General features: G+C 46.1%; 4 protein-coding genes across 19 annotated transcripts in view; 3 read left to right on the forward strand and 1 right to left on the reverse strand.

Annotated features, from left to right (window-relative positions):
* Positions 1 to 9,468, forward strand: part of LIN54 (lin-54 DREAM MuvB core complex component) — a 45,506-nt gene extending 36,038 nt beyond the window's left edge. For all 5 annotated transcript variants that reach the window (XM_027692806.1, XM_027692808.1, XM_027692809.1 and 2 more), the window contains 9 exons: positions 298 to 514; positions 1,239 to 1,312; positions 1,464 to 1,661; positions 3,423 to 3,514; positions 4,764 to 4,835; positions 7,211 to 7,313; positions 7,506 to 7,643; positions 8,351 to 8,553; positions 9,111 to 9,468. In XM_027692806.1, the coding sequence (XP_027548607.1) occupies positions 298 to 514; positions 1,239 to 1,312; positions 1,464 to 1,661; positions 3,423 to 3,514; positions 4,764 to 4,835; positions 7,211 to 7,313; positions 7,506 to 7,643; positions 8,351 to 8,553; positions 9,111 to 9,312 (1,299 nt within the window). In that variant the 3' untranslated portion in view covers positions 9,313 to 9,468. The remainder of the gene's footprint in view (positions 1 to 297; positions 515 to 1,238; positions 1,313 to 1,463; positions 1,662 to 3,422; positions 3,515 to 4,763; positions 4,836 to 7,210; positions 7,314 to 7,505; positions 7,644 to 8,350; positions 8,554 to 9,110) is intronic.
* Positions 9,469 to 11,790: 2,322 nt separating this feature from the next.
* On the reverse strand, positions 11,791 to 17,844 carry THAP9 (THAP domain containing 9). 2 transcript variants are annotated; one of them, XM_027692803.1, is made up of 5 exons: positions 17,760 to 17,844; positions 17,478 to 17,673; positions 17,174 to 17,384; positions 16,258 to 16,408; positions 11,791 to 15,378 (listed from the first exon to the last, which is right to left on the reverse strand). In XM_027692803.1, exons 1-5 carry the CDS (start codon positions 17,837 to 17,839, stop codon positions 13,416 to 13,418), a joined length of 2,601 nt encoding a protein of 866 aa, XP_027548604.1. In that variant the 5' UTR covers positions 17,840 to 17,844; the 3' UTR covers positions 11,791 to 13,415. The 2 variants fall into 2 exon arrangements, with proteins under 2 accessions (XP_027548604.1, XP_027548605.1); XM_027692804.1 differs by lacking the exons at positions 17,478 to 17,673; positions 17,760 to 17,844 and having other exon boundaries at positions 17,202 to 17,298.
* An 855-nt stretch (positions 17,845 to 18,699) lies between these two features.
* On the forward strand, positions 18,700 to 60,225 carry SEC31A (SEC31 homolog A, COPII coat complex component). 11 transcript variants are annotated; one of them, XM_027692790.1, is made up of 29 exons: positions 18,700 to 18,788; positions 19,322 to 19,404; positions 19,953 to 20,076; positions 22,370 to 22,568; positions 23,865 to 23,960; positions 25,264 to 25,404; positions 26,665 to 26,807; positions 27,437 to 27,536; positions 28,801 to 28,962; positions 29,153 to 29,305; positions 30,743 to 30,979; positions 31,553 to 31,627; positions 33,593 to 33,643; positions 34,426 to 34,503; positions 36,625 to 36,700; positions 37,348 to 37,526; positions 39,165 to 39,291; positions 40,272 to 40,417; positions 42,120 to 42,293; positions 42,849 to 43,022; positions 45,610 to 45,702; positions 46,321 to 46,450; positions 47,460 to 47,816; positions 51,269 to 51,316; positions 52,804 to 52,862; positions 54,912 to 55,160; positions 55,564 to 55,683; positions 58,535 to 58,606; positions 59,483 to 60,225. In XM_027692790.1, the coding sequence occupies exons 2-29, from the start codon at positions 19,326 to 19,328 to the stop codon at positions 59,660 to 59,662; spliced, it is 3,822 nt and encodes a 1,273-aa protein (XP_027548591.1). In that variant the 5' UTR covers positions 18,700 to 18,788; positions 19,322 to 19,325; the 3' UTR covers positions 59,663 to 60,225. The 11 variants fall into 11 exon arrangements, with proteins under 11 accessions (XP_027548591.1, XP_027548593.1, XP_027548594.1 ...); XM_027692792.1 differs by having other exon boundaries at positions 51,269 to 51,307; XM_027692793.1 differs by having other exon boundaries at positions 47,460 to 47,771.
* An 8,019-nt stretch (positions 60,226 to 68,244) lies between these two features.
* Positions 68,245 to 68,658, forward strand: part of SCD5 (stearoyl-CoA desaturase 5) — a 37,176-nt gene continuing 36,762 nt past the window's right edge. Inside the window, exon 1 of the mRNA XM_027692713.1 lies at positions 68,245 to 68,319. Coding sequence (XP_027548514.1) covers positions 68,245 to 68,319 — 75 coding nt within the window. The remainder of the gene's footprint in view (positions 68,320 to 68,658) is intronic.

Here is a 68,658-nt window from a genome sequence, read left to right on the forward strand (position 1 = left end):
CAGACATTATATCTGGGCAAGTGGACTGAGTCACCCCACACATGTAAATATTAGTTTACTCTGGTGTTTGGCGTAGAGCATTGAAAATGGAACTGAGTTTGCTCTGAGCTGTTGAGAGGTGTTTAACCTCTTCACATCTGTTCTGCTTTTGAAAGCAAAAATGGGGGTAACTGACTTCTGTCTCAGGGATATGAATGTTATGGTAGAGTTGCTCACTAACAAATTGAGGAATAAACATGCTGATGTTCTTTCTGCCTGTGTACAAGTAACTTCATGCTGTCTGTGTTGGCTTAACAGGCTGTGAAATCAGCAGTGCAGACCATTACTGTAGGAGGAGTGGGTACATCTCAATTTAAGACAATTATTCCTTTGGCAACTGCACCCAATGTTCAGCAGATTCAGGTACCTGGAAGCAAGTTCCATTATGTCAGACTCGTTACTGCCACAACAGCCAGTAGTTCAACCCAATCGGCCAGTCAAAATCCCAGTACAAATACTCAGCCTCTTCAACAGGGTAAGTGCTGGTGTTAATGTATTGTCTGAAGCTTTTATTGTTTGGGGTTTTTTTTCTGTGTTTGTTTTGTAAGGATTAAAATGAATACATAATAGAAATCTGTGAAGACTGCCAGCTGTACTTGGTTTTGTGGTAAGACTCCTATAAATGTCATATTTTGCTGTTACTTACGGTTTGTGTGTGGAAATGCCCCTTTGTGTCAAATTGCTCTGTAGTTGGGCCTGAACTCTTGGAGCATTTTAAGTTGCTTTTCCCTAGTTTACCAGATTGTGGGTCAGTCGTGGCAACTCCCACATCCTCTGTATGAAAAGTGTGATGGCAGGACAGCCCACAAACTTATTGCCAAAACTTCTGTATCATGAAGATCCTTCCATGTAAATTGCTTCAGAAGTGCCATGCTTTGCTGGTTTCTGTTCGTGCTTTCCAGAGCTGTGAAGGAATAAAAGATTTCAAAGGGAAAAGGGATGTAAGAGAAATATGGTGTCCAGAGGAGATCTGCACCCAGGCTGCTTTTTAAGCCATTGCTGTGAAATGTGTGTGCAGGCTCTTGTGCTAAATACTTGTTTACAAGGGTGTTCTTTAGACCCAATTGTTGTATGCCATGAGTTTGGGCAGTGCATTGTTACAGCACCTCTGCATTATGCACATGTGAAAGTCTGAAGGACTGAACTGTGGACTTTGAGTGAATAATACGTGTTAATATGATGTTGTTTTTTGACACTAGCGAAGCCAGTGGTGGTGAATGCGACCCCAGTGCGTATGTCAGTTCCCATAGTACCAGCACAGACTGTGAAACAGGTGAGCTAAGTGTTAAAAGGCATATTCCTGACTTGCTTTAGCTGAGCGGAAAAAAAGTCTTGCTCCAGCTCTGTAATGAAATGTTCTATTAATAAAAGTGCATTTTGAATCAGTGAAACACTGATTTCATAAAGACCTCTTCTCTCTCCAGGTGGTGCCCAAACCAATCAACTCAACTTCACAGATAGTTACTACTAGTCAGCCTCAACAAAGACTTATTATGCCAGCCACTCCACTGCCGCAGATACAGCCCAACCTCACCAACCTCCCACCAGGAACTGTGCTGGCACCAGCACCTGGAACTGGGAACGTCGGGTATGCCGTCCTTCCAGCTCAGTATGTCACGCAGGTACGGTGTTACCCGGAGATGTGCTGCTGTTGTGGGACATACTGCCTTCCCCTCAAAGGTTCTCACTCCCTGACTGTCACCTGACACTAAGGCGACGGTTTCTTTTAGGGACCCCTGGCAGAATGACGATGGCACTAAATCATAGTTACAATTAAAGGTTTATTTTCTCAACAGGATTTTTTTATTAGCATAGCATAGAATTTATAATTGGAATAGCACAGGATTTCTATAAGCGGAATCAGTGCAGCGCAATTCTGAGTACCACAGTACAGAATTTGTAATACAAACTTATAATACAACTTATGGTTCTAATGACCTAAATCTCAACTTAAAATTTCTAATCACCCAGACCCTCTGCAGATTGGGTCAGATCTTGATACACAGCCTGCTTCATCAATTTAACAATCATAATCTAAACTTGAAAATTGTACAGAAAAGTACAAATCACTCTGTCCTCAGAGGAAGCAGATGTCAGTGGAGGTGACCCTGGCCACTGTGTGCTCATGGGTCTCAACACCAGGTCCATGCCAAGTTCCCCACTTAGGACTTGTAGCTGCTTGATGTGCTGTTACACTTCCCTCTTCTGTGACAGTCATCACCACCACCTGGATGAGTGCCTGAGACATTCACAGCCAGAAAGAGAGTGAGTTACTGGCCTGGTGCCCAGGAATCCTGAGACCTTTAGTGAAGGGAAGAAGAAATCCTATTGCTTTATCTACTTGGCTCACAGGACCTTCAGGGCCTGATAATGAGGAGAAAGGGAGCGTATATGTGATCCACTTGGTCACAGAGAGTGGCTGCTTGCATTACAAAACGCTGTTAGTTAATGCCAACACATTGGCAGGGGTCAGAAACAGGTGGTACCAGTCACACCAATGCAGGTCTAGGGATTAGATTTTGCTCTTTGCCAGGATCTGACCAACAATCAGTATGAAAAGCAGAATAAAGGTAACATTCTGCTGAAGGCTGATGAGTCAGTTTGTAGAAACAAGGACTCTGATAGCTCATGGCCTTACTGGTACCAGCTTCCTTTCAGGTTCCTTTCTGGTTTTGTCGCAGTTGCAGTTTGACCCTGAGAACTGTTACTGTGTCCTTCCACTCTACTTATACAAATTTTACTTTAACTAATAGCATTTGTTGGACCTCTTCTCTGAGGTTTTGTGTTCTGATCACAATCAATCCCCTTTTGCCTGGCCCCAGCAGGTCCATATCTTGTCTCCAGAACCTGTCCCAGCAGGAGAAAAAAGCTGCATGTAGGTACTACTAAAGAAGGTACTCAGAACAGTGTCGTTTGGCAGGTTCTTAGGAGGTTTGGGTTTTTTAATGTGACAAATAAACTGTGGGTTCAGGTATGCGGGGAAGTTGGAATGCAAACCATGACTCACTTTAGTTCCATGTTAAGTGGATTGTATATAAAGGAAGCTACTAAAGTAATTTGTACAGGAAGCGATCCTGCTCTATTAGGGGCAGAGTTGCTTGGGAGAAGAAGGGGGAAAATTAACATGTTTTTAGGAGCAGGAACTGGTTGTGATCTGAACATTTCTGTGTGTTATCTCTGTCATCTGTATGGCTCTGTATGTATGACACTGTAATTGAGAATGAAAATATAATCTAAAATAATATTTTTATGCTAAGTGTGGAGGCAGGAACTGTACTTAAAAGCAAATTATTTATATAACAGTATCTGGATAGCTAATTAAAAGACTAGCCACACATCCTTAATTTCTTTCATGTCACATATTAACCTTTTTGTTTTGTTAGCTACAACAATCATCGTATGTATCTATAGCAAGCAACACTGGCTTCACAGGGACATCTAGTATCCAGTCCCAAGCACGGCTGCCATTTAATGGGTAAGTGTTTCGAAAAACAACCCCAAACCTGTGGAATAGGCTGCTTGAATGAGCATCTTCTTTCATTCCTATTATAAAGAAGGGTGGGAGGTGAGGTGTTGGAATTTGGTTTGGGGGATTTTCCAAGAGGCTTAAGTAAACTGTAGTGTGGTTACTACCTCTGACTAAAAGGCATGGATCTCTGACGATTGAGCCAGTCTCTTGATCAAAGCTGTGTTATCCTTTCTGTTTTTTGAACTCGGGTAGCAGGAAGTTGACCTGAAAGCTCTGTGTTGCTCACTTTTTTTATTTCGTATCATCACCTGGGAGCTACAGGCCTCAACTATTCCTCAACATTACTGGCAAGAGGTACTGGACAACATATGAGCTGGATGCTTAGTACATGCAGAAACTCAGCCAAACAACAAAATGGATCCTGATAGGAGGCTTTGGGTTTTTTCAGTCTTGCATTTTTCCTTTAAGGATGAAAATAACAGCTAACATGTATTATTTTCCCTTGCCAATCCAGCAGGCTTAGCTGTTCTGCACAGGCCTTTTGTGTTATTGTTTGCTGGAAATGGTGAACATGAAGGTGCTTTTTGTTGCTGCAACCTCAACTGATGCAAACTAATCCCAAATCCAGATGCAACCATTCAAATGAATGGGTTTGATTTAATCTCTCTGGTATTACATGCAGAAATTGCTGGATACGGACAGAACAAATCTCATCAGAAGTGATTAGTGTCACAAAATCTGCGTTTTAAGAGCAGTTAAAGACCGTGTCTAATATAAAACTTATATATAAACTGAATACTGATTTTGGCTTGCTTTCCCATTATTCTAGAGGGGGTTTTTTGTTTGGTTGGTTTTTTCCCTAATTCCAACTAGAACAAAAGAAAAGGCCATGATCATGTTGTGTGTACCTTGGTTGGATCTAGTCCCACTGCATTTAGAGGGGTTCTGGGGAAGGTTTCCCTGACTCCAGTTTTTAGTTATGATGCTTCCTCTAGCTTTAAGCTTCATTTCTACTTTAGGCATGCATCCAGGTTTGCAGCAAATAATCCAGCTCTTTCGGGGTTGGAAAGGCACTGTATAAAGGACTATATAGAATAGTTACCTAAATGCAGTCAACCAAAAAAATAATGCAAGGGGAATATAAAGGTTATTTCAAAGTTTTCATTATGAGCTATTTACTTGAATTTAAAATAGGAAGAAACTGACAAAACAGTGTGTGTGTATAAACATATAAATGCCCTTTTTCCCCCCACAGAATAATTTCTTCTGAATCTGCAAACCGCCCCAGGAAGCCTTGCAATTGTACTAAGTCTCTGTGTTTGAAATTGTAAGTACAGCTTGGTATTGGGGATTTTTTTAAGCCTTAACTTTAACATCACAAATGCATGCCAAGTATCAGAATATAAAGGTTTTAAGTATGTCAGAAATGTTATGTCTAGATGCTAATTTAAGGTTACCGTTGGTAACGGTGGAGATGCTGCAGAGCCTGTGTGATTCTGCAACTCCTGTGAGCTTTACAGGCCCTAGCATTTTAGAAATGTCTGACTTTGCTGCCTTGTTGCATGATGAAGCCATGAAGCCATTCCACTCAGCATGGTGTTACCATGAGGGAAATGGCATCCCATGGTATCATTAGTGGGCATTTACTATACTTTGGTGAAGCACATCAGTAATACCATGCTGGTTCAAGTACTTCAGCAAATTTGGGCTTTGTATCTATTAAAGGACCGAAAAGACAAGTGATTCTTCACTGATTGTCTGAGTCTTTCATATCCTTATGAGATATTTTGCTGTTCCATTTGATGTATTGGTAAGAATTTGACATAAAAGCATTTTAAGCTGAGGACAGTTTCCTCATTGAGGCAAAGTCAGTTTACCGATATTTTTGGGACAGTAATGGAAGAAGATACTGAAATTAATCTGTGGTTCCCTGAATCCTAGACAATGAGTAGGAAATCAGGGGTGTGGCACTCAAAGGGGAAGTGATGCAGCAGTATCTGAACCCAAGTTAAGAAATGTGTTTAAACTTTTAAGCTTGTGTTTCTTTTTGTGTTAGTGCACCCCACCTCTATGTGGGGAGGTGTGCCCTCTGTTTCCTTCTATGTCTTTTGCATAGAAGACGTGGTAAACAGGAAGTTGTGTAGCTGTTTTTTCAGATATTTTACACATATGAGTGACCTCATAGTGCCCAGTATGTGTTACATGTGTGGAGTTTTCCACTTGTTTTAGTTTTTGATGCTACAGTGCACTAGAATTTCTGGGAGAATAATGGCATCACTGGTGATATTTCACACCTTCAGAATACTTTGGAAACAACCTTTTCTTGTAAATTGCTGTCATTATATCTTTAAGTGGCTAGGCATTGGTGGAGAGCAAGTGGTTAATTCACTCTGGCAAAGGTGCTTTCTTACTAGTAAAACTTCTTCCTGCGTGGAAGGGGAGTTGCTTTTTCTCAAATGCATGTTGAAGGTAGACACATAACCTGTTCTACAAAGATGTAAACTCAGTTATTTGTTCACTGATGTTCTGTTTGTTTTGGAAGCCAGGACCATCCCACTACTGAATTTTAGACAGGACAGAAAAGAGAGCTGTTACAGATTGTAAAAGCTTTTGATGTAGTTTGTCCCTGGGACCATTCAAGATGCTAAAATTTACCAAAACGCAATTCAGCCAAATGAAGGCTTGTAGTTGACTCCAGGGGAACCCTAATCTAGTTCTTGTAGCTTTGGGCTGGGCAAGCCACAGAAAGCCAGTTTTACAAGGAGTTTAGGCTCCTAAAAATGAGCACGTGCTCCCAGCAGGATTTGAAAAGCAAGTGAAGAGTATCAGTAGTTTTTAGCTATAGCTGGAGGTGGTACTGGAAGCATTGAAATATGACAGAGTTTGTTGTGGCCTAAAGCCATGTTTGAGCTGGGATGAATGTGGTACTTCCATGTATCAGGTCTGTGGGATTGGTGAGATTTTGGGTTTGGTGGGAGGCATCAGAGGTACATAAGAGGTATGGCAATGTGATTGGCTTTCCCTGTCCATGTTTTGCTGCTTTTTATTCACATACTTGTCCCTTTAAAAAGTCTCTGATAACTACAGCCTTATCCTCATTCAGATCCTTCCCCTGGTTACCTGTGCTTCAAAGCCTCCAAGATGTACCAGCTGTTATTCCTTTTCTATTCTTCCATCCCTGTTTTGATGAACTCTGTCTCAGCTCAGAGCTGCAAACAGCGTATGGGCAAAACTAACCAAAAAAGGCTCATTGCTGTGTTAGTCAGTTTGCCTGTTACCTGGCACTCCAATTGCTTGCCTTTTGTTTCAGCTGCATGAGAGCTCCTGAGGGCTGGCTTGGACTGGCTGGGTCAGGAGCTGGCTGTGAGGTGGCTGCAGCAGGATGGCCCTCAGTATGTAGGTGACCCAGGAGTCACCCTAGAAAAGTCTCCTTAGCTTTTCTTGCTGCTGTGGGGACCTGCGCTAAGTGAACATGAGCTCAGGTGGACACCCTCAGTTATACCTGTGTCTTTAGACAGCAGCTAGACCTGTGCTAGAGGATTTTGGCTCTGCAATGAACTTGGTACTGCTTGTACAGGTGGAGTTGAGCCCAGGGTGACCCTTACCCTTATTGGTGCATATTGCCAGGGTAAGAACTTCTGCTGCCACTAACACCAATGTAATGGTCATGTTTACAAACGCCTTCTGCATCTTCTGTTTCAGGTATTGTGATTGTTTTGCAAACGGTGAATTCTGCAATAACTGCAACTGTACAAATTGCTACAACAACCTGGACCATGAAAATGATAGGCAAAAAGCAATAAAGGTGAGGGGCCTCTTCCCCTGCCCCCGGGATGAAAGCTGTCTAGCTTATGTCTCCTGAAGCTACAGAGTGGGGAAGAGTGGGTGTATAATGCCCTGATCTCCTCCCACATGTGCAAGGCTTAAGTTCTTTTATTGCACCTCTAAATTCTGCTCCCTGCGTGCAATGACTCACCCTTTGGGTCTGCATTAACAGGCCTGCCTCGACAGAAACCCTGAAGCCTTCAAGCCCAAAATAGGGAAAGGAAAGGAAGGAGAGTCGGATCGGAGACACAGCAAAGGGTGTAACTGTAAGCGCTCGGGATGTCTCAAAAACTACTGCGAATGTTATGAGGTACAAGACATTGTCTCATTTTAAAGATACTAGCTTTTTCCATTTAGTGCAGTGACTTGCTTTGTCTCTTGTTTGTACTGCTATAATGTTTTTTCTTCTTTTCTATTGCCATAATGTTACCTCTTCTCCCAGCAGTTTTCACATAGAAATCCACGTATGTGACAAAATTGATCATTGCTGTTGTGTAATTTTAATTCTAAACAATGTAGCAACTTCGGACTCCAGCTTGGATTTCTTTTTTACTGAATAGCACTATTTCCTAAAGAAATCTACTGCACTAAGTCCCTAGGAGGAGTTGAATCAGCATCCCATGCATGCTCTGGGATAGAATGTCTGTGGAAGTCAAAACTAAAAGTTGTTGTTACTTCACCTGCTAACTGATCAGTCTGTGGATGTAGAGACAGTGGCAGACTGACTTCTCTCATAGCTCAACCATCTAAATTCCCATGGAAACTGGAGGTTGGTGAAGAAAGGGATGAGTGGGAAACCATTGATTTACATTTTATGCTCTGTTATTTGATTCAAGTATACATTCTGGGAAAGCATCTCAGCTTGAGGTAAGAATTTAGAGAGAAAATTACTGCTTGGGGGTTTCTTCTAGTGGCTAATTGGTATGAGATTAAAACAAGATCTCCTTTTTGTTGTGGCTTGTCATAAAAGGGCTCAAGGTTGCAACAGGTCTCTTATGGGTTTTTTGTTTCTTTCAGGCAAAAATCATGTGTTCTTCCATATGCAAATGCATTGGCTGTAAAAATTTTGAAGAGAGCCCAGAGCGGAAGACGTTGATGCATTTAGCAGATGCTGCAGAAGTTAGAGTCCAGCAGCAGACTGCTGCAAAGACCAAGCTATCTTCTCAGATCTCAGATTTGCTGACAAGGCCAACACCAGCACTCAGCAGTGGTGGTGGGAAGTAAGTTAATGCTGCACATGTTTAAGTTGTTTCTAGTGTGGGTTTTTTGATGTACGTGACAGGTATGCCCCTGTCATCTTTGAATCTTGTCTGTGTAAGCTGTAGAAGCAGGAGCAGTCAGGTGAATGGAGCTTTTTTGTTCCTGCCTTCTGTGGGACCTGGGGCATGCCAAGCTTAGCTGTACCTAAGCATTGTCTTCTCTTCGTTGCCTGTGTGCTCACAGAAAGCACGAAGTACAAGTACCATTTACTGAGAGGATGTAATCCTTGAGCCACCCATGTAGTAAAAGCTGGAGAATGGTTCTGTCTACTTGGGCATTTCAATGACTGTTCCAAAATGTCCATCAATGGAGGCAGGCACCAAAGCATAAAGGCCCACCAGTTCATTTGACTGTTGTTAATTGGGGCTTATTCACTCCCTGTAGGTTGTCTGAAGGCTCTTGGAAGCAATGGCACAAATGAAATCTCACCAGCCCTTGTACTAAGAAGTTGCCCAGTCCCAGAGTTAGGTGCCTTGTGTGTTTTTGCAGAGACTAAGGGGATCTTTCTTTGTTTCAGGCTGCCCTTTACATTTGTAACCAAGGAGGTGGCCGATGCAACCTGCGAATGCCTTCTCGCGCAGGCAGAGCAAGCGGAGAAGACGGGCAAGTCAAAAGCTGCAGCGGAGCGCATGATCCTGGAGGAGTTTGGACGCTGCTTGATGAGGGTTATTAGCTCTGCAGGGAAGTCCAAAGGTGACCCCTGTGCCATGAACTGCTGACTCGTGCACATGAGCCGCAACGAAGCGGACTGAAACAGAACACTTAAGGCACAGGGACACTTTGGTGTAGCATAAAGGATTTAATAATATTTGTTAATTTGGTGCTTGTTGTAAATTGACCCATGTAAGATTGAAACAAGATCTTTTATAACAAGATGTAGAGCCTTTTAAATCTTAGCTAAATCTTCTTCTACTTAAGACAATGCCTAAAGGTCAATTTTTCTTCCCAATGTACAGCTTTTACCCTGAATTTCTTAAAATTAGATGTGTTCTCCCCTTTCCCCCAGAATAATTGTCTGAAGGGCATATATAAATTATTATAATATATATTATTTACAGTGTATGGATTTGCATCACTTTGTGCATACAGGAAAACACAGATGATGTCAACAGCTGGGTCATGCTTTTGGTGACAGACCTGTAATAAGGAGGTACCAGTGTATCCAAGATAATTCTGAAAGGAAGTATGTAAAAATGAGCATTCAAATGGAAGGTAATACTTGTATTTAGGACCTGAAACAGCATGTTCCTTTAGTGCACGGAGCACTGTGAAATACCTAGGCAATAATACAGAGGGGTTGCTTGCAGATTTAGCATTGAGCAAGTTGTGGAGAATCTGGCTGGAGTGGGGCCCAAGGAGTTTAGAGGCAAATGGAATTAATGGGAATTTTTTATAGGAATGTGGCTGAGAGCTCAGGTGTTTCTTAAGCTGGAACTTGAAGGCTAAGACAGTGGCCTGTTCTCAGAAGTGATGCCATGTGGCAGCCATGCCATGATGCCAGACTGTCTGCCCAGCGTAGTGTTACCTAAGTGTGCAGCAGGTGGATGCTGTTGCTTAGGTGAAGATTGGTTTTTCAGAGGCCTGCAGCAGCCTAACCCCTCACTGGAAGTAGGGCTGTGCAGTCCATTGTGGTTTTTAGGATCAAGCTGTAGCCCTGGAAGTTGTTTAAGCCTGAGAAGCTGAAGTCATGGGAGATGACAATCTGCATCTGAATTGACTTGCAAATGCAGGTACGGATCATGTTCAACCTGGCTGTTGAACATTCAGGATGCTGCTTCTCTGTACCTTGGCAATTTTCTTGGCATAAGGGCTTTTTTAGAGTTTTATGAGAATAATTGTGAGAGCTGTGATCAGAGAATATACTAGCACAGAATCAGGATTGCTACAAAAACAGACACACAGATCCTTTTACACTAAATGGGGGGCAATCAGCTATAGCTGGGTATAGACTAAGGCAGGGGATTTTTTTCAGTATTTGTTACAGGCAATCTTAAATCACATTTTTGATAGTGGAACACATTTGCAAAATTAACCTGGTAGGTTACTTACCTATCCTGAACATCCATTAACCATGTTTAATCACAGGTGTTTTTATTACCTGTCTCACTGCAGCCTGAACTAGCTATGTTTTTCCAAAAGGTATTTTGTATTCCTTCTGTTAAAACTGTAAATACAGAGAAATGCAGCAGAGCTCTTTCTCCAGGTTTTCTAGCAGAGCCAAGCTGGGGAAAAGTAGGGCCTAGGCAAACCAGCAGCAGAGATATGTGCCTATGGGTGTGAAGGCAATAGGATGGGAGGATGTTTCACCTCACAGCCCTGTGCACTGACCAGAAGGCCCTTGACCAGTGCCTCCTCAAAATGTCTTGGAGGCATGAAAGGGCCTGGGAAGCATCCAGCAGCAGTGCTGGGCCCACTGAGTGGCTGTTGCAGACAGGGCTTGGCCTGCCAGTCACTGTCTGAAGGGCTCTGTCTGCCATTAACATCTCCCTGAGCATCAATAACAACTATATTTGTGCATATCTCTGAAAAGGGAATCCTCCTCTTGTGTAAGTAAATGCCATTTTTCTCATGATTAGGACTTGGATTTACTAAAAAAATCAGTGCAGCAACTTTACCTGTAGATAGTGCGGATATTCTGTTTACTTCTAGTGACCTAATATAGTATGTCCAGTAAGATTTGTATAAATGTAAATTAGTGTAAGTGAATAAAGTAATACCTACTTACGTTATTTTTCGAACAGATTGCAATATGCCTTTTGTTTAGACTTCAGTCCATGTTAATTTTGTATATATTCCGTGTCCTACTCTAAATTGCACCTTTTGTGATGTGTATTTATATACAGTGTGCAAAAGCACTTGTGAAATTTAGATTACAGTTGTAATTATGTATGATGGCATTGCTGGAGAATATTTTGCTTGTAAAGACTTTGAAGGTGCAATCAAATGCTCTTAGTTCTTCTATTTTGTTTTGAACAAGCTTTCTCAAATATTAAGCTTGGATTCCTCTCTCCCTGGTGTAGAGTGTATGAATTGGTTTTTGTACTTCCTTAGCCATTTGCATCAAACTGCTGGACAAGATTTACAGTCATCCAGTTCATCCAGTTAAATAAAAATAATTGGGAATGGGGCAAGGGTTCATTTTATAGTTCTGTTTACATCCGAAAGTAGAAAAATTAAATTTATATTTACAAGACCTATTCAAAAAATACACTTTTCTATATTGTACAAATAAAACAGTCAGATAAATCACAAAAAATAAACATTTATACTATTCTGTAAATACGATTTTTTTGCACTCCTTTTCTTCAGCACTGGCAAATACACAAGGTTTTTCACTGAAATATCAAAATAAATTGTTAATACTAGGTCCATTTCTGATGCAAGTACTGACTTGCATTTTCAGTATGAGACCAAATCCTACCAGAGATAAATATCCCTTGGTTTCTGGTGTATTGTCATGCACAGCAATCCCAGTCCATAACTACTCATATTGGGGCTGGAGGTGTAGGCAGTGCGAGTGTCACAATACATGATTGCAACCAATCTACCACTGGGATTTTGGCAGCATTTTTACACTTGTCCTAAAAATCACATATATATATATATATATATGGGAGGGAAATAGTTTTCTGCGAAGTCTGTTGTAGCTGGAATTGGCTCCATGACAGTGATGGCTTCAACATAGCTTTTTGCATAGGTAATTGGAGTGGAAAAAACCAGTCTAAATGTTTTGGATTGTTCCTCCCAGCAGCGATTGCATGAAGTTCTGTGGTGCTGCTGCTCTCAAAGCAGAGCTTGAGGAATTGAGTGCAGCAGTTCTGCTCCCACAGTGTGTGATTAGGACTAAGGAAAGGAGGAAGAACCCGAACCAAGCAGGGACAGTTTCGTCAAGTCACTGGTAGGCTGAATGGCACCTTTAATTATTATTCCTGCCCTAGGACACGGTGGATCAACATTTTTCATCCCATCTCCATCATGAAGCTTGAAAGTAACTGAACAGCAAGTTTGGTGGGAATTAGTTGCCTTCTGTCTCTTTGGATGCAACTGCTGTTCTGCACGGTAAAGGGATGCCATTTAGTAGCAGTCATGCCAAACTTTGTTATTCCTGGTAAAGCACTGGAGGCAGTTTCAATTGCCATGGAAATGAATTAACTGAAGAAGCCTGTCCTACTTGGTGGCATCAAAGCTATGACTCAAGTCATCTGTGGAAACATCAAAAGGAGACTCCCTTGTGCCCTGGGCTGCAGGACACAGTTGAGTTTGCGTAGGTGAGCTGATGGGGCCATGAAATGGGACCTGAAACACTCGCCCTGCTACAGCACACCCAGGTACAACTTGAGTGCCACTTTCTTTTCATGTCTTTATTTTGCTTTTAAGGTAAAAAAGCTCTTCAAGCTTTCTTGCCTGTGGCTTTTATAAAGCAGATCTGTTTTGGTGAAATCAAATTGCCAGCATACGTGATCTCCCCCTGCCACATGGAATATGCATCAGTTTTCTCCTGGCAAGAGCGCTCACAGCACGGAGCCACCCAGCACCTCCAGGGGACACTGCAGTGTCTCCTACCACTGTCCCAGGCACCTCAAGCACCATTGCTCATCCTGACCTGCCACACAAGTTTCATGAAGTGTGTGGCTGCTTTGCAGGATCAGATAAACCTCCTTGATTTGCTTAGTCAGACTCCGATCAGGTGCTTTGCCGTGGCCCAGTGCATCACCACTTAATACCAGTTTTGGTGGCTGAATCATGGGAAGACACGTGTTGCCTGGATCCAGCCATCGCTGAGCCTCAGCAGGGCACAGCCATCCTTGGAACAGCAGAGTACTCATGACCCCACGTGAGTACAGCTGGACTGACAGCTACCCAGTGGTGATGGAAATAAATGTCTCCCCTTCAGTCTTTTCAATCTGTGCCTTCCACAAGGGTATTTCAAGTTCAGGTGTTGCGCAGGGTTTGTTCTCATGTTTAAGTAACATCTTGTTATTTCCTTTACTAAAACTGTGTAGTGGTTGTTGATGCTCAACTCCCTATCAAATAAATGGTTTGTGAGGGTGGGAAAGAGGGGCCTTTCTCCCAGAAGCTCCTGGAAGACTTTCTGTTCTAGAGATGAATGCCACAGCTTGGTATTTTTGCTGCCATCCCCTACGTTGCCGTACCGCTTTAGGACTCGTTCCAAAATGCTTGCTATGCGGTGCACGCTTGCCGAGGGCAGACTCACTCTGCCTAACTTTTTTATGTAGAGCACTGACCTGCACCTCAGCCTGCTCTCATCTGAGTCGAAGAGGGAAGCGAGACAAGCCTCACATTGCAAGTCCCAGGCCAACTGCTCAGCCACGAAGCCGGCGGCGCAGGTGACGCTCCGTGCGTGGAGTGACAGGTCCGTCAGCGCGTTACTCAGCGCAGAGCTGTGCAAAAGGAGGCCTGCGCAGAAGGGGTACTCTGTTGCCAGTGCCCTCCCGTGAGCTGGGTTATACTGAGCACGAATGCTGCCCAGGGTCAGATCTCTGCTATGAGACAGGGATACGTCCAAGGAGCTCACGTTGCCTGAGCCACTGCCGTGTGGTGAGCCTGGTGACAGACTGCAGCTGGCCAGCAGTTTGTGATAAGCAGCCTGGAACACAGTGCAAGTGGGGCTCCCACTGGTGCCACAGGCCTGCTGGAGGGCCCTGAGAAACAGCTCCAGTGGGTCCAGGCTGAAGGCGTAGGTCTGGAGGTGGTGGGAAGGAGTGCCTTCTGGACACATGTAGTTGGAGTAGAGCCACTTCAGGCTTTCAGCATTGAGCAAGAGACTCAGAAATCCTAGTTTGCGTTTGCTCTTAATAATGTATCTCCCCACAGAGTCTGTTAAGGTGACAAAGAAGCTCTTGGCCTCATTGAAGAGGTTGCTTATTTTGGTGTAATTTCCAGCCAGCAAAGGCACCTTCAGTCCCTTTCCATAGGGACCTCTGCCACAAAATACATCGCACAGAGAGCTCATCAAACGCACAAACTTGACAGTGCCACTGCAGTTCTGAAATGAGGCCAGGCCCAGCTTCTGGAGGTGTTCTAGGGCATCGGCAACACCTTCGCTGAACAACAGTGTAGCAAAGTTGACCTTCAGGTGGTAACTCTCTTTGCTCCCAGATCTGCCTGAGCTGGGACTGCATGGCTCCAACACCCTCTGCTCCCGCAGAGCTGCCAGCTCCACCACATGCTGCCACCACATGGTGTCACTGAGCCACTCTACTTTCTGGAAGCACTGCAGAGCATTCCTTATCAGCTGAAGCGCATGACAAACATCAAAGAAGTATGTGATGCTGTGAGCAGAACCGGGCGGATGATGGAAAGTGCACCGAATCCTTTCAGGATCCATCCTGATCCCCAAAGCTCTGGCGGTCTCAGCACCGCGAGCAGAAGCACCTGATGTCACAGCCAGGACCGTGATCCCAATGTTATTCAGCTTACTGATGGTCTGATGAAAGAGTTGAGCAAGCAAGCGGCCGGTCATGCTGTTCACAAAGAAGTAGCCAAGTGGAGCTGTCCAGGGACTGGAGATGCCGACTGCCATGAGGATTATCGCTTCCGAGGCCAGCGGAGCCTCATCAGCATCAAGGATGCCTGCTCCCAGGTCAACAAAGCCTGTCAGGCGCCTGGTCTGTGGGTCCCACTCCTGCTGCTTCTTCAGGGACATGTCTTGTACCATCACAGTACAGTAACAGTAGGCCTGATCCCCTCTCTCCACCTTTTCCTGAAGCCGGAGAAAAATGTCATTGCTGAAGCCTGCAGCAGCCTCATTATTAGACAGCCAACTGGAAAAAAAAGGAGGATGTGATTCTGAGACGTGATTCTGAGAAAGCTGAAGCAACAGTCAGCACCTTTTACCCCTCAGGATGTGGTCAGCCATGCCTGGACTGCAGAGCAGGCTGACAGAGTGTAAAATTGGTAGCCCTGCCTTTCTTAATAGCATGAGTTTGTTTTCTCACATCCTAGTGATGGGAAGCCAAGGAAAGCACCTTGTATAAGATCTCATGATAACAGGGAAAAAAAAATTACACCACAGAAGTGCAAATCAGGCTATGTACAGGGCCAGCAACACCTGTCTGCTCTCCTTCCCAACTGGCTTTCTCCACACCGGACACTGTAATCCAGTTTGGAAGATGTGAACCCCTCAGCAGTCCATGTGGGATGCTACTCTTCCCAATACACTATACCCTATCCACTATCTCCTGCCACCCCTGTGAGAAGATTCCTTGGAGAAAGCTGTGTAAAACCCCCACAGGCTGGAATGGAACACGTGTGTATCCCTTGAGCATCTTCTAGCTGCCCTACAGGAGTCTGAGGCTCTAAACCTGCAGAGGGAGAGTTCCTTCAGCCTTTATTTTGTCTGTCATTACAACCTCTTGTTGACAGGTCTGACAGCACTTCAGGTAGTAAATTCTGATAAGCAGCCTGGGACACAGTGCAGGTGTGTTATTCTTATGCTGTGTCCCACATGCAGAAACACATTCCAGCTCTCTGAGGGCTATCCATGTTCCTTGACATCTGCTTTCCACTCTGCTCCTGTTACTAAAAACAAAGCAGGGAAAATTACTACTGTTGAATTACTGCTGTTCAGGACAGATGTTACACCTATTTCTACACAAGTACCTGGAAATACATTCAGAATGAAGGAACGAGTAAAAACTTGCTTTGTCAGGCTGCAGGGATGAGGGAGGGGAAAAATCTTCCGCAGATAATCATAGGCCTTAATATGGTAGAGGTGGAGAATGCAGGCAAATTGCCTCATTTCTGGTGAGTATTCTGCCATCTGCCTCCAGCTGTGCAGCTCAAAAGGCAAATCTGTTTGAAAAGAAATCACAAGAGATCAGCTTTAGTGAAGCAAATAAAGGGCTCATAACAGACAGATGTGTGATACAAATACACTGCAGAACACAAGGCAATGGGGTGGCCTCTGGAACCACTTGGTCCTGAAGTCTGGGGTGAAGTGTATGACTCAGCAATGCCATCACTGTGCCTCACCTCTTCCTAGTGATGGGTGATGGACAGGGAGTGTGTATCTCACCCCCCCGGAGGCCGAGCTCCCAACATGTCTTTCCCCTCTTTTCCAATCTAATGTCATTCTACAGTTTTGAGTAAAGATTGTGAATCTTACACATGGGTGCTACTTAAAAACTGACATAGCAAGAGAGAAGCCAGCAACTTACAGCTGAACTCTGTGATTTGAAATGGCTTCTTCAGGTTAGATCATCAATGTTAACGGAACCCACTTCTGGGCAGCACAAAAGACAAGGTTTTCCTAGTTAAATACACTCTATTCCTGAGTCATGTGACAACTGAATGGTGGCAGACTTTGATTTAACAGCCTTGGTTACAGCTCTGACCTGAACACTGCAGCCAGCCTCAAGCAACTGGATTTTTGGGGCAGACTTTAGTTCTCTGTAGGATGGGTTGCTGCATTCCGGACCTAGAAACCACAAAGCTAGGAGGTCCTAGGAGCCTAACAGTCGGGGATCACCAGCACCATAAAGTCAAGCAAAGACACAAAACCGGGATGAGGGAGCGAGCACACGCTCTGTCTACCTCGGCAAGCGTCCCTTGCAGTACCTGAAAACTGCGCCCGCAGCAAACTCACGATTTCCTCAGGAAGCTGCTGCTTCTTCACCAGCATCCTGAGGAGGCTCGCCACGGTGCGCGGGGTGTCCGTGGGGCGGCCCCGCAGGCTGTAGTTGTGGTCCCCGCCGGGGGGGCCGCGCAGCGGCTGCTTCAGCGCCCGCACGCGGGTCCTGCTCCTCCTCCGGCCGGCGCCCGGCGGCTCCTGGCGGGGGAGGGAGAGGGAAGGTCACGGCACACGGGGACACCCCGCGGGGAGGGGGCGCGGGGAGCGCGGCCGGTACCGCCCGCACCGCACCGGGGGCAGGAAGCGGGAGGGCACGGCCCCCCGCCGCAGCTTCCGCCGCAGCCCGAAGCGCTCGAAGTCCCCCTCGGCGAAGTGTCGGGAGCAGAGGATGGCGCCGGGGCCGGGCCGCCACGGCCGCCGGCTCTGCGGGTCCACGCGGTTCACGGCGCGGATCCAAGCGCGGCGCTGCGCGGCGTCCACCGGGAACCTGCGGCAGACGGAGAGACAGGGATGGAGGGAGGGATGGAGGGAAGCGCGGGAAGCGCGGCCGGGGCGCAGGGGGCGCTCGCTCACTGGTGGAAGGAGACGCCGCGCTCGCGGCTCCGCGCGCTGTCGCGTGCGGTGCAGCCCAGCGCGGAACAGCTCCGCGTCATGGCGGAACCGGCGCTCGCCGCCGCCGCGCCCGCACCCCGCGCTGGCCCGCCCGTTGGCCGCCACCGCCCCGCGCGCCCAGCCCGCCCCCTCCCCCATTGGCCGGCGGCGCCGTCGGACCGCCGCCCCATTGGACGCGGCGGCGTCCCCGCGGTCCGGAGGGCGGGACCGGGAAGGGAAGGGAGCCAACCGGAAGCGGTGGCCTCGGAGGGCGCAGCCAGTGGCGAGCAGCGATCCTCGGGGCCAATGGGAGCGGCGCTCCTCACCCCTATATATAGCGGGGCAGGGCGCAGCACCCGCCATTCCCGTTGTGTCGGTGTGCTGGTGTGGTTGCCCGGTCCGGCCCGGGCTGCGCCCGCCTCGGCTACGCCGTGTGTCCGCCCAGCGGCCGCGGAGCCCGGCGGCGGGGAGCGGCAGCGCTGCTGCGCCTCGGCTGCCGCGAGAGGTGGGTCCGGCGCTGCCGCCCCCCTGGCTGTGGATGCCGGCTGGTCGCTCCCTCGGGCTGTGCCCCCCGCCCCGCCCCTGTCCGATGATGAGCCTCACTGCTGTTCACATCATGAGCACGCTATGATTACTGCCCTGGAGCTGAGGACAGGCGGCACCGCAGCCCCCGCGCTGCCGCAGCTTCCCCCTTTCTCTCCTCCCCACCGGCTCCTTTAGATCCCCTAACTCCTGTCTCCCTCTCCCCCAGGGCCCATGGCTGCGCCTGCCCCGAGAGACGCGGCGGACAACCCCGAGGAAGGAGGCGGCTGCACATCCCCATCCATACACACACACATCACCCCCACCCACCACCACCACACGGGCGCTTCCCGCCGCGGGAAGGCGCGTCCCCGGCGCCGCCGCCCGGAAGGCGCGGGGCGCGCCCGGAAGGCGGTGTGGGCCGGGGGGCGGTGCCGGGGCTGCCACGTTGGAGCGGTCCGGGAGCGCCTGAGCGCCGGGGACACGGGGGTGAGCCGGGCAGGGGGGGGAAACCTCGGCTTTCCGCTCGTTTTCCCTTTCGGCTCCTGTGGGAAGTGGGGCGTGGGTGCCAGTCCCGAGGGTGGGGGTTGTTGAAATAAGACCCAAAAATGGGCTGCTTGAGGGTGTTTTGCGGCAGGGCGTCCAGGGAGGGTCTTCTCGGGAGCGGGTTTGTTTCATGGGTCAAGGCAGAGAGCTGCTGTAGGGTGGTGGATCCCTTGGTGCTGCTGGAAGAGGGTTTTTCGCAGCAGTTGAGAGTTTGCCCCACGTTTTCCTGTGTTATGTCCAGCAACCATCGGTTTCCCCTACGTGTCGATGTTACTCTGCCGACGGGGAGTTGTTCCTCCCCTCCCCCCTGGAATTGCTCTGGAGAGGACGGCTGAGGTGCCTGTCCGTGGGATACCTTTAGGAGAACGGTCCCTCTGGCAGCTCCTGCCAAGTCTTGGTGCAGCAGCTGAATCCGTGGCAGTGCAGCCTCACCGTGCTCCGTTTAAGCACCGCCTTTCTTGGTCTTTATTTTTTAGCAAAATGAAGCTGAAGGAAATAGATCGTACTGCCATGCAGGCATGGAGCCCTGCCCAGCAGCACCCCATTTACCTGGCCACAGGTGAGTTTTTGGGAAGCATGGTCTAACAAACCTCTGGCTATGTGCAGTGGCTGCCATTAAGTGGCCCTTATTGAAAGTTGTAGAAGTTACTTTGTGTCCTGGAGGCTGGAGCAGGGTATAGGTTGTGGTGTCTTGAGTAGAGTTCTCCAGTTGTGCCAGCATGAAAACATGCTTTACATTCTGCAAGTGACAGCAAGCCATCCTTCTCTTTCTTCCAAGGGAAGGTGACAGCAATCCTAACTGCTGGTCACCTGTGGCTTGTTTGTAACTTTGATCATTTTCTGTGCATCATCAGGGAGAGAGAGGTACTTGCCCAAAGCTTTTCCTGCTGATATAGGTTAAGAAACACCCAAAGGGTGAACCATGGGGAGAAGAGTTATGTAGCACTGCATCTAAATAACAGAAACAGAAACCTGAACCCTGTCTTGAGGTCCTTTTAGCAAGGATGTCCCTTGCAAGGATGTTGCTTTTATGTCCCTTCTTGTGCTGCTTTTGCAGTCAGTGCTTTGTGTAGTGGCTTTCTCACTGCCAGCCGTGCTTCCTCGCAGGTACATCAGCTCAGCAGCTGGATGCCACCTTCAGTACAAGTGCTTCTCTAGAAATATTTGAGTTGGACTTATCAGATCCTTCACTGGATATGAAGACCTGTGCCACATTCTCCTCCTCCCACAGGTAGGCAGTGTTGTAAGGGAAAAGTAACGTCTGTGAAACTGTTGAACGTGGTGTGTGTGGAAAGGTCACTTCATGTGGTGTGTCTGCATTTGTTGAGAAGAGGAGCAGAAGTTCAGCGCTGAAAGATGAAGGCACACGAGTGCCACTGATGTTGTAGGGCAGTGAGCTTGGACTGCAAGGGGTTGCAAGCAGCTCATGCTCGGACATAAACCTAAAATATCTGACATTGGCTGGAAGGTTTGAGTGTGTATATGGAGTCTCTGGGATTCACAAGAGAACAGAAGAAAACGTGAAATTGTGAAAATGCACTGCTGACTTTTCCTATTGCCCCATCCTGTTTGTATTTAAGCATTTCAGGGAGGCTCCTGTAACATAACTAAATCGGGTCGTGTCATATGTATTCCCACAGCTGGGAAGGCAAGTTTGACTGTACAGCTCCACTTGGTGCTTAGTTCCTTACTGTATGTTTATCCAGAGAGACATTGTTAGCATCAGAGCATCCAGTTTCCATCTCAGCAGCGCTCGTGGCAGCTCTTTGGCAGCTGGTCCAGTGCCTACTGCTCCTTGTGGCTGAAACATCCACAGTCTCTGTATAATGCCCTGCACTGTGGGCAAAGCTGATGTTAACATGTCCTACTGACCTGCTCGGAGCAGGATGAGGTGTTTGATCTTTTAGAATTTCATTGCTCTGCCTTGTTTTAACTATGGCTGAGATTCTTTGAGGCTTGCCATTTGTTTATTGAATTTCAAAGAACCCTCCTTATAGCCAGGATGCAGCACTCCTGTGAAAGTACCTCCCTTGATGAGCAACACAAGATTTTGACTTTGCCCCAGAAAATGCATTACAAAGGAGGCCGAGGGTTGTTTGTTTGTCTTTTTATTTAAGATAAGATAGCAGTGTATACATCAGGCTTTATTTTGGTTTGCAGCAAGTGAAAATGTCCTGGTGATTAGACCCACAGAAGATAAATCCTTTCCAAGGAAAGTTTTGCACTGCTCTTGTAGAACCATACTTAATCTTGGAAAGAGCAAAGGGCAAGAACAAGATAGTTGAACAGTTGACTCAGGTTTTTTGTTTCTTACTGTTTTCTGCCTTCATTTTGGATTATCTGAAGTCTTGTTCAGTCTTGCTGGTGGTGCCTGGACAACCCTGTCAGTCACTCCATTTTTCGTCAACTTTCATGGTTAGGTGCAGAAGTATAAAAATCATATCCAGGGAATGGGACTATCTGGTATCACAGACCAATTTCCTTTTGTAGCATCATTCTTTGGGGAACCCCCACTGTAATCTGAACGGTAAGAGACTCAGCACTTGGCTGTTACAGTATTTCTCCCCCAGCATGTGCTGTTTGTGTAGCTTCCTGCAGGATGTATTTTATCCTGCTGAAGTTGCTGTGATTAAAAGAAATTACTTGAAGACTTCCCAGAGATAACAAAGAGATTAATAATAATACAGTGAATGCTAAAGTAGCTCCTTGCCACCTTCTGGTCTATGTGGGTTTGCTTTCTGCTTTCATAAGAGCTGATGGGTAACTATGTCATTTTATTGGAAGAAATTCATTCCTTGCATGGCTAAATGCACAGGAATGCTGTTTTGCTTATGTAGCAAGCTCACTGCGATGAAGGAAATTTGGGTATTTACAGAGGGACACAGTGGTGCAGAAATTCTTGATTTCTGAAAGTATGTTTAGTTCCTTGTGATTTAGCCTGGAAAATAGACTGTGGTCCACGAGATGTGTCTGTGATGTGAGTAAACCACTTGCTGAGCCCCTGGTGTGGCAGATGAAATGCTTGCACATCCAAAAGCACAGATATGGGAAGGGATGTGGAATTTTTCTAGTTCCACCTTCCCCCCCTCCCCCCCTTATGTGAAGCTGTTGGCAAATAGCAAAAGTTTTTCTCCAGGATGCAGTTGGATGGGCTTACAGTCCTTACTTTGAGTACTGCTATTGTTTTGCAAAGGTGAGCTCAAAATCATGTGCAGCTGGGTGCACTTACTTGTTTTTGCAGCCGGGAGATTAGAGATATTATCAGTTTCCAGGTAATTGGTTGTTCCTGTTGTGACCCTGCATCTTGTTAGTGACTAGAATTGGACATGTCTTTTTGATGGAAGGAGTTGTAAGTACAGAGACTCATCCCTAAGGAGAAATGCAGGCAGTGCTTTTCTCTGACATGCCTGCTCTGTCTGTTTGCAGTAGAGGCTTTAGTTGGGGTGAGCAAAAAGGGGATTCATCCTTCTGTGGGGAGCTGGTGGTGGATGGTTGTAGACTGTGGGGTCCTCTGTGCCTTACAGGTACCACAAGCTGATCTGGGGCCCGCACAGCATGACCTCGGGGGAGAGAGTCTCTGGAGTCCTGATTGCTGGGGGTGAAAATGGAAATGTCATCCTGTACGACCCAGCCAAAATCATAGATGGAGACACCGAAGTAATAATTGCCCAGAAAGACAAGCATACGGGACCAGTAAGAGCCCTTGATGTCAACATGTTCCAGGTTGGTTTTCTGCTGTTCTTCATAACATACCATCATAGAGGAGTGGCCTGTCTTTACTTGTAACCTAAAAATGTTTCTGCTGCTTCCCCTCCCATGAAAAGCGTGAACTAAATTTAGTGTTTGAGTGTCTGTTTGTATTCAGTAGGGAAATCCTGTCCTGTTACTGGCATTTCAGGATGGATTATGAAAGTATTTGAGGTGTCTGCTTTGTTCCTTCCCTTTGTCAGTTTGCATTGCCAATTCAGGGGGTCTTTTTAGCTCAGCTTATGTGTAAAGTAGAGGTGGCCTTCTGTGGTGTCTTTAGCCAGTCTCCTTTTTTAGCTTCTGTGCACTGTGCCAGTATTGTTCTCATCACACAGGAAGTAATTATGTGCTCTCACTCATACTTATGGAGAGATCAGATTCCAGGTATTTCCTCTGGGGATTAGGTAGGATCCGTCTTCAAGACCTCTAAGTATTGTTGCTTGGAGAGAGGAGACAGCAAAACACAGCCACGTGGCTTTGTTAGCAGAAGGGCTCTCAAACCCAACAAGCTTTCCCACATCACTAATGAGCATTTACTTCCCTCTAGATACAGTGTGGTTTTTCCTGGTCCCCACCAGCTGTGTGAGAACCGAGTTGAATTCGTTCCCTAAATAACACTTCTGTCCCTGCTTTCAGCAAGGCTGCCCTGTGTCCATTGTATCTGCTCTGAATTGCTCCTCTTCCCTTTTTGCCTGTTATGAAGTCAAGACTCGCTTGTCATCAGCCACGACATGTGGTCAAAGGGCACTTGGTGCCCTTGGCTCCCTTGGCTCATGTCTCCCTGCCTGGACTTTTGCATCCCAGGTGCAGGGGTGCCCTGGGTGGTTGCACTCACTGCGAGCAGGGTGCTGTCCACCAGAGGCACAAATGCCACGCTCTGTCTGGAGCAAAACTCTGTGCTGGCCATGGCTACAGCGCAGCTTCCTCCTCTGCCCCTTCACACAAGTGTCACTACTTTCCCTTTGCCCATGTGGCTGTGCCCCTGCAGCCCCTTCCTGAGTGTTTGCTGTGCACTGGAGGAGCACTCCACGAATCTTGGTCTTAGCATGCCGGTCTAGTGTAGTATGTGGATGTTTTTTAATTAACTCAATCTTACCTGCAGTCTCAAAAAACCTTACCTTTTTTCCTAAGCTGCTCTGTGTGAGCCAAAAGCTATAACCTGAGCTGGCAGGGCGAATCGACAGAGTCCTGCGGATCTGATGCCTCCCAGCAGCTAAGACTGTGAAAGCTGATGCTGAAAATACTCTTAATGTCTATTACTGTGTCTTACAGACTAATCTGGTGGCCTCTGGTGCTAATGAGTCTGAAATCTATATCTGGGACTTGAACAACTTTGCTACGCCAATGACACCAGGAGTGAAGACACAGGTACTAGATTTGTATTTATTAAATTCTGCAGAGCAGGCTAGTGAAAAATATGGATGTCAATTAAATTGAGAACTCATTGAAACTTACAGTTTTAAAGCCTGTCTCAAGTGGGGTGGGGGAAAGCCTTTTGAAGTCTAACTTGGGTAGTAGTTAATTGTGATTAGCTGTGAGCTACATTTCTGTCAAGGTTAGCTACAGTCCTTAAGGTCTCTCACCACTCTTCAAATATCCATAACCATTACATGTCTTAGTCTTCCTCTGCATGTTTCACTGCATGGATGAATTTGAAGATCATGAAGGTACACAGAGGAAAATAGGAGGAAGATAAAAAGCAGCTACTGAGAAGTCAGATGATGAGGCAGTAGGTTTTGCAGTTGTCTTTGTGGGTCTCAGGGTGTGGTTTAGTTGCTATACTCAAGGTCCAGTGTTTAGCCCGTGTCTCTTAAAGATGATCTGTGGGGAAAACCAACAGTCTTCTGTGCTTTGGGCCTTGTGAAGGAAATAGAAGAATGGGAGGAAGTTGTTTCAATGCACGTACGTTTCTGTAGCTGTTACAAAATTGCACAAGAAGTTTGTGGTTGCTGAAAAATGGCTTTATTACTGTATGATAATTTGGAGACAACGAAGTGAGCAAATGGGATGAGAAGTAATCTTCAGTTTAAAGATTTTTAATTTAAACTCTTTGGCTACTTTGTTTAGTTCAAATCATTTATTAACATGTAGGCATTTGGGAGGATGCTCACCTTAAAGATCTGTGTAAAACTTTTTGGTTTTTTTTTATATGTCTAATAGTAATTTTTTAGGCTGGGACATATCTTAGTCCATATGCTTAATGATAGCTGGAAATAGAAGGGCAACAAGGACTGGGTTAACACTGCATTTAATTCTTGGTCTGAAAAGTAAGCATTGGAGGGGAATAAAAAACCTCCACAGAATTCCTCCAAGCAAACTTTTTTTTTTTTTGCTAAGTCAAAACCTAATAAACAAGGCAAAAGGGCAGTTCATATACCCTGATATACTTCCATGGAATAATTTCTGTTCTTGAAGACAGCTGTGCTTAGTCTTGTTTCAGTAACTAATGTATAGTGTAAAGCAAAAAATAACTTTGCAGAGAACTGCCAGCAGGTTGTAAACCAGGCTTTTCTGGAGTTGTACCCTACAGCTTGTGTACAAAGGAAGCCAGAACACGCAGCATGTGGGACGAGTCTCTGAGCAGGTTTCTCATTTATCAAGTCCTGAAACTAGCAGGGTTTGAGTCTTCAGCTTGGAAAGGTTGTGACAGGCTGTTCTGTGTGTGCAACAGCCTCTTGAGGACATCAGCTGCATTGCATGGAACAGGCAAGTCCAGCACATCCTGGCATCTGCCAGCCCCAGTGGCCGCGCCACCGTGTGGGATCTCAGGAAGAACGAGCCCATCATCAAAGTCAGTGACCACAACAACCGGGTGAGTTTTCTCTCGTGCAGCTGCAAAGGTGATGGCAGAGATGTGTGAGGTGCTTCTTGACATGTGAGAACAGGTCACAGCACCCCTTGTTACGTGACACAGATACTGGTGCCTGGCCCAGTTTTCTGTTAAAAGGCCATGTTTATACAGAGGAATTGTCAGCATTACTGATTAAAATAGACAGATGCAGATTAAAGTGAGACAAGACACTCAGATGTCATATCAGAATAGTGAGTTACTTTTGAAAAAGCCTTTACTAATCTGTTTGGGGCTACCACAGAAAGATTTTTATTCACTTGGTCAGAAATGACATGTTTTATGTGCTGATGAGATGAGGCTACAGCTGATGTGCTCTGGGTGAGCACATCTTTGTTTCACAGAGCAGGGGACCTCATGGCTTGGTGCTCAGGCAGAGAGAGCATCCTCCCTTGGCATCACATGTGGGATGAGCCCTGGCAGGACACTGAGTGATGGAGCTGGGGTCTGTGCTTCTGCTGGTCTGGGTGTGAACATGGGAGCAGGCTGCAGCTGAGCTGGGAGAGGGCAGGGTCTGTGGTGGACAGCACCACTGAGCAGGTCACAGGAACACTGCCTTGTGTGGCTGTAACCACCACGCCTGCTCCTTAGGCAGTGTAAATGTGAAAAAAGAGCCTGTTGAACTTGTGGAGAAATCGTATAATTTTTATAATTCTGTATTATTTTAAATGGAATGTTGCTTTAGCAAACTTTGAAAATATAGCAAGAGTTTAAAATGAAACTGAGAAATGGGTGCTTGTGAAGTAGTTGTTTGGTCACAGCACTCTTATTTTGATAAACTTTATAACTTGATGTTTTATGTATTTGTTACATAACAGCAGCACAGTAGGCTGTCTTCTTCATGTGGTTGTAGTCCTCTGATACAATGTTCACATGACAATAACCTCTGCCTAATGAAGACTTTCATTAAAAATATCAATAAAACCGGTAGAGAAAAAGGTTTGTACAGTGGGCTTTTACAGTTTTCTCACATTAAAATGTAAGGCTGTGGAAAAAAATCAGCACAACATCATCTCTTTGAGAGGACCTCAGGAAACTAACTGCAAGTCTCCTCACTCAGAGAAACGAGGAGAATATCCCAATCTGAATGCAGTCAGAAATAATGCCCAGAAACATGGCTCACAACAGTGTTTTACCATGCGCGTAGATGAATTTGGTCTAGTTTTCTTTTATCCTTTAGTGCTACTTAGTTATTTGATGCTTTGGCACAATGTTGTCCTGCAGATGCACTGCTCGGGCTTGGCGTGGCACCCTGATGTTGCTACCCAGATGGTTTTGGCCTCGGAGGATGACAGGCTGCCTGTTATTCAGATGTGGGACCTGAGATTTGCCTCCTCACCGCTTCGTGTTCTAGAAAGTCATACAAGGTATGAGTCTTGTGTAACCTGCTGCTCCATGGCATTAGCACTGTTGGTGACTGTGTACCACGTCCTCATGTGTGGACTTGCACAGTTTCTCTGCTCCTCAATCCCCTAAATGCCTTGAATTTGGGTACAATGGAAGATTTTGTTAAGTTCTTGTCCCTTCTCAATTGTGAGTGAAACTTTCTGTATTGCCCCAAACCACTGCTTGATTTAAGGAGCAAGAACAGCAGTAACAAAACTGCTTCCAGTGGTTCTGCTGACCTGAATTTCCTGCTAATAGAAAGAAGCTGACAAACTTGATAGTCGCTGACCTTACCTACAGGTTTGCACACTCTGTGTTAATGATACAGGCAAACAAACCATTTTGTTAGACTGGTGTCCAGGTTCTCCCGTAGGACTGTTGCATTTAATTTTCGGATGCAATGGCTGCATCTTTATAACTTTTCATGCACAAACTAGAAAGCATGTATTTCAATAAATAAAGTGCTGATAGCATTGGAAAGTTTCTCCTCCAGGAAGAAGTGGGCCGGTCGGGTGCTGAGCTAATGTAGAAACTCAACTTACAAATATGCTTTATTTATCACTGTTTTTCATTTATATAAAACTTCTTTTGGTTGTGACTTTTCATGCAGGGGTATATTGGCCATTGCTTGGAGTATGGCGGATCCAGAGCTGCTGCTTAGCTGTGGGAAGGATGCTAAGATCCTCTGCTCCAACCCTAACACAGGGGAGGTATTGTATGCTCACCACTTAAAAAAAAAATAAAAAATTAAAAATCTCTGTTCAGAGGTGGCACATGCAAAGCACATGTTGCTGTACTTGCATTCCTAGGAATGATGCTTCTGTGAGATGTTTCTCCCTATCCTGGGTACTTGTGTTTGCTATGTGTGTCTTCTGAGCTTGTTCTGGTGGTGCAGGATTCCTCTCTAGTATTGTCAATATTAATGTTTGTCTTTGCTGCTTCTCTCCTGCTGAGTAGTAAAGTCCCTGTTCACTGTAAGAGATGGAAATGGCTCCTCTTAAACTTCTAAATATGCTTCCTACTCTTCTGTTTTGGGCCTTGTGTGGCTGGATCATTGTTGCAATTGCCTTTTTCCTTCTGTAAGAACTTTTATCCAGACAGGAGGGATTTTGTAGCTTACTACAGTAATGGCAGATCAGTAAGAGCCATCCTACTGCATTGCCACACACCTTTCTGGGCCTGGGGATGCCTTTCAAAGGGGATGCAAATCTGCTTTTCAGCCAACTAGAGTGTTTGTCCCTAGACTATGACAAGTGCTTCAGGCATGCTGGAGGGCTCCTTGCCTGCAGTGGACAGTAATCCTGGAGTAGAAGTGAGAAGTGTTTCTAGAATTCAAACAATGGCCCAAAACTGCAAAAGCTCTAGGGTGGTAAATGAGTTATCTGAGCTGGATCTTGTGCTGTTATGAAGGTTTTACGTGTTTTTATTAAAAATAAAAAACATTTTCCTGGGAGAAAATTTTGCTGTCAGCATTTTGTTCTTTGAGTTTCTCCTAGTTTATGGTTAAATGTCTGCTGTAAGGGAGGGACTTGTCTGTTCCAAGGCACAGGAAGCTCTCTGTCTAGAATGCAAGTGTTACCTTTTCCAATTTTCCTGTGAAAACACTTACTTTAGAGCCTGAACATGTCTCTGTGTAGTGTGTGAGGATACCTAAATTAGCTCTGAATAACCCAGAATGGATGTCAGTAGCTCACAGCTTATGGTAGGGGACAGCACAAACATACCCCACCTGCGTAATTTGTCCTGTGTGGATTAAACAGAAGATTTAATGGGAGAAGGGAATGAAGCAGTGGTGTGTGCTAATCAGCTGTTTGGGGGTTGTCGGGGTTTGCCCACTGTTAGTGTGAGTGGTGATGTGGAGGCTGCTGGGGAGCAAGAAGAGCAGACAAGTCTCAGGGCAAGCAGGAGAATTGTTGCTATTGGACATGGTGCTCCATAAAAGCTCTGATTTGTTGACTTGGTTTTGCTGCCCAGGTGCTGTACGAGCTGCCCACGAACACACAGTGGTGCTTTGATATCCAGTGGTGTCCGAGGAACCCTGCTGTCCTGTCTGCGGCCTCCTTCGACGGGCGGATCAGCGTTTACTCCATCATGGGAGGCAGCACGGATGGCTTGAGGCAGAAGCAAGTTGACCAGGTATTGAAAAATGTTTGACTAAGAATAGGGACAGAGAGGGAGGGGGAACAAAACATGGGCTCATGGGAAGTCTGCAGTGGTTGTCTGCAGCCCTGATTGCAGGAACACCAATTTGGTGCAAATAGATGCTTATGTTTATTTTAATTGAGAGATGTCTCATCTGTTTTTTCCCCTTTTTGTGCTATCGAAGCTTTCATCATCCTTTGGGAACCTTGATCCCTTTGGTACAGGACAGCCCCTCCCACCCCTGCAGCTGCCCCAGCAGGCTGCCCCACAGAGTGTTGTTCTGCCTCTGAAGAAACCACCCAAATGGATCCGTCGGCCCATGGGAGCATCATTCTCGGTAAGGATGAGACAAGGCTGGCTGTGGTTGGCCAGGCAGGGAGGGATATAGAGGTGGCACCTGCTAAACACTGTGGGAAGAGGAAAGTTCAGTGTTGTGCTCCACCTTGGGAGAGCTTCCCCTGTTTGTCATTGTGGTCAGAGATGCTCAGGGCAGCTTCCAGACAGGGCACTTGGGACAGCAAACCAGCCTGACAAAAATGCTTGGGAAAAGGAAATGTTGCCAACAGACATTTGTTTGTTTCTGTTTTGGCATTAGTGCTTTGCTTTTATTTATGTGCAGTGCTTGCTTTGGAGTAAACAAACATACATTGGGAGGGGAAATGAGACCAAAGTGGGCAAGTATCTGAGACTTGAGTGCAGTTTGAAGGTACTGTGTGAGTCAGTATGCTGGAGAATACTTGGGTCAGCTTTGATCAAAGCAGCAGGAGTTGCTGTAGCAGCACATGGCTCAGTTCCTCCATGGGTGGTTGATTTGCAGAGGAGCCAGGTGAGGGGATGGGAAGGCCCTGATTTTTTGTGAGAGCAGAATCATCTGCTCTTTGGTTCCACCTTTGGCTTATTTTCTAAACCCACAGGCCATTTCTCCTGGAGATTTTAGCCTATCCACTTGAAATGGATTTCTTTGCTGAAATACTTCTGAATTTTCAACATCATATGTCTGCTTATTCACGATCTGGTGCACAAATCAAATGCAATTTTCTCCTGTCAAAGAGAAGTGATGTTGCCTAGTCACTGTCTGATGTGTCATTTTATAATGGTGTTTATTCCTTTATTCATCCTGGTTTTCCAGAAGCCAACTGTCAGTCTTTTTCCTGGCTAGGCTTTTGTTTTTTGTAATGCGTATTTTGTCCATTATTGGACTGGCCTGTATAAATACACTTTGAGCTATAGAATGAAACAATATTATAAGCCCCTCCTAGTTTTTTTCCTGTGTTGATTTTACCTCTCTAAATTGTCTCACAACTTACTGCCCATGTCTCAGTAGGCTTTTAGCTGGTAAACTGGCAAGAGCAGGACCATCATGCTTGAGCGTTTGTTTAATGATACGTGGGTTTCTTTGGTAACTGCATTGCAGTGTCATGGGATACTCCATTTATGCTGGGCACTGTATAGACCCACAGCTCTAGTTCTCTGTTGCTGGTCAGTCTTTTGCCTGAAAGAAAATACGCACAGGAATAGCTGTGCTCATAAATCCTAAATTTCATAAACGTTCACCTACTTATCCAGCAAGCTCCTTACATGCATAGAAATATGAGGCAATGGGGGGAAAAAAAAATCAATGAGTTGATGTCAGGAGTGTTCAGTTATTGGATGATAAGCATATGTGTGTTATATAAAATCACGTGCATACATTTGCGTATGCTCATACTTTTTCATATGTGTTCCCCTGTATACTTGTATTTTTCATATGCTGCATTGTGTGCTTCAATTCCAGTTTGGAGGCAAGCTGGTTACATTTGAGAATGCCAAGTCTCAGCAGCAGCCAGGCATGGAGCAGCAGCAGCAGCAGCACCATGTCTACGTGAGCCAGGTTGTCACAGAGAAGGAGTTCCTGGCCCGCTCCAACCAGCTGCAGGAGGCTGTGCAGTCTGAGGGCTTTGTCAGCTACTGCCAGAAGAAGATCGATATGGCCCTGGCTGACTTTGAGAAGAACGTGTGGGCCTTCCTAAAGGTAACAGGATAACAGCTGTTCAGGAATTCCCTAGTGACTTGGAAAGCCGGTGTGAAAGTGGTTCCTTTTGCACATCGTGGTGTTTTAGCAGAAGAGATGCTGGGAATGAAAAGGTGTAGGCTGTGGGAATAGCACCCATAGGCCATGTCACTGGAGCTGGCCTGTCAGGAGAGGGAGGGTCCCCAGGGCCAGGGGGTTTGTGAGAAATCATGGCCGAAGCAAAGGCATGACTAAAGGTATCCTGTGGTTTTTGGCATCCCCCATCAGTACATATCTGTACAGGGAGCTAGTGAGAAGGAATAAAGCTTTGGCATAGCTATAGATGGGCTTTTCACTGCTCACTATGAGCATTTAGAGGTTTCCAAGTGAACCAGATAAGCAACAACCAGATTGAAGCCTTGCCCACCTGCTCAGATGCCCAAGTCACTGAAGACTTTTGCAGTTCTCTTTATTACATTCAGTCTACTCAGCCACTAGCTCTGACTGGGCAATTTGTGCCAGTCAAGTAGAAAGCCCATGAGGCAGAAAATGAAGAATTGTGAATTGCAATATATTCTTTAACTTTTTTTAAAGGTGAACTTTGAAGAAGATTCACGTGCTAAATACCTTGAGCTCTTGGGATACAGGAAGGATGATCTAAGGAAGAAGGTAAATATGCCTGGGAGTTGTGCTTGTGTTAAAAGCTTTACTTATGAATGTATCTGCAGAATACAGCCTAAAATGTTGACAATGCCACGTATGGTTAAGTATTCATGGAAATGTCAAAGCAGGCAACAGACTTCAGAGGCATGTCTGCATCTGACTGTCCAATGCTGATCTGAAATTCTCGCCCATCAAGAAGCTTTGATATGTATTGGTTCAATCTATTCATGTAACTGTGTTACTTGACATCCTTCTACTGTAGCATCATGGAATGTGATCTGGTTTTAAGCTTTCCAGTTGAAGAACATGGAAGCAATTTTCAGGGTATCATTAACTACCTTGGAAAACCAGGGATAGTCCTTCTTTTTTTACAAAAATTTGGATTACCAGGAGGCAACTTGCACATCTTTAAAGATGTTTCTTCCCAGTTGTAAGGAGATACAGTGTTACAGGGAGATACCTGCTGTGCCTTTTGGCTCCGTTGCTTTCAGTGCTCTGTCTAGTATTTCTTCAGTTCTGTTTCAGTGGATTTGAATGTTTGATTCATTTTCATTGTATCAGTCTAATGTTTTATTTTCAAGGATTGGCTCCATTAAAGTGTCATTATGCTTATACAAATTAAATGTCCTTTAGGGCAAACTTAATGTGATTATAGGGGAAAAAAGTCATGTTTTTGCTAACAGTCTGTCCCCAGCTTCAAAAGTTTTGTGCATGACTCCAAGGCAAGCACAGCAAGGGAAATCCTGCTTTTGAAAAGCAGATCTCAATAAGAAAATCCAGTTGAAATTTAGTAATGGTCTTGCAGAGTGGCCTCATGAGACTAAAGCTTACTGATGCTGTTGCTCTGGGCTTGATATGCCCTGTGCCTGGGGAGAAGCTGGGAAGATGGGCTTAGCTGAACTGAGTGGCCTGAAATGCTGGGCCTACCCCATTATTTCAGTATTTGAGAAACAGATGACAGGAGCTGAAAGGCCACATTTTTATGTAGCTGTTTCTCAACAGAGCATTCCACATTGAAGTTGAATCCATGTTTTTTAGTTTCAAGAAACAACACAGGACAGCTCATCTGTAAGTTTGTGATAGCCAGATGATGATAAACTCAGTAAATCACAACTAGTTTTTTATATTATTGGTAGCATAAGGAAAGTAAAAGGGAGTCACAGATTTCAGCTTCTTGGAATAAGCTGTTAAGAGTATGGGGGGTTGTCTTCTTCAAACCTGTGATTGTCATGCAAACCAAGTACTGGATTTCTCATTTTTATTGTAATCCAGTGATTAAAAAAGAAAAAGAAAACTGTCTCCAGCAATTTGAGCTCAGCTTTTTGCACAAACCAGCATCCAAGGGTAAAATAAAGCCTGCAGTACCAAAAGCAGTAGATAACATTAGCAGCAATAGGAAACCCAGGCTCCCTGAAGCTGAACTAATATATAAACTCAATACATTATAAATTGGTGGTTTTGAGGGCCCTAGTTGAATCTGGAGTCATGGTTTGCTTTGCAAAGCAGTAAAAGCTTTTTTTTCCAAGGTATAAAAACTCTTTTATTCCTTGGAAAATTCTAGCCCTCAGCCATGTGCTTGAAACCACAGTTTCCTGATAGGCTCCCTGCTCCACAAGGATTGTCACTGCTTCATTTTTCCCTGACCAGAACAGACTGAGGCTTTTGTCCTTCATGTTCTGATACTCCTTTTATTACTGTGGTTTCCAGCAGCTCTAGTGAGGTTTGAAGCCCTTGAGTTAACAGTTAAAAGTTTAAAAGCATAGAGCAGCTATTGTTTCCCTCAGAGCTTGGGGTGCTGGGGTATTAGCAGTAAATCCATCACCTGGAAAAGGAAATGGCTTTAGTTTCATCTTAACTGTTCTGCAGGCAGCATAGTAGCTACATGTTCCACTTTTGCAATCTGAGAAATCAGTGAGAGGTCTGCCTCTCTAAAATGAAAGGGTACTCACTTAAATCTTGGTTCCTTTCTAGATTATGTCTGCTCTGAATAAAGAAGGTCTTGCAGATAGTGTTTTGGGAGAGGTAAGCAAACACATGTATAACTCTGCGATTAGTTTTATAATGCCGTGGTAATGTGCAAAGTAAGAATAATTTTTCTTTCGGCCTGATAGCTGTCCCAGAGTAAGTCACAAATAATCCAGCAGGTGGCAAGTTCCTACATTCAGTAGGATGAAGGTAGTTATTTAAAAAAACAACCACTTTTTTCTTCTCGAGTGTTCCCCCCTTCTCCAGTGAAGGACTTTCAGTCACAGGATTTAATTCAGGGTCTCATTGGTGTCCCTCCACCTTTCCTTTTTGCTGCCTGTGTCTTGCCCACTGTGACACTTCGTGCTGCCTGTGAGGTAGGGCAGAGTCTTGCTGCCTGACAGCTGATTTCAAGAGCGGCACCTTCACCAGGCTTTAAAAAGAGCAGGACTGGGAGTGTGGTCCCATAACACTTCCTACAAGAATAATTACAATTCAGGCGTTGCCTGTGGTAATTGCAGTGGCCTGAGTCTGCAACAGGAGTGCATTGCTTTTGTGCAGTAGACAGTTCAGATATCTGTAGTTGCCTAATGGGGAAGAAAGATTTTGTTGCATGTTTTCAGGCACCTAAGATGAAACTAGCACAAGGTGCTGTGTAATGACAGGAAACAGGGCCTCTACCATGTTTATGATAGCCTAGCATATATGGCCACTGCAGTTCTGTGATCTGCAGTCTGGTTCTAACTGTTGTTGGTGGGAAGGTGGCTATAGTCTGCAGTGCAAAGTATTTCTTCCTCTTTTCCTGGCTTTTTTTCCATGGTATCTTTTCTCTGCTGAAGGCTCCTGCAGAATCTGAAGAATCTGTGCCAAATGAGGGGAATGAAGGCCGAGCTACAGAGGAGCAGTTCTTGGGAGAGGTATCTGTTGCCTTCTAGACTAACCCTGCTGACCTCCTCATATTTACTTTGTTATCATTAAGAGCATTTTATTTTGTTGGCTTTTCCTAGTGCCGAGGATATACAGAAATACAAAAAGTTACTTAAAACGATAAAAGCAATCTCTTGCTAAGTTGCTCCAGATTTTTCTCATCAGCTTCAGACATCATGTGAATAGATTTTGGTGGCACTGAAGACCAAGCTTGTTTTATAAGAATCCAATTGGCACCACACTCAAGGACTTTATTCTGCCATCGTTTTCACTCTGACATTTCCCTAACACAAATTATCTGCCACCAGAACCCTAATGCTTTTTTTTTCCCCCTTGCTTTCCTCATTGCCTTCTTTCCTCCCTCTGGTTGATTATTACCAAGCAGTCAGCTTATTACTGCCCTGTTTCAGGGTATAACTCTTTGCAGAGATGAAGCTGTGCTACTGGAGGAGGGGTAGAACGTTCATTCTCTGCCTTGCTCCCACCAAAGTCACAGTGCCATCCATCCTCTGGCACCTGAGCAGTGAGTGTCAGGGCTCTGGCAGCCAGCTGCCTTAGGAGTGTCTGTTGCAGCACTTCAGATGGATTTATTGCAGGCAATTTGGGATCAACCATGCCTGCTCTTTGGATCCTACAGCTACTGTTCATTTTTGTCCATTTGAACAGCATTGTTTTCAGCCCTATGTTTTAAATATGGGGACGGGTGTATAATTAGCACTGAGGACCAGCCTCTGCCTTGTGAGGTCAGTAGCACTGAAAACACTGTATTGGTGTGTGAACAGGCCAACTTCATTGTCCCCCATTCCCTCAGTCTCCCCTTTGGGTTAGAATTCGAGCTGTTAGCCCAAAACTAGCTGTGTTCCCTGTGCTTGTCTGCAGTGAAGATGAGGACAGTAGTTTAAGGCTCATGCAGGCTGGAGTGGTGCACTTGACTCCATATAACAAACAGCCTCTTAAGGACACTAAAACCAGAGTGCTCTCCTTAGGTTAGGTGCTGGATTGCTTGTTATTTCTTTAGGCACTGCAGTGGCAGACTTGTATCTGACTGTATAAGGATTTTGCCTTATGCAGTCTGGAAGATATTAGATGTCTCATTACGAATGTTTGCTCTGAGAGAGAATTCACAGCCAAACATGACCCCAGCCTTGCAGCATGGATGGTAAATATTTGCGAGACTGCCCTGGAGCCACTGATGATGCATCGGGGTGGGCTGTCACATCCATAAAGTAACTGGAAGGGCACGTTATTCCTGTGATAGTCACAACATGCTCTCAGCTGATACCAAACACTCTGTTTTGCTGTCAGATAACACATAATGTTTTCCAGATGCTGCCTCCTTTCATAAGTCAAACATGAAGGCTGTTTCTGACTTGCCTCCCCATCCAAATGCCTGGTTTTGGTTGGCTGTGTGCTTCATCCTCTGAAGTGCAATTTCACTGATCAGCTCACAAGCAGGGTGTTCTCAGCAGACTCATGAACTCCCCCTGCATGTACTAGACTGCACTCTTCTTAAACTGTGCTGTGAAAACGGGTAATGGAGAGAAAATTCCCTCTTGGTGTTATTTTTTTTATTATTGAAAGGTTTTGTTTGAAATCCCAAATGCACAGAATGGTCTCTATCTTAAATCCTGAGGGAGTTTTATAGAAAAAAAAAAGCAGCTTCTGTCCACTGAACACTCCTGTACTGAGTGCAAAGTGCTTAAGTCTGGTCTATGCTGGACTTCTGTGTTGAAAATTAAGCATGTGTTCACATGTAATTTGCTTAATTAGACTAGGATGCATGCCTAGTGCAGAGTATTTCAAGGACAAGCTGAAAGTCTAAGTGCAGCAACATGGAACCTAGGTAGTGTTATGGTAGACTGTTCTTGCTAGGGGTTGAAGTTGAAAGAAGAGGGAAAGGAGAGGTTTCTGACTTTGTGGTAGTGGCTGTTGTTTTGCTTGGAGGGGATTGTGTGTATATGGGCATGGATGTGTGTGTTCAAGTTAACGTTCTCTGAGGCAACTGCTAGTCTGAAGGTCTAACTTGTAATGCAAGAACTATATTTTTTTTAATGTGTGTGTGTTCCAAGTGTTTACATAATCTCACAAATTATGCTTTTCCTTTCTCTTAGACACCGAAGGACCATAAACAAGAAACCGAAGGTTTGGGATCTGCAAAGACAACATTTAACATTTCTGTTAGTGGAGGTAAAAAAAATCCCCATGATATTGATTTCATTTTATGTGCTGCTATTTGTAAGTGTTGATGTTAATACTGGTGTTCCAGTGAGAAGGCCATTTCTGCACAGAAATTGTGAAGGTTTGTAATGACTTACCTGTAACTGCACTATTTTCGCAGCAATCTCAAGGCACTTGAAAATGCAAATTCTTTAAGGAAGGAAGGGAAGTGTACACACAGCACTTGTGTACCCCATTGCTGAAAAGCAGCTGCTCTGGGTGATTTCTGCTATAAAGGAAGACATGCCTGGTGAGGCATGAAGTACTAGCAGAAACTCCCAGGGGATCTTGAGTGACGCAGAAGCCATTGACCCCTGTCTAGCTTGACTCTTTCTGGCACTGTATGCAGGGTAGTTGTTTCAGAGGCCATTTAGACCTCTAGCGTTTTGCTCTGCCACAAGGTAAGTGATGCTTGACAGTGCCCCCCCTGACGTGGCTGTGGCCATGTGTGTTTGAGGCTGGCGATGAACTGGAGCATCCCTGTGAGCACTGCCTGGAAGCAAGGCTGGTTTGCAGGCAGTCTTGTGCGGTGTTGTACAGTCGGAATCGGAGTCACTGTTGCTTCTTTAGGTGACTTCTGTGCCACCATTTGAAAGTGCACCCCTCTCTCGCTGCAGATGTGGACGGTCTGATCACGCAGGCTCTGCTGACGGGTGACTTCGGGAGCGCGGTGGATCTCTGCCTGCACGACAACCGCATGGCTGATGCCATCATCTTGGCCATCGCGGGTGGACAAGAGCTGCTCTCCAGGACACAGGAAAAGTACTTTGCTAAGATGCAGAGCAAAATTACCAGGGTGTGTTTTTTCACTTCAGAACTAACGTGCTTCGTGTGCCTTTGGCAACTCCCTTTTTCACCGTGAAAGTTCTCTTGCAGTTTTTTAGGTTTATTTCTGGGAGAAGTTAATAAGTATTCAAATCATCTCTAAGATCTCAGAGCAGAAAAGCTTCCATTGCTCTTTTTTAATGCATTGATAAGAAGGGAAGTCTTGCACACTACCTGGATATAAGTACACAAGAGTATTCTTTATCTCCTCTCTGGTGTCTGAGTTGCATATACACTAATGGGTTCTCACCAATAGATAAATATCTTAATCAGGGCACAGTTATATCTTAATCAGTCTGTTATTTTGTCACATTTTTTATGAGTCACACATGACCCATGCTCAGGGCCAGGCAGCATTATGTAGATTTGTGCCTGTGGTCAGTCTTAACAGATTTTGCTGATGCTTCGTTTCACTGCCTGCACAGAAAAGAGCAAAGTATGCCCCGGGTAGATCAATCACCCTTTGTCTAGGAGACAGCGTGTTATGGCCAGCTGGTTATTGTTATTTTCAGCTTTTTGCATGGCTAGGGATTGCTGATGCTGCTCGTTCAAGTTTTTCTTCTTTATTACTGGCAAGAGAAAGTAGCAACAGGAAGATGAAACAGGAGAAGTGGCTTTAAAAGAACACAGAAAACTGCTCTGCTAATATTGGACAAATGAAAAGAGGAAAATCTCAAGTATTAAGACTCTGCAGGATTTCTTCCCTTACCCCCAGCTAATCCTTCTGGCCCAATCAGAGAAAGGAGAATTTGTAGTGTGTGAGAAATTTCTTCCTCTTCACTGTAGTTAATCCTTTGGGGAAAGGATTGGAGAGCTGACCAGTTATCTGTACCTCTGCTAACAAGCAAGTGTTGACCTTGTAGTTAGGATCTTGTGTTTGTTGTTTAGGTGTAGGGTTTTTTTCTGGTCCCAAACTGCACACTTATTCCTTGTTCAGAAGTTTCTGAGCTTGAAATCTTGGTATGACAAGGGCTTTGTTCACTGAAGAGCAGCTCAGCTGCCAAGTCTGTCTTCTGTCCCAAGTAAAATAACTGGAGGCAGAGTTTGAGAAGAAAGAAACTGGATTTTTTTTCTGAGGGCTTGTGGACAGACAGCCTGTGTGTGGGTGAAGGGTAGGGACACTACAGCCAGCTCAGGTTGATATTGCTGCCACTTTGCTGCTTCCTTTACACAGCCTTTTCAACTTGGCCTCAGGTCAGCCTGAGGCCAATAGCTTAAAGCCGAATGAAACAATTTGACAAACAAAATCCATACTCCTTCCTGGGCATTGTGTAGAAGACTTACAGCTAAATATGTTATCTTTCTCTGCAAAAACTGCTGAAACTCATTTTCAGCAATCACAGCTTGTGGAAATTTGTGTATTCTTTTCTTGCACGTTTTGTAGCAAGAATAGTTGTCCTGTTTGTTATCTGAGCTCGTTTTGATTTTTCACTGTATTCCTTTTGAAGTAAAATGTATTGTTGTGCAGCTGTTCAACTGCAGTGCAGTATCTATTGTGACCCTGGATAGAGTGGGGATGAGTGCACTTGAACAGATACAAATCATACAAAGGTTATACAAAGGAAATCCTACCAAGATGTTAACTGTGGTCTCTCTCCTTCTGGTCTAGCTCATCACTGCAGTGGTAACAAAGAACTGGAAAGAGATTGTGCAGTCTTGTGATCTGCAGAACTGGAGAGAGGCTTTGGCTGCTGTGCTCACTTACGCCAGGCCAGATGAGTTTGCAGCCCTCTGTGGTAAGCACACTTTACAGGCTGGATGTCATTTATTCTACTTACAGCAAAACTACGCTTTGCCAGCGTTGTTTTCCTTCCCCTATACTGCTGTAATACCTCCCTAGCTTCTTTCATGGGTCATATAGCTCCTAAGTCCTGTTGCAGAGGAGGAGAGGAACCTCTGGGGTGCTATTTTACTAGTGCGTTCCCTGACTTTCTGGGCACAGAACTCAGAGCCTCGTGAGCAGCTGTGTACTGGTACTGCCTGTGTAGCGCACAGCTGCTGGTCTTGTGCCACTGGGGATGTTAATGTGACAGGTGTCTTAGCCAAAGGACCAGTCTTGGAGTGTTTGTGCATGGGGCACAAGTAGAAATGTTTCAAGGAAGCACTTTACTCTTCTTTCCCAAGATCAATTTTGACTGCTGGAAGGAGTCCTCTTTCCCAGCCAGTGAGCATGCCTGCCCTTGTGTGCTGTGTGGCAGACAGCTGGCTGGGTTTAACCCACAGGGAAGTTATATTGCCAGTAGCTGTGAGCCTGACACCCCTGTGTCCCTCAGCCCCGGTGTCTGGGGAGGTGTACGACTGCCTTGAGCACGCATCAGCCCAGAGCAGTACCATGGCTTTGCTCACAGTTCCTTGGCTGGTTGCACACTCGGGTCACACTCCTGAAATGAGGGACTGCACAAGTGGGTGGTTAGAGGGGAGAATTGAACCCTGGCCTCTTGTCCTTTGTCATGTCAGCAGATGGACTGTCCCCTCTGCTGTGACTCGTGTTTGCAGTCATTTGACAGGTTCTTGCTGCCATGACTGCCTTTGAAGTGCCCTGGACTCCCAGGAGATAATCTGTGCTGGACACCAGTGTGTCCTTACCAGCAGAGCCCAGAGGCAATATCCCTTCTCACTGAGACATGACAGCCATTGTAAGCTTCCTCAGCTTCAGCAGCGATGGGGAGGGATCACCAAAGTGATTCACCAGCACCTCTGTTTGTATTCCATCTAGATCTCCTGGGCAGCAGGCTGGAGAATGAAGGGGACAGCGTTCTGCAGACACAAGCTTGTCTCTGTTACATTTGTGCCGGCAACGTGGATAAACTCGTTGCTTGTTGGACCAAAGTTCAGGACGGAAGCAGCCCCTTGTCCCTTCAGGTTGGTAATTATTTCAAGAAAGGTGTTGGAAGTAACACACTGCAATCATTTGGCACTTAAATGATCTAGTTAGAGCTTTGCTGTCTGATAGCTGGATGTACATCAGGATGCAAACCTTTTCCTTCTGGAATGGCATAACACATAAATATGATACTGGAAAATGCACAGCTGTGAAGCACAGTGGCCCTTGTGCTTGCCCTGGTCTTTGGGTAGTCATGCAACAACACTTCTTGTGTTAAAGGGTAATGGTAGAGCTTGAGTGTTTTGGTAAAGAAGAGTCTTCAAATGCTTGCATCTTTGGCAGCTAGGGAGTACTTGGACACTTCTACTTTTGGATGTTCAGGAGAAGAAACCTAAAGGATTAGAGTTAAATCTAGAGAGAAAGCTGTAGGAAGGTTCTCCTTGGTGTTTTCTTCAGGGGTTTTCACATACAAGGCTTGATTTGCAGCAGTGAAATATATTGCATATAGCAAATATCTCAGGGGAATAGGAGTGGAATGAAGCAATTGTGGAATAATTTATTTTATAGTACAATCTTAGTTTCTTCCATCTGTTCGAGGCCTTTGAAGGACCAGTTTTAGAAAGTACTTAAAGTAACATTACTTGGCAGTGCTGTGAATCTCTTGTTCAGTTAATTGAAGGAACTGGAGTGTATGAGTTTCGCTTTGCATCATTAACTCTCCAGTTTTGAATTATCAAAATTACTTGATTTTGAGGGCTTTATTTACAGATTTACCTTCAGTTTGAATTTGCATTTTGATTGCATGGCTTTGCTCTCTTGGACACTAAAATTGAAAAATATTGTTGGAGTTATAATTAGGCTGCTTGTTTACTCTGAAGTGGAATTCATAGAAAACTCACAGAAGCTGTTGATTATCTTGATTTATTTATGAGGGGTTTTTTTCCTTTTTTGAAGTGCTGATTTGTTGGGAAAAACAAAAATGTTTTATCAAGGAGTCAGAAAACAATCCTTATTAGTGATGTATGGTTGAAATTCTGTGTGTGGTACACTCAATAAATCTGCTGTAAGATTTTAAAAAGGGATTGAATGTTAATATTGTCAAATTAATATTTGTAGTATCTCTCAATATAAATGTAGTGAGAGTAAGAAAATCATGAGAAAACTGACCAGAAAACATTCCTGTAATTTAGGACTGGAAGGAAACCCAACCAAGGCCAGCTCTGGTGTTTGGAGATGTGCAAGGAAGGCAAGATATGGAGTATTTTTGCTATAGCAACCAGAAAGCAATGGACAACTCTCACAAGGGAGTTATTAGATCCTTTTAAGATGGTTAAGAACTGACTTACTAAAACACCATAAATGAATGTGCAGCAGCACAGCAGTATTGTTGGTGACAGGCATGATGTTTCCTGTTTGCTCTTGGTGGGCATGCTCGGTGCTGATAGGGCCCTGAAATCCTTTTTAATAAACCCAGTTCTTTTGGCTTTGAACTCTGTTGGCTATGCTGTTAGAAGCTACTTGGTTGGTGTCCTGTTATCTCACATGGTGGGAAAGCTGTGCCTTGGTGCAGCTGTGGCTGTCTGGCAAACCTGCACTGGGCTTAGGCTTCTCACTGGGTGAGAGGGGTTTTCCAAGGCTGCCCTGATGAACAGCCCTCCATGACAGTCATTAGCTTGTCACTAGTTAGCCATTCACTTTGCTGTTCTCACTTGTGCGTGGTTTTTTTTCCTGATCTTTCAGGACTTAATAGAGAAAGTCGTAATCCTGCGCAAAGCCGTGCAGCTCACCCAGGCTGTGGACCCTAATGCTGTGGGGGCCCTTTTGGCCGATAAGATGAGCCAGTATGCCAACCTCCTGGCTGCTCAGGGAAGCCTGGCTGCAGCTCTGACCTTCCTCCCTGAGAACAGCAACCAGGTATGGGGCCTTCGGGCTCTACACTCCCTCTCTCTGTGTGAACAGGTACACTTTGAGCAAACGTTTTTGCATGGTGCAGTCAGCCATCAGGACTGCCATTTGACATCCACCTCAAGATGTGACAGGCTGTTTCCCCTCTCCCTGTGGTGATCTTGCTGAGCTGACAGAAGTGCACAGCCACCTTCTGCTCCCTCTTCATTTCACACCCTTGTCCTTGCAGCCAGTGACTGCCAGAAGGTGTCCCTCCAGCAAGCCAGACACGGTGAATGCAATGTGTGCCTTGACACTTGGTTGCTTTCTTTTGACCTCTCATTTTCCATCAGCTGACATTTGTAGGCAGGGTGGTTTGGGAAGGAGGCAGGAACATGTAAGGCAGTCCCAATGGCCCCATGTCTCATGCATGGTCATGATCATGCCTCAGTCTGATCTAACAAAGCAGAGTGGGCTTCTGAGAGAGCTCATCAGACAATGGGTGGCCAGTCAGCTTCTTGGTGTGATGCACTGGGTGAGAGGCAGTGCAGTTAACCTTCCTTCACTGTCCTGCTTTGATTGCAGCCAAACATCGTGCAGCTACGGGACAGGCTTTGCAGAGCCCAAGGGGAGCTCCCAGTGGGACAGGACGGCCTCAAGGGACCATATGAGAGAGAGCCCGTGCCCAAAGGACGAGCTGGCCCTGTGGCTGGACGGATGCAAACACCCCAGGCTCCAGCCCAGCAGTATTACCAGCAGGTAAATGGGTTTTGGCAGTAAGGGAGGGACACGGTGCTTGAATTTTTGAGAGTGATGGATATAATAATTCTTTTCCTTTCTCTTGATCTGAGGCTGTATGCCATATATCTCCCGAGAGCTTTATGGTAAAGGTCACTGGGGCTTCCTTTCAGTCAATACAGATACCTCCTTTATTCCTTATCTGGAAGCATCCATTAAACACCTTGTCAAGTAGTCTGCTGCTGAAGATTTGGTGTTTTCCCCCTTTGTTTGAAGGTGTGCTTCAATGCCAAGAATAGCTGCATGGGAGAGCACTGCAGGAGTTCTCTGTGCTTCCTCTCATAGTCCCTGATGTCCCATCCCTGCAGGCCATGGGGCTTGCTCATGCTGCTCACCAGACTCTTCTGGGGGCTGATTGCTCCCACCCCCAGCTCTGATGTTGACTGCAGAAGCTGCTGAGCAGTGGCAGTAGCAAACTGATGACGTTTCAGCAGCTGTGGGTACAGCCTGCTGTGAAAACACCTTCTCAGATGGGCGTAAGGGGGCACAGGCAGGTGAGGAAGCAGGTGGTTTAACTTCCTGGACTGAGAGTGAGCTGTGCTAGAAGAAAGATCTGGTAAGTGTGAGACTAATAAGGGAACTGTGCAGGAAGGAAGAGGACAAATGGGGGAGGCAAATTCCCTGGTTTTATCTCTAACCTGAGGACAACCCGCAACAGAACTCACTGGCCATGACTGCAGTGTGGTGTGTTGAGCAGCCCTGGCTGTGTGCATGCTTGGAGAGCGTTGCCAAGTCTCTAATCCCTCAGTAGAGCACTGCAGCTCCCCTGGCCCTCCTCTGCACAGGGGCTCTGGGCTGAGCTTTTCTGAGAGCAGAGCTGTGTGGGGGCTGTGGGTGTTCTCCTTATGTGGAGGAGACTGGCACAAGCAGTGGTGTGTCTGTGCTGCACTCAAGCATTGCCTGCCAGAAAAATGGGGCAGGAAGGAAAAAGGGCTGAAAGGTTGAGGGGAGAACTGGGAGTTCTTAATGTCAACAACATGTGTCTCTGCCTTCTTTCCAGGGTGTTAGCAAGGTAGATTTCAGAAGGGACAAAGCCTTCATCCAAGATTACCTTGCTAACACCATTGCATATGATTTTAAATGCATCATCATCAATAATCAACTCTACTGTTCTGTCTGTGTCTTTGGCCTCCCTCCTTGTAACCAATGAGTTGCCTTGAGAAGTGATTCTGTGTGATTCCCGTTTGGCTGTGGGGAATAGCAGCTTTCCTCTACATGGCAAGATCTTAGCAATGCTTTTTCTTTAAACCAGAGTTCCCTCTTTCTCCTACTGTTTCAAGAATGTCTCAAACTATTATTTCAGCAAGCCCTGCTCAAAAATAAAAGGCTGGGTTTATCACAACTCCTTGAGCACACTGTGAGTTATCCCCCTGTGTTCTTGGCTTTTCAGGAAGTCCATGCTCATCAGGAAGGGCTTGAAGAGGACAGGTATCATGTCAGAAAGGTGCCCAGCAGTATGCTGATGAACCAGAATGGAGAAAAATTACATATTTGAGTCTTAGAATACTTACTTTGACTTCCTTTTAAGACAGTGTGTACGAAGGACTTGTTCAAGCTTAAGGCAGCCTTTGTTTAATTGCTGTCCCAAATAGGAACATGTACTTAAAACTTGGATTCCTTTCAGCATAGGTTTTTTTTTAAGCCTCTCTTTCATCTGGATAAACCAGGCATGAAAGGAAGTGAAAAAGTCTTTTAGGTTACTTCAGTGATGAATTATGCAGACACTAACAGTGGTTGTTGTACAGCTGACTGCACCATTAGCCTAGCACTGTGTGGAGTTAGAGACACATAGCCTGAAGCCAGCTGAGCCAGCCAGGAGTGCAGGGTCACAGCTTTCCCTCTGCCTGTGCTCTACGTGGGGTGTTGAACTCCTGAACCCTGACCATGTGTCCCACTGTTGGGCAGCACACCCACTCCTTGCTCAGGGATGTCACAGGCATAGGACTTTTATTGCTTCTGTCCCATCAGAAAGGTAGAAGTGGCCATATAGAATTGAAGGGCTTTGAGTGGCAAAGAAGGAAGACGGGGGAAAGGAGCTATGGGAGACTGGCTGGGAAGCAACTACCATTAAGATGTGTATCTGTGCATGTGCAAGAGCTGAATAACAGATTTTAACCTTTTATAATTCATCTTGAGCTCAATTTAAACAGAATTCTTTTGTGTGAGGCAGTATGTTTGAATTTAACATGGAACTTGGGACTTGCAGCTCTGATTAGTGATGCTTGGGGTCATGGACTAACGGGGGGGGGCTTCTGCCATAGAAAAATGTCATGAAAGAGGGAGACCTGGCTCACTGGCACGTATAACACTGCACTTGCTCCACAGCCAATTGTAGCTGTAACTCCACTGTGCTTCACTCTGCAATTCACTTTGGCTCCAGTGCACAGTGATTTTGTCTGTCTTGAATGCATTTTTCCTTCTTCCTCTGAGATTTTATGGCTGTTACAAGTGCCAGCATGCAAACCTTCTTGCATCTTGTTTTGTGAAACCCTTTAGACTTTTTTTATTGTTTTATTTTCCATGATTGGTATTTCTTTGTTCGATTCAGGTTAGAATTGCCCCTACTGTCACTACCTGGAGTAACAAAACTCCTACTGCCCTTCCCAGCCATCCTCCTGCAGGCTGTCCCTCTGACACACAGGTATAACCTTCATTATTCCTCTCTGAGCCCCTGCTCCACCCCAGTATGTCCCCTGGTGTAGTATGTGTGCTTGACATGGTCTGGTACAGATAGACAGAAGGAGCAGCTTCCATGTGCGCTCTGGTTTTATTCCTCTGCATCTCATTACTTTTTTTTTTTTCACCAACACCCAGATGAGGGGCTCTGGAAAGCCTTGAGTGGGAGCTCAGTATGATCTGAGCCTCCCCACCCCTTGCCCCACACTGGAATATTTGAAGTTTGATGATATTTTTCCTTTCCCCCCTTTCCATGAAAATCAGAAGCCTCAGAGTTAATGTTTGCTTAGTTGAAAGATGGCAGGGTGCTCTCAGACTGCCTGAATAACAGGCAGCACTAGCAGGGACCTCTTCCTTGTGCAGGAAGGTGTGTGCTGCTCTGCTTGCTGCTGAAGTCACTGCACATACAGGCTGTGCTTTCAGTGTTAGGCTGGGCTGGTTGGAGGCCTTTGCCCCTGTGCTGGTGGCTCTTCCAGGGAATGTGGTTGATCATTTTGTTGCAGTTTTGCTTCGGCACTGCATTAACGTTGCTGACTAAATCCTGTCTCTCCCAACCATTTTTCCTGAAATCTTTTTGCTACAGGGAGACAACCCTCCTCCTCCAGGGTTTATCCTGCCAGGTGCCGTTAACCCCAACATGCCGCCGCAGCAAGGCACATCTTCCAATTACAGCATGTACTCACAAGCAGGGACACGGCCAACATACCCACAGAGTGAGTAACAGCAGCTTCCCCCTCTCTCCCTCCCACCCAGGTGGGCCAACCACATTTAGTTGGGGATAACCAGTCCCTTGCTTGCGTTTGGGAATGTTCAGACCAAGACAGTCCTGCATTTCTCGTGGGGTGGGGAAAGAGGCTCCCGAGACGACATCTGAGGGTTGTCATTTCATGGTGGGGTTCAGATATTAGACACCCTCTGTCAAACACTGTCTCCTCTGCTGAGAGGGTGTCTACCCACAGCTTAGACTCACTCCTCAGCTGGCCCTTCCCAAGGGTGTGCTGGGGTCAGAAAGTCCAAAGCCTGAGATCTGGAAAAGCAGCACAGGCCTGGTAAAGAGGGACACAACTCATCTGTGTGCAGCTGGTCAGTCCATTCTTGTTGTGACTCTATGAAGATGGGAAAGGGGATGAGGAAATGTGGGCAGTACTAGAGTTGAGTGAGGAAGAGGGCAGAGCACTGACACTCAAGGTAGGGATTAAAAGTACATATGTGAGGGAGGAAAAATGAGCATAGATGAGCAGGACAGGTAGTGAAATTAGGCTGCAGGGCCTGCAGTGAAAGGTTGTGAGCTGACACTCACTTCCAGAGTGTTGTTCATTTCCTTGGCCTAGGATTTCCCTTTATGCAAACCTAGGACAGGGCTTTCCCTTCCCTGAGAGACACTGTGAGGATTGCAGTGGTCCAGAAGAGCAGCAGTGTCCATGTGCCCCAGCCCCACCCCAGATGACACAGTGGCTCTGGGCCAGAGACTGTGTGTGGGAGAACAAGAGTCCTTACAGCCAAGGTAGTCCTTTCTGTGCCTCCCTGCTCCCAGTGGCAGGCTGAGGTTTTAAGCAGTCCTACAAGTGCAGGCAGAGTTGTGGGAACCAGGATTTGGCTGGTCAGGTAAGTGGTTTGAGGGGGTAGGGGCATGAAGAGAGTGAGGTGAAGAAGGAAGCAGACATGAAACTTGCTCCTCTGTTACGAACTCACTGACTGAATGTTTTCTCTCCCTGTTTGTAGCTTATCAGGCCACACAGCAGTACTCCTCTGGAACAGGGGGACCAGCTCTCTATCAGCCTCAGCAGCCTATCGCTGTCCCTGCTTCAGCCTCTTACCCGAACCCTGCCCCTAACACTGCCCCTCCCTACCTGCCCTCTGCCCCTGCCCACCCCATGCCCTCCCCGCTGTACCCCGGGCAGCCTCAGCCCTCCCCGACGAGCTTGAATCCTGTCTCTTCCTTCCCTGTTCCTCCTTCTGGCACATCCTTTCAGCATGGCAGGCCAGGACCTCCAGCAACTTCTGTGGCTTATGCATTACCTACTGGACCAACAGGTACTCTGCCTGCAACCAGTGACCTTCCTGCATCCCAGAGAACAGGTCTGCGCTTGGACAGGGGGGCAGGCAGGGAGGGGGGGGAAGGGTTTTGGTCTTTACTCACTCAGTTCAGTATGCACCTTTTCCTTGTGAATGCTCTCTACAAAGGTTGCTTTTGCTTAGAGATCGGTTCAAAGCATTTCTAAAGCACATCATCATCTCTGTGCATCTGGCAGTGACACGGCTGCGTTGCCACAGCGTGAGCAGTCATCTTTCTCTTGCGAGTCAGACCTTGCCACAGTCACAGAGCTTTTTGTCTTGCCCGAGACAGGAGGCTACAGCAGTCTTGTTATGAGGCTGTCATATGCCATGGATGGATAGTGGCACAGCTTTAACCTTGTGAGGCTGGCGTCAAAATCTGCTCTGTGACTGGAGAGCAGAATACAAAAACGAGCAACTTTTTCCTAATGGCCGCAGACAAGATGATCCCAATTCTCCTCGCACAATGATTTTGCAAATGTGATTTGTCCCTGTGCCCCTGGTTTTTGAGCAGCCTTTCAAGCCCGAGATTGGCAGCATATTTAATTCAAACAGCATTTCCTGTGGCATCAGCTCACTTCCATTATTTTGTTCATAACCACTTAGTGCGATGGAATTGCTGTAGCTGTGAATGCCTTAAAAGATAATCAGAAGTGATTTAGAAATGCTTTTACGCGTCTTTCTTGGACGTCAATTAAAAGCATGTGTGTGTGGCTGGCACATAAGAGCATGTCTGAGCATGCTTGGTGAGGGAGCACTCGCTGAGGTGGGGGCTCTGTGTCTGTTCGTGACTGCCTGGATGTCGCTGTTTGCTGTGGGACAGTGACCTCGCTTGCAGTAACAAAGCTGTCTCTTCACTTAGCAGCCTGTGAAACAGCAGCTTCTCATACATCAGACAGCAGGAAGTATGAGCAGTCCTTTGATAAACTTGGTCATAAACGCACTTTACATCTAGGTGCTCCAGCTGAAGTGTCAAGGACTGGATCTGGGGAGCAGAGGGAATATTAGGAAAGATTTGAGAAGTGTTTTGGAGATGACAGCTCTGCTGACAGGCCCTAATAAGCCCACTGTGATTCCCCCTCTTATTTTAAAAGTTTGTTGGTGTGAGGCAGTGCAGAAAAGGCGTTTTGCCTTTGTCTTGGCAACATGAGTCCTATGAGTATGTGCTCCTGGTGCCCTTCAGGCTGGCAGCTCCCACTTCTCATGGCGTTGCCTTTACATGTGCCCTCATGTTTTGGGGAGAAACGGTCTTTTGCCCTATTAATAGGACTGGTGTAGGGCTGCCAGAGTTGCAAGGGGAGAAAAGACCTTTTCCCTCCATGGTGCAGCCAGATTCGGTGCCCTCTCTGTTCTTATGGATGCTGTACTGTGACCTCTCCCAACCCCATGTTACAGGGCACGTCAAACTTGAATCTCTAAGCCAGAGGAATTATTAAATTGGACAGAGAAAGATGTATTGGATAGGGTTTCTGGGCCTGGGATGTTAAGCAGCACATTATAATGCAGACAGCATGGCTTCTGCACCTCCAGATAAATGCTGGGAACAAAAAAATTGTCCATTCTTATCCATTTTACTACTCAGCTTGCGTCACTGGCAGGCACTTCAGATCTACCACTTTTTAAGTTTCTTGCAGTGAAGTGACATAGTCCATGTGGTGTACTCAGAGTGGGTGAAGCTCTATACTCTGGACAATAGAAATTAGGAACATTAATGACAATACCAGTTGATTTGTAAAATGGCATAATCCACGTAAACTGTAGTCTAACACATCCTATGTCATTTTAAAAAAGAGGAATTGAACCAGTCCTTATCCACATTGCCTGGCCAGATTTCCTTTCAAAGTTGTTCATACCAGACTTTTTATAAAACCTTCTGAGACCTATCAATGCTGCTTATGTTTTTCCTGGCAGCTGTGGTGAGAAGGTAACCAGTATAAAGTGGCAAAAGCTCAGGAACCCAAACTTGGGCATCATCTCTGATTTCTGGCAAACAGCAGCCTTAGGCTGAAATGCAGAGGTGGACTTCAGGGCGTGGCGAGGTGCTGAGGCCCCGATGGCTCATGAATGTGGGCACACAAGTGCTGCCTGCAGCTGGAGAACTATGGAAAAAAAATAAAGGGTGTCTGAAGAGCACGCTCTGTTCTCTTCCAGTGTTTGGATTACGCCTTTCAAAAAGCATACAAACAAGAAGGAAAAAAACCCCTTGTTTTTTAAGTACAGAAATGACAGTGATCATGCTTAATATGCTTAACCACCAACATATTTTCTGAGCAGCTGCACTGCTTAGTGAAGGATGCCTTGGCATGAGATCCTGCAGAACCACAGAAATCTGCAGCTAGAAGTAGATCTCACCTGTAAAGCCGTGTTCTAGTGCACAGCATATAGTGATGCTGATCTTGGCATTGAAGTGGTGTGCTTTTGTGTGTGGTGATAATCTAATCTGGGAACATCATGTTTCACTTTGTAAACGTGACTCATTTAAAGGGAGGGGTATGGGAGGAAGGAAAAAGATCTCAAATGTGAAGTCTTGAAAAGCACCTGACCTTTGAACTGGCTTGGATTTAAAGATGCACTTAAAGAAACATTTCTATAAATATCTTCTAGTTTCTTGAAATGCATGTAACATCAGTATGTTAAGCTGTGCTTGGAGCTTCAGTTAGCAAGAAAAGCCCACATTTATTTTTATTTTCATTTTCAACCTCTCACTTTTTGTGATAGATCTTTGAACCTGCTTTCAAGGGAGTTTTAATTTTCAGCATCTTGAATCCTGTTTGAAAATGTGATAGGCCAATTCTTAGTTAAAGTAAGGGTTTGCACTAAAACCATAAGCCCATCAGACCAACCCCAAGGACAGGAGTTATCCCCAAAGTTCCTCTTCTGTTTGAAATGGTTGAAGGCTTTATTGGCTGCGTTTGTCATTTGGATTTATTGCTCAATCTGAGCTGGCAACGTGTCATTTTGTGTGAGTGTAAAGCTGCTGTGTGAACATACTTTTATTGTTGGGCTGCACGCAGTTGAGACTGTGCCTTGATTTGAGAAAATACTTGGATATCCACCTTAAAGTCAAGTACTTTCAGCATCTCTTGAAAAGCTTTATGGAACAGTAAAACGATGTTGAGAAGATTGCTGCTGAGAGTAATGGTCTGTCGGCTTCACTGGAATAGAAAATGAGAACACCAGAGATAAGAAAATGAGCCAGAACTCTGCAAAATTTTTTAAAAGAACTAGAAACACTGATTTACTGCATGGAAAGAGCAACAGGCTTGTTTTGGGGGAAGGTGGACAAAAGCAATTCCCCAGGGTGGTTTGAACAAATTACTTGTCTCTAAATTGACATTGTAATCAGTTTAGGTGTTTTTTCTCCTGACTTCTCATGCTTGTTGAAACTAAATTGCTACTCAAAAATTGCAGACCAATTGTTTTATTATTTTTGAAGAAAATCTTTTTTTTTAGTTGTCTTTGCATTTTATCTGCAGAAAGCCTACCAGCTCAAGACCAGGCCTCTCCCTTCGCAGGTGAACTAGGTACCACCTAACCTGAAAATAATTACAGCCACTATGTGAAATTAATTGAACAGACATCAATTATGCATATGTTCTTCAGAGAACATTAAGTGTGATGCTGTTTGCCAATTAATCAAATCAATTTTTAATTTCTTAATTAAAACCAATAACAACATATCTGGAATTTTTAACCACAGAAACAAATTCTGGTTTTCCTTTTTTAAAGCAAATTATTCCAGGAAATTAACAGTGGGAGCAGTCTGGGATATTTTCTTAATGTGTTACCCCTATCAGCACTGCAGCAGTTAGGCTCCCTGTATCTGAAATACCATGGGGTTTTCTGGATAGGGAGAAATAGAGGATCCTTGGGGGCACATGGTTGCCAGGAGATGGCACTGCCTTTGGTTAAAGAGAAAGCAAAGGTGAAAGTGGTTCTAAATTGTTTTTCATTTACCCCTTTTACATACTCTGGATGTGGAACTTGTTTAATAGAACATTGGGAGCAAATTCTGCAGTGACGTTAAGCTGTGCTGTGTAAGGTTGAATTCATCATCTGCTAAGTGAAAAACACTGTGGTGAAAAAGTCCATTGAGCAGGGATTTGGTTTTGTTGGCTTTTTGTGGCTTTGTGCAATAAATCCTGATTACTCGGCGAGGCCGCGGTAATGCCGGGATGTGATGCTGTGGTCCTGATTACACGTGCTCCATGATGAGATGGGGAGCTGCTTCTAATGCACTAATGTGAGCTTTGGTGTGCAAATCTTGCAGCTGCACAGAACCTGGGAGATCACAAGGTTTGGTACGGAGCAACACCCCGGACTTGGAATGAATCTGCTCGGACATCCTCTGTGCTCCTTCCAGTTTCAAACAAATTGCCCTTGGTGCAGAAACCTAGATCTTTTTCACCTTGCTCAAGCAGCTCTGCTCTGATTTTGGGATACAAAGCACCCAAAAACATGCTGTAGCTGGCAGGGGAGACCTGGGGGTTTGGCTCTTTTATGTTTCCAAGGTGGCTGGGTGAATCTTGCCTGAAATGTTTGCCTCTTACACCTCTTCTTTCTGTGTGGTGTTGCTGGGGAACATGTCTTAACTGCCATGTATAAATGTCATGTATAAACTCTCTTCACATACACAGTGTGTGTAGCAGAGCTGTGTTTTGGGCATGGTAGGCCCTTTTCAAGGGGCATGTCTGCTCAAAGCTTTTTTTTCATTATTTTTTTTTCTGCGAGAGAAGAAAAAGTTAATAATTAAGTTATTAACTTGAGAACAGTTGGTTAAGATCCCAAGCATGCCCAGTGGGTGCAGAGCCCAAAGGGTCTGATGGCAGGGGTGTTGGGAGGCTTGGCTGGCACAGGAGCTGTTCTAGCCCTCAGGGAAGGGCAGGAGAGGGCAGGCTCTGCCAAGGCCCTGCCAGTAGAGCCGTGGCAGGGAGCTGGCCCAGCTGAACTCAAGAAGGCGTCACTGCCCTCCTCCAAGGTACTTACAGTCTCTGTTTTCTTTCTGTCCTAGGACCTCAGAATGGCTGGAATGACCCTCCCACCCTGAACAGAGCTGCCAAGAAGAAGAAGGTACTCTAGGAAATAGTGCCTCAACACAACCGAGTGCTGGTCACTTGAAAAGCAGTAATTTTAAGCTGCTCCTGGGAAACTTCTTGGCAGGAGAGGGAAAGAGAAGGGTTAGCAAACAAAAGCTTCACCTCATGAGCAGAAATGGCTTTTATGACTCTCCAATATGCATTATCTCACTCAAAATATTTAAGCCTATAAAGAGATGATGTTTTTGTGCTAAAGTTGTGGTTGTTAATGACAACATTGATCCTGGTTTGAAGGAAATGCTTCTGAATGTTTTCATCTGCAGTAAAGCAGCTGAATTTTGCAGGAGACGATACTTAGGCAAAGTTATGAGGCTGTGCAAATTGTTATAGATTATTGACTTTGCTGGAGCTGAAAGCAATTTATCCTGATTAAGGGTCTGACCCTGAGAGGTCTGTTGAGAGTAAGACAATTTTCATGATGGAGATAATGTAGTTTTGTAAAACGGATTTAGATTGCAGCAGGGCAGAATAACTGGGGACACTTGGCACAGAGCAGAGTGAGCCTTTTCCTCCCCTGGTGCTGCTGTAGTCTGGAATATCTCCACAGCAGTTAGTGCCTTCCACTGTTCTCTGCCCCTGGTGCATTTGGGAAGCAAGAGTTAGTCTAGAGCATCTAAAGTGTGGGGAGAACAAAAAAAAAGTTAGAGCAAGCAAGGGAAGATCTGAGTGAAGGTGAATGCAGAAGTCTGCCTTAGCCTTTGGGTTTTGGTCTCTGCAGTTCAAGATAAGAAGCTTTTGGAGGCTGGATCGAGGACACTTTGTGTGCTCCTGACTGCCCCAGTGCTGGGACGTTTGTCCCACAGCAGCCTGTGTGCTGCCTTTGGGGCTTCAGGCTCTGAAGGAGAAAGAAGAAAGTTGTCAGAGAGAGTAACTGCTGGACCTGAGAGCTCAAGAAGCAGCCTTCTGCAAACAGGGTTTTTGTTACTGCAGTGTGTGTGTGTCACAGCCACAATTCCTGCCATAGCCAAGGCTTGAGGGTTGGCTCCCTTCTAAATGAGGAGTCACGCTTGTTCCCTGTTGGATATTTAACGAATCTGTCAGTCGTGTTTCTATGTTTGTTTCCCTTCTGTCCACCGTCTGAGGGGTGGTTTAGGATATTATAAAATGACTCACCACATGGACTGTTATAAAATAGAAACGTCTGGCATTTCAAGCCATAATTTTCAACTGTTTTCTTCCTAACTAAGAACTTATTCACCACTCAAAAGTTTATTGCTGTGATTCATTGCATTTATAACTGACTTTGGTGCTGGATTGGGAATATTTTTTTTGCTGTCCCAAACCACTTGCTTAATTCTAGCATCACTTGTTCAGGGTTCTGTAATCTTTCCTTTTTTCCATGCACACCCCAAGAAATGTGCACATTCCCATGGAAGCCCTTTCTTTTGTTTGGATTCCTGTGTGATGTAGAGCAGAGGCCAGTAGCTCATTTTGTTGTTTCTTCCCTCTACCAAATGTTTGTGAAAAAACCCCCTGTGTAAAGACTGGCAGATGCTTAGGGATGAATCTGAAATGCACCCATAATCTGTCTTAGCACAAACCTGTGTGCCAGAAGCTTGAAAGGCTTTCAGGAGCTTTATTGGAGCATGTTGCTAGCTGTGACCTACGTACTGCATGGACAAAAATACACCCTTGGAAGTGAGACACAAAAATCTAAATATAACGACCCAATAGTAAGAATAGATGTAGGTGTGGGTTAGTTTTCTCTTCTAATAGTGCTGGTCTGCCAAACCTCTGATTTGTGCCCTTGGCAGAGGGAGAGTGGCTCTGATAATGAGGTGGCTGCACCCAGTTCTTGTGGCCAGGGGCAGGCTGGGATGCCTCAAGGCACTTGTTAGTGTGCAGCCAGAGGAATGGGTTTGTTTAGGCAGAGTGAAATCCTGTTATTTCTATATCCAGAGCTCTCAATTCCTGTGGGATGGGAATTCTGTAAGAGCTGGGTGTTGTGCTCTGCCTGCAGCAGCCACAACAACGTAAATGCACTGTTTGTTGGGTTTGGTTTTGTTTGTTTTTTTTTCCCCAGGTCCCTGATAACTTCCTGCCCCCGGTTCCCATCACTTCCCCCATCATGAACCCGCTGGCGGATCCGCAGTCTCAGATGCAGCAGGCTCCAGCTCCAGCACCTCCCACCGGTGCCCCCACCTTCCAGCCTCCGCACCTCCCAGCTGGGCCATTGCTGCAGGGTGGCTACCCGCCTGCTTCCCTGCCACCTGCTGCTTCCAAACCCAGCACGGAGGGGGCCCCCGGGGCCCCAATCGGCAACACCATCCAGGTAACACCATCCCCGGCACTGCATGGCTTTGGTTTGTCCATCAGCGGAGCCTGGCAGGCTGGGATCCTGTTGGCCAGGCATTTCCTGTACCTGCAAAGTGTACTGTGGAGTTTTTAGTCACTAGCTTTGCACCATGCTGGCCTTGTGCTGCTGTAATCTCCACCTGGATCCCACCTTTTTGCAGTTAATACTATAGTCAGTATGGGCCAACAACCTGCTTCCTTCTGCAGCTTCACAGCTTCCCAGAGGGAGCTACAGCAGGTGCTGATAATGTCACCTCCACACACCCACAGGGAAGAAACAGGAATTGTGCCAAGCTAACTAATGATGCCGCTTGGTTTAGTCAAAAACAACGTGTGGGTACAGTGACCTGGAAAAGCCTCACCTGTTCTCTGTTTCTCAGCATGTGCAGGCACTGCCAACAGAGAAGATTACCAAGAAGCCCATCCCTGAGGAGCACCTTATTCTTAAGACAACGTTTGAAGCTCTTATCCAGAGGTGCCTGCTGTCCGCCTCCGACCCGGTAGGTCACTGTGGTATTCCCAGAGTACCCCTGTGTGTGGGTGGACGTGCTGGTACCTGTAGTGCAGGTACCTCTCAGCCTCTCCTTTGGTCCCTCTAAAGGCTGCTTTGAGCAGCCACAAGCAACGTGTGGGAAAGCCATATGCACACAGGATGTGAAAATCTGAGGTCAAAGCACCGTCCAGCTGCCCGAGCACTTTGACTCTGGTCCTTACAGCCCTCAGCATGGGCAGTGCCTGATGATGAGCTATTTATGGGCAGGGAGTTAACCCATTGCAGCCCCCTATACTGCTCTTTTCAAGGAAGGAGGGTTGGAATTGGTTACAGTTAACGTTTTGATGTTGATGGTTAAAAAAATTTAAAATTCTGAAACCTTCAGAGAGAGCTGTCTGTCTTTCTGTCAAGTGATCCCTGTGGAGGCATGCCCTCTACATTTGCTTAACTGCTTCTTATAATTCAGAGCAGGAAGCAGCTGGTATTATGCCAGGTCTGGGCCGAGGCTCACATACGTGAGTACATGCCTCAGATTTTGATCTGTGATTTGTGATTTCTGATAACAAACTCATTTCAAAAGGAAAAAAAGACTAGCAGAGAAGTGGAAGGTTAACAGCTTTAACACAACCACTGGAGCTGGATAGGAAAAACATTTCCTGTGCCAGCCAGCACTTTGTAAATGAGCCATCCCTCTCAGAGCTTCTCATTTATTTCTGGTGGTCAGTAAATAACATGCCACTCCAAAGCCCAGATGCTGACTGTTCAGCTCGTGCCTGCCACATGCTAAAAGATGGTACTGGTGGTGTGCAGAGGGCTTTGTGCACTAAATGTGCTTGCTTAGCAGCACAGATTCGTGCTCCTGTTATGGAGACTGGGAGCTGAGCTGTCTGAGGGCTCTGTGGCAGTGTCTGTGGGGGTATATTGGGCATTTGGTGTCACTTCTGCCTTCTGTCTGCTCTATGGTTTCAGCTGCCTCTGTAGTTTTGACTTGGCATTTACATGTATGCACTCCTTTCCCCTGTGTGTCTCAGTCCAGCAGTTCCAGGGTGGGCTCACCCACACACTCCTTTTACAGAAGTTTTTTGAGGCCATAGGACAGACCTCAAGGTTCATTCAATTGCTCAAAACCCTTTCTTTAAAGCTTAGAGTACATATGTGTATATAGTGTATACTGCACACTCTTTGACTTTTTCTTCCTCTGAGTGCCCCTTCTCCCAGACAAAGAAGGCAAAAGCATTCTGCTTACATCTGCACCTAGGGATTGCTTTTCTGCTCTGCCAACACGTTTTGCTTGCTTCTTGTTAAGTCTCTCTGATTTTCTTAGGCAGAGCGAGTGTTTAAGTACACGGAGATGAGACACCACCCTGGCTGTACACATCAGTTATTGTCAGAGCAAATGCAGGCACTACTCGTTACATCCTAAAGGGGAAAATGGCAACAGGAAGCAGAGAGTGAGGAGGACAACCAGTTTGCACTTCCACCTCATTTCTTTGGCTGGAGAGATGTCCTGTTGTTTACTAGACACAATTTATTCTTCTTTGTCCTAGTTGACCACCTGTAAAATGAAAGTAGCGTGTTCTCCTGTTTGCAGGTTTTGAAACAAATGCTCTGAAGTCATATATCTGAGAGTTTGCCAATCCAAAAGAACCAGCCAGTTTATCTGCTCCTCCTGGGGTACCTTTCCCTTACCTGTCTCAGTTCCTTGACAGCATAACTGGTGCTGAGGAGTTTTCCACACGTAGCCCGAGATCCATGTGCCGTGTTCTCCTTTATGTCCTCTGCCATCTGAACAGCTTCCCCTAATTTCTAGCACAGCAGGCGGCCATCAGCCTGTGTTCACCCTTGAGCTACAGCATTCCCATAGACTTTGTTATTTTCTCTCTGGGCAATATTTAATCCAGAGAAATGTTTCCAGTTGCCAGGGAAAATGGCACTATCCTAAGTAAAGATGGATTGATATGCATACTGATTTAGGAAAAAGTTCCATTAGTCTTATGCACTGATGCCATTTCTGCTGCTGTTGGCCACCAGCTTTCTTGTGCTCCTGCAATTGTAACCCTGATGCTTTATCACTGTTTTATTACTCTGGATTAAAATGTACAATTTCTGTGGATGTTGGTTTTAAAAAAAAAAGGTGAATAAAAATGCATTTCTTCAGTAGCCGCTACTGCAGGTGGAATATACTGGGGTTATTTTAAGAACCTTTGGTGGCAAAGTAATTCCAGGTACATCAGTGGGTGGATTATTCTGTAAAAGTCATGGAAGCACAAAGGATCTGTAAGGACATTTTGGTTAAGGCTATTAGTTTTTCTGTTGATACTAAAAACTTACAGACAAACTCCCAGCTTTACTAATCACATGAGGAAAAATGTAATTAGGATTTGCCATAAACGATGACTGAGTTGTACTTACTTAGACTTGAGTATCTGTGTGTGCCCTTAAGCTCTCATTGACGTTGCTGGATACATGATTCCAGTAAGAATTTTATCCAGTTATAATGCTTTGCCAGTGAACCATAGAAAAAAAAATTGTGCTGCAGCTCAGAATTCTTTACTTTTGTATCAGCTAAACCAGTGGGTTTTGCAAATGACCAGTGGCTTTTGGGGTGCACCTCTATGATTTACTGTGCTCTGTAGCAAACTAGGGCAGTTACATATGGAGAACTACAGCCACATCACATGGTCTTTTCTAGCAAAATCCGGGGAGAAAAGTACAGAACAAAGAATTCAAATTATGTGTTAGGAAAATGTTGTTGAGGAAGGAATTTGATGTGCCACATGGACCCTCTTCACAGTGATATCAGATCAGTATGGTGTTCTTAAAGTCACTGTGTTTTAATGTCTTTATTTCTCTTGCAGCAAACCAAGAGAAAACTGGATGATGCAAATAAACGCCTGGAGTTTCTGTATGACAAACTTAGGGAACAGACAGTAAGTTCTGTTTTACTTCCCCCCACCCCCCAGTCAAACATTGCCAATGACTTCATTGCTGGTGTGGGCCCCTCTGCAATATGTGGCAGGTGCTCGTTCTTTCTTTGGAAGTGTGCTTCAAATCCATTTATTGGATGTTTACATGGACTCCTTAGAAAACAGCGAGGTAGCGTGCTTGGCCCCAAATGCCTGTGCGGACTTTACAGTGTTTTGGGGTCATGTCGTGAGTGTTATGGTGCTGTGCAGAGACTGTGCTGATCCAAAGAGCAGAGCTCCTTGCAGCAGGCACTGTTTCTCTGCTCCCAGCAGGAAGTGAGACACACAGCCTGGGGTTAAAAAAGAACCCAGGGGACTTAGATGTTGGAGGCTCAATGACTTCACCGGAAGGCAGATGTGCAAGTACTTTTGAAGATCTGGTAATTTTTCCAAAGCCTTCCAGGAGGCTTTGGCAGAATAAAGGACTGTGCTTAGATGTCTTAGTACTTTAGGATTAGAGTGATCTAATCCTGTTATTGTCAGGCCGTGTTTGCTGAGCAATTAACTTTACCCCAAAGGCATAAAAGCCCAGTAGGTTTTTCACAGTGCCACAGTCTGTCACAGCAGGTCTCCCACCCCAGGGAATTGCACCCAGGGGCTGGCAGTGAAGGCTTGCAGTGCTGCAGAGAGGGTATGATCTGGTTGAAGTCTGCTGATAGACTTCCCAGTGACTGTTCCCAGGGTGATGCAGCTCTGAAGATGGCTATCTCTAAAGAAAGGAACTTAATTGCTTCACCTTCCTGAGGGCCAAGCCTTACACTCGGAATTTCTGTTTTCCTGGCACTAGTGTAGGTGCTGTTTTTTCTTTCTGCTGACCTGCCTTGCCTGGCTTCCTTGCAGCTCTCTCCAGCCATCATCAGCGGTTTGCACAACATGGTGAAGAGCATCGAGACCCGCAACTACCAGGAAGGACTGAACATCCACACACACATCGTCAGCACCAGCAACTTCAGCGAGACCTCTGCTTTCATGCCAGTCCTGAAAGTTGTCCTCACCCAGGCCAATAAGCTGGGGGTGTGAAGTAGCCCTGCACTTGCAAAGCCTTGACGGTTGCTTTTCCAAAGAAGTGCATTTCTACAGCAAACATGCAGGAAATGGACCAAATGCTCGTCCTCACAGCATGTCGCGGTAGAGCGCTGACAAATGGCATTACACTCTCCCTGCAGAATACTTTGCTCTAGAAGGGCTCTGGAGCCCTGGTGCTTTTCTTTTTATTTTAATCTTTTTCCCATTCCCTAATGATTCTCCTCTACAAATAGTATATTTAATGGATGATGTCCCATATTGTCAATTTTTAGGTGCATGTTACACTGCTAAACAGTGGCTTTTAATAACAGATGTATGTGGTAAAACAACAAGATAGGTTGTGTATCGGACCCTAAAACAGATTGTTCCCTTCCACCCCACTGTTCCTTATCCACCGGATTAAAAACAGTCTGATCATGTTATAAGTGTATTTGGTCTTTCATTTTATGAAGCTGCTTGCAGTCCTGTTATTACAACTTACATGTTAAATAGCTTAATTGTGCACTGGGGCAAACGAGCAAAATAAAGGCTAATGTGATATTTTCAATAAATGTAAATTTATTAAAATGTGTCTTTATGAAGTGCAATGTAGAGACTTTGAACCTGGAGTACAGTGAGGTGGCTTTCTGTTGTGTCCTTGGCACAAGGACATTTTTCTTATTCCATGCCTATCACTGAAAGCTCTGTAGGACACAGAAAGAACAGCAGTTGAAAGAAACGTCTGGGTTTAGAAAAAAAAAAGAGGCAGTTTTGCATGAAAACTACCTAAAATATCTGTGCCTGTGGACTGTGGATTTGGCAATGCATACTGCAAGAAATATTATAAATAACAATGTAATCACTGCTCACTCCTGTGACTTAAACAGATTTGTCAGGCAAAACAATTTTATTTTCCTTTCCAGCGTTTTCTTACCTCATAAACATTTATAATTGGTGAACGTAAAGCATCAATTTGGAGTTGCCTCGTTTCAGGAGTTTAAAAAACAATTGGAGTAATTTTCTTTCCCTTGACCTAGGTTATAGGTTTCTAAGCAGTGTTATAAGTATTCCAATACTTAAATTTAAGTATACTTATAGCAGTGTATTCAGTTCCTGTAACTTGGAAGATTTGTAGGTATCCTTTATTCATCATGCCCTTGATAAAAACTCTGGTGCTGGCTCAATCACATCAGAAATGTGAAGTATTTTAATGCTTCCAGAAACTGGTAATAAGGAAGTGTCAGTCTACCTCAGTGGGGAAAAACATGCAGGTCACCAGCTCCAAACCTGATGGCTGGGACAACGTTATCCAGTAAATACTCTGCCAGATGAGAATGATAACAGCTCGGTGTGCTCCACCTTCCTCCCCTGCACCTGCTTTCTGCAAACTTAGAATGAAATGCTGGGGCTCCAAAAATAGGGGAAGGCAGGAGGGGAGAGGCTGCACAGAAGCAGAAATGTTGACACCTGCGGCTGAAGCAGAATTTGGGCAGAACAGTACCCCAGGATCTCCTGAACAGCAGTGTTGGTGCCTTCCTCAGGGCAACTGGGCACAGTCTTGCCAGATAAGCACCCTTGTATCTTGATTCAAGGTGGAAAAGAACAAGTTTTAAAGGAAAGAACACATTCAAAGGTAAGCAGGAAAAAATAAAAATTAAAAAAACCCAACTCAGTAAGGTGGCAAGCAGGGGTGCTGGACTGGCCTGAGGTTTCTGTGATGCTCTGTTTAGCAACAAAAACTAAAGACAGTCTTGGTATGTCAGGATCAAACCAGTGGGTAGGAGGTAATGCTAGGGGAATTCAGGAGCTGGTCCTGCATATGCTCTCACTGGTTTTGGGAGTACTCCTGGACAAGAAGCAGGAGTGGTGGCAAGCACTGGTTTGTGAAGCTGTTCCTGGCAGTAACAACTGGAGAGACTTCATGGTGGTGGCAGAAGTGGGATGCACTCCCATGGGTGCAGTGTGCAGGGTTGAGGGCAAAAGCATTGATGTAAATTGGAAGCTCCTAAGATGGGAATAAGAAGAGCACTGGGACCTGAGATGATTAGTGGGGACAGCTTCTCTGTGTGATATGGCTTTGTAAAAGCCAAAGAACGTTTAATGGCGTTGCACAAGCCTTTGTAAGACTTCCATCCATATAAAAAAGATGCCAAATGAGAAGAGACTTAGCAAGGCACACAGATGTCAGGGACTGAAGAGTTTATTTAACAAGAAGAGATTAAATAAACTTTGCTTGTTCACCTTGTGAAGAGCACAAGGGAATCAGGTTGATCGGAATTAAAGAGCAGTGTTAGCATGAGAACAAATGTGGTATGAGCTGACCAGGCGTAGGTTTGTTCTGGAGATTGAAGTGGTGAAAAATGAGACCACCAGATCAGAGAGAAACACTGGGGGAGGGTGGGGTTGAGGTGATAGTATTTTAGAGTACTGTGATGTTGCACCACTGTCCTGGACACTGTCAGCAATGGAGTAATCTCGCTCTCCTCACTGAAAGGAAAGCTTATGCCTCAGCACTTGTTTGGAGCTCAGGACCAGAAAACTGCACCGACTGAGTACATAACAGGAGTGGGTGCAAATATCTGCTACTTCTCTGCTGAGAGCAGCTGAGATGAATTACCAGTTATGCTGCCATCTGTTCATATCTTCAAGGAATGCCAAGCAATTAGCCACCCATCTGATATAAATGCAATGGCCATCTTCATTTACAGAAGGCAACGAAGCCCTGCCAAGCTATGCTGCTAAAAGAATTTGGCCCCAAATAGCCTAATTTTGATCTCACTGAGCGAGAAGAGATTTATACCATGGCATTAACACCAACCAAGCTACTCCTCTCTGCAGCCCCCCAAGGCTGTGGAATTAAAAGAAAAAGGGATGGAAGGAGATTCAGAGATGCAATCTGGGCAGCAAGGGGGTTGTCCAATGGCAGCTGCATGAGGAGGTACCTTGCCACTCCAGCAATCACCATCCAGGCAAAAAAAACAGCAGGAGAGTCTGTGGGAAAGAGCAATGTGTAATAGAGTTGTCTCGTACTTGCTGGCAAATAAGTGGGGATGTAGCAGGGGCAGTGCTGCAGAGGGGGTTGAGTACAGGCAGGACATCTAAGTTACATACTTGAGTGAAAACCTTTTTCTGCTTGTAAGGCTCTGTAATGGATTTACCTTGGTTTTGCTGGCCGAAGTCCAAGGTCAGCATTAGACATGAATGTTGCAGATTGTCTCCTAATTGCTGCTGCGTTTCTGGCCTGTGCAATGTTTACATCGGAGTTGTCCCATGTTGTGCCTTTCAGACGACACAGCTCCCTAACACACCGATTGGGAATGTGGGTTTACTGTTTAGCAACCGTCTTTTCTCTGCCCAGAAGGAAGCATATGCTAGACTGACTGGGCTATTGAGAGAGAAAGGAGGGGGTCTTCCGCCATAGCTGTTTTCCCCAAAAAGTATGGAGGGGAGGGGTCATGTCTTAGGAACTATGGCAGAGACAGCATGCAGAGCAGTGCCACCACTCCCCAGAGTTCTGCAGGCTCCCCTCAGCTTCATCCTCACCCTCACCACCACGCTGGTACTTCGCTTAAGCAACACAAACCCCACTGTGTCATTAGCCTGGCTGGAGACCCTGTTATGCCTGAGAGGGGAAATAAAGGAGACTCTGAGTCAGATATTTCCCTCCTTCTCCACTATCTACAATCCCACATGGCTCCACATCCCTAAGGGTTCACTGTTCTGAGCTGCTTTAAGCATCCTTTGCAAAGGCAGAGCAGCATGTAGGGCTCAAAGCTTAGGGGGAAAACAGCCTTACACGGCCAAACATCTGCCACCAGCTGACAGCACCTCCCCTGCAGGGCGTGCTGAGCATCCCGCTGAGGTGCCTGGTGCTGAGCTGAGCCGTTCAGCCTTGAACAAGGGCCAAGGCCATTGTCAGACTATACTGAGGAATGTAATAAATAATGTACTGATACCAGGAACAGTTTCAACATGTCCCATTTTAAATGGGTAATCTCCCAGCCTTGACTTGCTGTATGCTGAGTTGATAATTCTCATGTTTTCTCTGCCAGCCTTGCAGATCAAACAGATACATCACCAAATGGCCAGTCAGGATGGATGCATGGATACATTTCATGCAATCCTCACTCAAAAGAGGCTAAACTGATTAAAATTCCTACAAGCTTTAGAGCTGAAAGTTAGCCACAAGAGCATCTAATTAAGAGAGGATTTATTAAGAAGCACCCTAAAAAGGCAACTGCAGCTGGCCTCATCAGTCTGGAAAGCACACAGAAGACTTTTTGGGAACCTGTTTTCTGAATTCTTTGCCAGGCACATAGGAAGCACTTCAATTCACAGACACTGAGCACGTTATTTCTTGTCCCTCTGATGTTTTAGGCTTTGTTTCCTTCTTTACCACTTAAAGTGTTCATTTGAACAATGCTTTGGGGTCATTACTTCATTTTTCATGGCAACAGAAAAGAAAAAAAAAAGGCCAGTCTTGTTAAGATGTTAAATAACTGCGCTGAAATGTGATGGTAGCAGGCAGGACTGAGTAGCATTAAAATGATACTCGGTGTTCACATGGACCACTCGCTACCTTTCATCATTGCTGCCCTCTTTGTTTCTTCCATGTGGAGAATTCTAGAAGAATGTTTAAAATATATCAAAAACAATATTGGCTTTAATTATATGCTCTCTGCTGATTCACTTGCCTCAGGAGGTGTAGTTAGTAATTAATTAGCACAGCAAGACTAATGTGCTTTGCACCAATATCACTCATAAAGCCACTCTCTGCTGGGTCCAGGCCTGTGTCCCTAGCAATCATCCATCAGCAGTTGAGGCCAGTGCTGCACCAGGAGCCATTTGGGATGGAGGCGAGCTGGTGTTGGCTTGCCTCCCCCTGCCACACCGCTCTCAAACCCTGGCAAGAACCTCCCTCTGAAGGGCAGCTTCGAGCATATTTCTGAAGGTAGAAAATGGTCAGGTCAGATAACTGAAGAAGGACAAGTACATTCTGGAGCTATGTAACATTAAGGCTGAGGTTTTGCTGTTTCTTAAACCTCTGTGAAAATAAAAAATGTAAAACTCCTTGACTAAGACATCGTGAAGCCTTTTGAGCCCTTTGCAGCCTCAGCTCCAGAGTACTGTCCCAGCCTGATTCCCCTCAGGAAGGCAGAGAGCCTCTGGGTCTCCTGTTGCTTGGCAGCAAGGATTTTTGGTGGCACAGACATCACCCTGAGAAGCTGCTGCTGCCCACCCACATGCTGCCACACAGAGCACAGCACAACAGACAGGTGCCATTGGCAGGTTTCAGTGAATCCCCCCATGCTGCTCTCTGAAAAGTAAGAAAAGAAAACACACTTTCTCTAAGGGGCAGTACCTAACTCCAGCAGCACTGCTGAACCCCTGCAAGTCCACGATGTTTTCTGCCTGAATAGGAAGCTCCACAAGATTTAGGTCTTTGTCCTTTGTTCTTGTGTTCATTGTCTGACATCAGTGGCAGAAATCTGCCAGTGAGGTATTCCCAGGCTTGTGTCATGGGCAGCGTTTCTCACCTCAGTGCAGATGACGGATGAGCCCTCTCTTGCTGGCAAGGTTGCAGAGGATGTGTGATCACTTGCAGGGAGCACTGAAGCACTACTCAGAGCCTGTGCCTATCTGTTAAGCAGCCCGGTGCAGCATTTCAGCCGGGTTCAGAAAGGCATGCTCTGTCCCAGGGGGAATCACACGCTTGAATGCTGCCTGCGAGTAGATTTGAGTCTGTAGGCCAGTCCTCTGGCCCATCAGTGAGGTGTGAGCAAGAGCTGTGCTGAGACAGATAACACAGTGAGACTCATTTGAGGTTAACACACAAGACAGCACCAGGGGCTACGTACAGGTCACCTGGGCCACAGCCAAATGTCAGGTGCCTCTTTTACCTGCACAGAAGAGGCATCATTGCAGCACAGGAGGCCAAACTCAATGAGCAGACAGACAGGCATGACAACTGAAAGTCCAGCTGGGATTGCCAGCAAAGGCGAGATGTGCGTTGGAGAGGGAGACTGTCACGTTTCTCTCAAAACACTGCCTTGAGTTCTCATTTCCAGCATGTCTGCAATCATTACACCTTCACCTCAAAGTACAGGAGACAAAACCAACTCTAAACTACACTCAGGCTTTTTTTTTTTTCAAACTTGCACATCTTTTGTTTTTAAAAATATGAACTCTGGAGTGTTTATTGAGAAAATCTCCTTTTGCCTTTGTTGCTGTTTTGGTTGCAGCTCCTCAGATTTCTTCTCTAGGCGATTCTGGATCACCGAATGTTTTCCAATATTATTTTTTACCACGGGAAATATGAGTCAGATTTGCAAAGTTTTTTCTCTGCATTTCTGGGTACTAGCAAGACTTTAATCTGACAGTCCAGATCTCTGTCTGTGGCATGTAGCCCTGACATCATGATCTATGTAGACAGGTAGCTTTTTAAAAGAGAGAAGATGTTTTCACAGCATCATGTCCCCAAATGTGCTGCTTCCCACAGCCCCTGCAGTGATCCTGGGATAAAAGTTGATGCTGTCACTGAGGTGCCACTGCTTGAGCAGTGATTTCTGGGATCAGGGTGACAGTGATGGGCTCCACTCCCACACTGTGCAATGACACTCTCACAGGGGACACTTTGGTCTGGCCTGGGCTTCATCTGCTCCTCCATCAGGACCAGCAACTCCATGAGCAGTAGGGATCCCTCTGGAGCCAGGTGGGCTGGATACCAGATAACGTTCCCTTTCCAGTTCTGCTGCTGCACTTGACAAGCTTTCTCTGCATGCAGCCAGCTTTGCCTGGAAGGGGCACAAGGACTTTTCCTTCACAGAAGTAACACAACAGTGTCACCCTAAGCATCAGCACTCCCAGCACCCAGAGGACCTTTGGCCACAACATTTGTCATGTCATCTTTGCTCACCTGCTTTCCCTGCTGTGCTTGCTGTTCTGTAAGCAAACTGCTATGAGCTGGAGATAAATGTGGGATATGAAACTTACAGTCTTGTGTGCAAAGCCTCACAGAGGGACCCTTCATGAATGTGTTCATCAGTGACTCAAATTAGTCGGAAATCTTGCAAAGCAATTTGTGTCTGCCTCTTGCCAGGGTGGCAGGAATGTTCATGGAAGGCAGCTGTAAGGTTTCAGTGCCACTTGCATCTGCACGAGCATACAAGACTAACATCTATCCTGTGCCCCGCTTTAATAGCCTGCAAAATCCAGGTCAAGATGAACAGTTTCATCCTGCCTTTTCAAAGAGACATGCTCCCTGGTCTCCATATTTCCTTGCTGCCTGGTAGCATTCCCATTTCATTCACCTTGAGCTCTGACTTTCCTCCCTTAAACACTCGGGGCAGCATATCCATATGAGCCGTGGTGTGCAGAGGTGAGCCTGGGCTGTGCAGTTTACTTCTGTAAGCCCGAGGGTCACCCACAGCATGCTGTGCCCAGCAGCAGCCGGGGAGCAGCTGGTGTGTGAGGGATGGGGGCTTCTTTCTGCTCCTGGACACTGAGAGATGGAAAAATCATTAAAGGACGGAGTCTTCTCTCCTGCCTGCCCCCATCATCACATCACAGAGTCCAAAAAGGAAAATGAGTATCACATATTAGATCGGTAGTAGGTATACTTGAAGTTAGCCTAACAATTGACCTTGGGCACCCGGAGGAACTCAGGGCAGGAAAGCACCGTTGCTGTAAATCACGGAGGAGCCAGTCCCAGTCAGGGAGGAGGGCTGCTGGCACTCCTGGGCCGCTCCCTCCTTCCCTCCAGTCCTCCCAGAAACATTCAAAACTAAACGAAATGCATCACAGGCAAACGTTTTATCTGGACTCAGCCTCTGGTTCCCGCCTAATGACTGAAACCCTCTGCACGCTGCTTGTGCAGGATGTTCCCTGCTCCACAGCAAGTGAAGTGCCTCGCTAGTTAACAGTGAGCTACCCTCTGCCTGCCACTGCTCCGGGTCATCCTTCTGCCACGGGTGAACTGGCCATTAACAACACCCATCCTGGCATCCCTGGTAACCGGGGGTCCTCCCTCCCCCGCACAAGCTGGCAGCGGGAGGTCGTGGCAGCGCAAAGGGGTGGACACAGTGGGGCGACAGCCCCCCAAACCACACCTGAGCACTAAAACACCACTCGTCCGAGCTGGGACAGAGTAAAGAAGTGTGGCGGCTCTTCGTTCGGGTGTGCACTGCTGATAAAATGCTGTCTGTCTGTCTGTTTGTTTTCAATGCCCACCTTGTCACTCCCAGTCGGATGAACTTTCCTAACCACCTCTTGAATACCTGCTTCCTGCACTGGTGCACCGCCTGCGCCGGTGGTGTCTTTTACTCTGCTTTCACGGGCTTCCACAACTAAAGGCCACTGAAACCCTTCTGTCCCGGGAGCGTTGGGAGCAGCCAGCAGGAGAGGTGCTGGCAGGAGAGATGCCGGCAGGAGAGATGCCGGCGGGAGGAATGCCGGCAGCAGAGGTGTGGGCAGGAGAGATGCCGGGGGGAGGAATGCCGGCAGCAGAGGTGTGGGCAGGAGAGGTGCGGGCAGGAGGAATGCCGGCAGCAGAGGTGCGGGCAGAAGAGATGCGGGCAGAAGAGGTGTAGATAGGAGGAATGCCGGCAGCAAAGGTGCTGGCAGGAGAGCTGCAGGCAGGAGGAATGCCGGCAGGAGGAATGCCGGCAGCAGAGGTACGGGCAGCAGCAGCCCGGGCAGGCTAGCGCGGCCGCGGGGACGCGCCGGGAGGCGGCCCCGGGCGGAGCCGGAGCCGGTGGCGGGGCCGGGCCCGGGGGCGGAGCGGGCGGCCGGGGGCCACCATTGGCTGTCGCTATGCGGTGCCGGCGGCCGCCCCCCGCCCGCCCGTCCCCGCCGCGCTGAGGGGCGCTGAGGGGCGCTGAGGGCGCAGCCGGCGGCGCGGCGGCTCCATGGAGGCGGCGGCGGCCGCAGCAACAGATGCGGCGGCGGCGCGTCCCTGCCGCCCGTAGCAGCTGCGGGGCCGCGCTGCGCGGGGGCCGCCGCGGCCCCTCATA

The sequence above is a fragment of the Neopelma chrysocephalum genome, unplaced genomic scaffold (genome assembly GCF_003984885.1).
Source record: "Neopelma chrysocephalum unplaced genomic scaffold, ASM398488v2 Primary Assembly neopelma1_88, whole genome shotgun sequence".
Taxonomy (NCBI): Eukaryota; Metazoa; Chordata; class Aves; order Passeriformes; family Pipridae; genus Neopelma; species Neopelma chrysocephalum.

Excerpts from the sequence above, each read along its gene's own strand:
- THAP9 (XM_027692803.1), bottom strand. The coding sequence starts at position 17,839 with ATGACGCGGAGCTGTTCCGCGCTGGGCTGCACCGCACGCGACAGCGCG. Across the intron at positions 17,385-17,477 it reads CCTCCCGCTTCCTGCCCCCG|GAGCCGCCGGGCGCCGGCCG; the intron begins GTGCGGTGCGGG and ends CTCCCCCGCCAG. Across the intron at positions 16,409-17,173 it reads GCTGCGGGCGCAGTTTTCAG|ATTTGCCTTTTGAGCTGCAC; the intron begins GTACTGCAAGGG and ends CTTTTCAAACAG.
- SEC31A (XM_027692790.1), top strand. The coding sequence starts at position 19,326 with ATGAAGCTGAAGGAAATAGATCGTACTGCCATGCAGGCATGGAGCCCT. Across the intron at positions 37,527-39,164 it reads TGCAGAGCAAAATTACCAGG|CTCATCACTGCAGTGGTAAC; the intron begins GTGTGTTTTTTC and ends CTTCTGGTCTAG. Across the intron at positions 51,317-52,803 it reads TCCCTTCGCAGGTGAACTAG|GACCTCAGAATGGCTGGAAT; the intron begins GTACCACCTAAC and ends TTTCTGTCCTAG.